General features: G+C 38.7%; 1 protein-coding gene across 1 annotated transcript; it reads left to right on the top strand.

Annotated features, from left to right (window-relative positions):
* Positions 1–33,263: 33,263 nt before the first annotated feature.
* Positions 33,264–44,683, top strand: LOC127653715 (gelsolin-like). The gene is made up of 17 exons (XM_052140508.1): positions 33,264–33,470; positions 34,828–35,013; positions 35,194–35,348; positions 36,943–37,104; positions 37,224–37,373; positions 39,170–39,259; positions 39,425–39,557; positions 39,842–39,930; positions 40,046–40,261; positions 41,464–41,597; positions 41,709–41,799; positions 41,970–42,140; positions 42,261–42,435; positions 42,707–42,822; positions 42,909–42,986; positions 43,773–43,833; positions 44,066–44,683. The coding sequence occupies exons 2-17, from the start codon at positions 34,833–34,835 to the stop codon at positions 44,224–44,226; spliced, it is 2,163 nt and encodes a 720-aa protein (XP_051996468.1). The 5' UTR covers positions 33,264–33,470; positions 34,828–34,832; the 3' UTR covers positions 44,227–44,683.
* Positions 44,684–70,007: the final 25,324 nt, after the last annotated feature.

The raw sequence follows: 70,007 nt of genomic DNA, 5'->3' as shown, positions 1-70,007 counted from the left end.
GGCGGTGGGTCTTCAATCTCCTTTAGTTCCATCACAGTTGGGGAAATATAGCGAGCTAGCTATTATAAACTTCACATGCATTTATCTGATCCGCCGTTTCTAGTGTACTGTGTGGAATTATGTTCTGTTAAGTTTTGGTTATGTGTGGTCCCGTGTTGCTCCTCGTGTTGCTTTTTCATTTTAGTTCTACATGTTTTGTGTTGTTCATTATATGTTGTTTTAATATTGGTTTCACACATACTATGATTGGTAATCATTTCTGTGAGTGTGTGTATCATGTATATGGTGTATATATATATATATATATATATATATATATATATATATATATATATATATATATATATATATACATACATATACATACATATACAGACACAGAGAGAGAGAGAGAGAGAGAGAGAGAGAGAGAGATACATTTTTGGGTTGAAATACCCTGTATGACCTGGGCATATTTTTGAAAGATTAACAAATGTAGTAATATGTAATGACCCACGCATTGTTTTATTACTGTATTGTACTGCACTTGATTGTATATTTACAATGTAATGAGAATTATCAATGATAATAATCAATATTATAAACAAACTCATAACATCTGGATGCATTACGGTCATGAGGTGTTTAAAAGAAAAATTTTATAATCATCATAGTCATGGGCCGGGGTAGCTCAGCGAGAAAAGACATTTACTACCACACCTGGAGTCAAGAGTTTAAATCCAGGGTGTGCTGAGTGACTCCAGCCAGGTTTACTAAGCAACCAAATTGGCCCGGTTGCTAGGGAGGGTAGAGTCACATGGGATAATTTCCTCATGGTCACTACAGTGACATTATCTAGCTCTCGGTGGGGCACGTGGTGAGTTTTGCATGGAAAAGTTTAGCGTGAAGGCTCCACACGCACTATGTCTCCATGGTAATGTGCTCAACAAGTCATGCGATAAGATGCGTGGTTGGATGCAACTGAGATTTGTCCTCTGCTACCTTGATTGAGGCGAGTCACTACATCACCACGAGGACCTAGAGCGCATTGAGGATTGGGCATTCCAAATTGCAGAGAAAAGGGGAGAAAATAAATAAATAAAATAATCATCATAGTCTTGCCTCCCTCACTTAAGTATTTCTTTGCTCCCCTTTTCCTTATTTTGTAAATAAATAAATAATTACTTTGATCACTGTTTTAGTCATTAATATGTTAAAGGTTTACCACTCTACAGATGGATCCCTGACAAATCCCCACTTTTGATGGTCTACCCCAGTCTAGGTTGGGGAAAATTGTACCCAAAAGTGAAGGAAAATAATGTCACAATGCAAATGTCATAATGGGCCTATATTATAGGCTTCATGTTTTAACATCAAACTGTTGTTGTATTTATTGGTTTTGATTTTGATGTTATAGTGCAAATTAATGTTTATGCAGTCTGATTGTTTCATCTTTTTTCTCTTGTCTCAGTGTCTGATCTGGAGGAGAAGGTCCAGCGCAGCAAGCGAGACCGTCGTAACTCCCTCCACCGCACACAGCTACTAGAGAGTCAGATGAAGACTGTTCGCGGTGAGCTCGTTGGCACGCTTGATCACCTGGAGGAACTGCGCAACATATTGCGCCGTTCGCAGCAGAATGCAGTGGAGCGGGAAGCAGCCATGAAAAAACTTAAAGCAGGGCTCTGGTGAGACTCTACCTATCCGCTTTCAGTTCATGGGTTACCACATCCATTCCTCTCATCATGAAGACTTTGCCTGACTGTTTATCTAAAATATATGCTTGACCACTGTATCCAGAATGGCATCATTTTTCACACTGGCCCCATTCATTCCATGTGCATCCAGATTTGGCCCAACGCCTGTTGTAATATCTCTGTTAAATGATTAAGACATGCCACAACTATTTCAAAGGCTGTGCGTTTACCCTCCAAATGATGGAAACCATTCAAGTTCAATGTCATTCTCCTATTTTGGTTGATAAGTGCTATGTGCATGGTAGCATCCTGTTTTTGTTTTTATATCCTGTTGTCAAAGAAATGCCGTCTCACTGTAATTTATCATTTATAAATTGTTTGGAGTATATAGACATCACTTGAATGCCCTGTTAGTTTATGATATCAATTTCAACCCCCTGTCACATATGGCACTTTTTATTATGCCAAATTATGTGTGGCAGCTTCGAGCAGGGATTTCTTGAGACTGTCCTTGCTGTGGACCATAGCGTGATGATGTAGTGGATTTAATCCACTACGTAGTCGTTTTCTGTGATGTAGGCCTACTGGATGTTTTTAATGTGCATGCCCACAGCTACATATTACATTAGATTGTGTTTACAATATTGTGTTATTTAGTGTAGTCAGTATGGCATATAGCTATACACAATTTAGATTTACAGGTTATATTAGCCTAGTGGCTAACTAAAATGTAGTAGTTTAACTTCTGCCGGTAGACATCTGTGTCTGTATAAGCTTTAATGTTCAAAATCATCCATATAATAAATTTTATTTTCTCTCTGGCAGCTTCAAAATGTTTTTTTTATAAAGACTGGATATATGCATTGTTTTGTATTTTATCTCCATGAAACTGCTCTACCTGTGCCGTATCGTAATCAACCATTGCAGGATCCATAAATATTCTTTATATTTTTGTCATCTCAAGTAAGTCATATTTTATAACAATATATGTTGTCTATAATCCACATAACTTTGTTTTGGAAATAAAAATCTACTAGACTACACATTTTTATTTGTCCATTATGTTTTGCTGTCCAAAATGTAAGGTTTAGAGCAGGGGCAGGGAACCATTTGAGTATTTACGAAATATTCACAGGCCATACAATTGCTTGTAATTTCTGATTGTGGGTTGATATTAATGTACGCATTCAGTTACATGCTCACACACCAAAAACACTAAAAGGTCTGTCTATCCTCTTAAGAACCTTGCCATTTTTGGGGATTTCCGCCTGGATTTGGCCTACCCAAATTAAAAAGCTTCCCATTCCCACATACTTTGGCCTAAATACACAGTTTTGGTGTCATTTTACAGGAAACCCTTTGAGGTTGCATAAAACACTGCTAAAAATAAAAAAAAAATTAAATATATGTTGTCTGAACAGTAATAACCCTCCTAAAAAAAGAGGCGCTTTTTGATTTTTTTTATATAAATTCATTTTTGAAAGTGTATAACGCAAGCCCTGTAAACCCTAGCAGCAAGCAGACAGTTTTGGCTGTTTCCACTAGATGTCAGCAAATACCTGATAAAGGAATTTTGTCTGTATCATGTTTTATTTAATATCTATTTCAATTTATTTGAAGGGAGGAATATTACCTTTTTTTGGTTAATATTACCTCTTATCTTTCCGCCTACCCAAATCTAAAGTCTCCCCATACCCATATACAGTGCTATAAATGCAAAATCCCAGTGTAATTTTACAGAAAACCCTTTGTCATTACATAAAACACTGTTGAAAGTGGTAAATATGCGCTCAGGTGTCTGGTGAGACGCGTCTGTGTGTTTTGCGCACGTAACCTACCTAGTGATCACTTCACAGTCAGGATGCAATATCACAGCCCCTGATTGGTCTATTTGATCTTGAGAGACATTGCCGGAAAGTGGAGGGTCTAAGCTTTACGGCAATATATGCTTTATCCGGATCGGATGTTTACATATTTTCCTGGATTGTTGAATATCATATAACATTACTTTGTGGTGTTTCTGCACTCGCGTGACATATCGAGGGATTACTTGGGCACACAACCACAGAAAACACTGAAAAACGGCTCATTTTGCAGAGAATAACCTAAGGTAAAGGATTATGTAGCATTTGTGGCTAACTGTGCTGTCTAGTGCGAGTAGCACGGCAAATATTCAATAATTTCACTTGTATGTTTACAAATGTTGATTGTATACTTCATGATTCATTCGAAGTGTATTAGATATGTGATTATACCTCAATAAAAAGACTTATTGGAACTTCTTACTGGCAATGAGAGCTTTCATTTGATACATGGTTTGTACATGTGCGTCATATTTGAGCGATATGAGAAATATGCGTATTCAAAAACGCACATAATTATGACACGACTTTTGATGGGTGGAACTATGTAATTTATTGTAAATAAGTTACTTAGTGTAAAACAAATGCCAAAGTGATGCATATCTCAAGAAAGTAGACATTCTAAGCTTTCAAATGGTACCAGATATGAGCTCATAACTCCTCCGCATACATTTAAAATTGGAAGTACATTATTACTGACGTAATTTTAAATCCCGGATCGGGGATCGTGGATTTTAAGATGCTATTATACAATATTTTGTGTTGTTCAGTGGCGGCCCGTACATTTAATGTCTAGGCCTTCAGTGTGATTCATGCCATTAAGAAAACACAGTTTTACAATGAATAAGACACCCTATTCCTTTGGGCATCATACATGTCGCAGCTAACTAGTAATACCAATTGACATTTTAAAAACACGTTCACACATGAAAGTCAGAACTTGAAAGGACACTTAATGCTTAAGCAAGCCTAATTTTAACTGCAGTATGACTGTTTTGTGAAATTAACTCCCGATCAGACATTCAAAAATCATAATTTTTCATATGAATCTACCAAGGAGGTCTATAATACCTGTAAAAATCTATCTAATAATATTTGCAATTTAAATTTTGCTTGCAATAAATTTACAGGTTACACAGTTGTGCTGCGTTCCATTCAAGTTGGATGTGGGATATTCCTACTTGATATCTCCGACCATAAATGCATTCCATTCCACGATATTCTTAAGATGACGTTTAAGGAAACAAAACTGTAACTGTCCCATTAGCTTAGCAGGGGTTTGACTCTCATTAGAGATGTCTCCAAGCAACCCAACTAATAAACAATGCTGCAGCGCTAACATTTGTGTTTCAGGTGTATGATTATCAAGAGAGATTATTATGTTTTATACACCTGTTTCTGCAGGCTTTTGTTAAACAAGCTTTAATAACATGTAATGTGGCAACAAGCTAATTTACATATATTACTTAATAAAGTGAATGTTTATCAATTACTTTGTATATCTCCCTGAATGTCGACATGTTTTTGTGAGATCATGCCCCTGCATCTCAGCGAAATCAGAGTTGAGAATTTCTGGACAAGTCAGGTGCTGGCTCTCGGACGGACGAGGCTTCAGGCGCTGGCTCTCGGACAGACGAGGATGATGATAATGTGAGAACCCAAGTGCAGTTTTATTTACAAGGTTAAATCCAAATGTGAAAAACATATTTAAACGTGACAATAATGTTTTATTTGCAAATATAATTTTATTTATTCATGAATTCGCTTTATTTTTTGTGAAACTCCTTATATTTATTTGTGGATCTCATTCAATTTATTTGTTAACCAAATTTCTATTTGTGAATCTCTTTCCAATTGTCTCTGAATTAGAAACAATTCCAACTCCACACTTTTGTCTTGTGTAAGGATTATAAATGTAAAGTTTTACAAGATCCTGCAACATTACATGCCCACTCAATTGATCTCATTCAATTTATTTGTTAACCAAATTTCTATTTGTGAATCTTTTTCCAATTGTCTCTGAATTAGAAACAATTCCAACTCCACACTTTTGTCTTGTGTAAGGATTATAAATGTAAAGTTTTACAAGATCCTGCAACATTACATGCCCACTCAATTGATCTCATTCAATTTATTTGTTAACCAAATTTCTATTTGTGAATCTTTTTCCAATTGTCTCTGAATTAGAAACAATTCCAACTCCACACTTTTGTCTTGTGTAAGGATTATAAATGTAAAGTTTTACAAGATCCTGCAACATTACATGCCCACTCAGTCCTTGCAACAAGCCAATTAGATTAGCTGTTTCAACATTAATAGTAGGCAGTGGCACCTATTCAGTAATGCAGGTGAACCTCAAAGATGGTGTGTACTGTACAGTTTATGATTTTGTTCAATAAAAATATAGATATGTCCTCCAGGTTATTCTTTATGAAAAGAAAACAGTGACATTATATACATTTCATATGTGGATTTTCCTCCCCATATCCTAAAGATCTTATTTGTCATGCTGCTTTTAGAAGCCTTAGCTGTAAGATTCAATCGCAAATCTACTTTTCAGATCCTCTGCTTTGACTAAAGCTCTCCCTTACTTGGTGTCCTCATTCCACCCATTTGGCCAAGATTTATCACCACTGTCCTTAACCTTCCTCAGGCCAAAGGTCAAGTCAAATGCTTTGTCACACATACTGTAGTTTAATGCATATTACAGGTAGCTTGCTAAAACCAGTAAAGTATGCTGCTAAACATGTGTTATATGTATGCCCAGAAGCATACTGAAAATAAATGCACTTGGTTGTAGAGGGTTGCTTTCTCTACTTTGTATTAACATACATTTTGTAACTGCTAGTCAATCCAGTCAATCTCTAAATTCCTGTACCATAAAGACAAAAAGTCCAATCGAATTTTAGTAGAAACAGGTATATTATTATAAAGGCCTTGCATGTTTTAGAACACAATGTTCCCAGTCATGAAAGACATTAAGGTTTGCAAAAATCAAGGTTGAAGATGACTTTCACTCTTATGTATGCACACAAATACTAATAAAATATTACTGTGAATATTATTTGTTCTGAAAAACGTCTAGGTTACGTATGTAACCTCCGTTCCCCGATGGACGGAACGAGACGTTGTGTCAGAGAAGCGACACTAGGGGTCTCTCTTGAGCGCCGATATTCACCTCTGAACTATGAAAAAGGCCAATGACACGTTGGCAACCAGTATTTGCATGTCCCGCCCCGGACATACGGGTATTTAAGCTGACGCAAATACGGGAGTTCATTCAGGATTTTTCTGAGGAGCCGAAATGGTCCGGCCACAACAGTGGCTCGGCTCAGCGACGTGGCAGGGGAGACACAACGTCTCGTTCCCTCCATTGGGGAACGGAGGTTACATACGTAACCTAGACGTTCCCCTTCTGTCGCTGTCTCCACGTTGTGTCAGAGAAGCGACACTAGGGGTCCACTTAAAAAGTGCCATGCGCTGAGCCGTGTACGTGAACTGCTGATACAGGAGCGAGCAGGTATTCCTACGTGCAGAACGACCAACTGTATCAGGCTACACGTACCCTTCCCCAATGCCCCATTTAAGCCATCAGACTCCTTATCGTTATCCTGGAGGGGGGAACAAGGTGATGGCCACCAACATGGGAACGGGCCAGCCTGGCTGGGCCTCTTTTCTCTCTATGTTTCCCGCATAGAGCAACTACGGCCGGGGCCCTTACACGCATTGAGGTCACACCTACCCGGGAGGGGAGGCAAATTTTGAGTGGCAAATACATCACATGGCCTATACTTAGGACCTATGTGGAAAAGTTGGTGCGGTGGTAGATCCAGCCTCCTAGAGGGGGGAAGCATACAGCATGGCAACCGAGGCAGCAGTAACTGCCTAAGGGAAACACGGAGTCAACTCGTGAGGGGACAGTACCGTGGTATTACACACAGGGGGAATCCGAACAGGAGGCATTACCTGTGGAGCACCTATACCAGTACAGGTTAGCTTGCGGTACCCGCAGTGGTTTGGGTCGGCGAGTTCCTCCGCAGAACTGCGACCCACGAGGGCTAGGGAGGAGTCAACCAGTGTCCCAAAGATGGGATCTCCTGGGAACGACGGCACACTGTTTTCCCTTGGTTAGGGGGAAAGGGCGCTAGGTGCAAGCGGTTCACCCGGTCAGATCGTCAGCATGCTACCGAGTTCTACGGGCTCGGACCTGAGAAAACACGGGACGATACTGACTCAACTCGGAGATTATAGAATCTCGCAAAAGTGTTAGGTGTTGCCCAGCCCGCTGCTCTACAGATGTCTGCTAGGGTGGTGCCCCTAGCCAGTGCCCACGAGGACGCAACACTCCTGGTGGAGTGAGCTCGGATCCGCCTGGGTGTGATAAGCCAGGGAAATGGCGTCGACAACCCAGTGGGCGAGTCTCTGCTTGGAGACAGCATTCCCTTTCTGCTGTCCCCCGAAGCAGACGAAGAGCTGCTCAGAGCGTCTAGTGCTCTGTGTGCAGTCCAGATAGATACATAAAGCACGTACTGGACACAGCAGTGAAAGGGCTGGGTCTGCCTCCTCCCGGGGCAGCGCTTGCAGGTTCACTACCTGATCCCTGAAGGGTGTGGTAGGAACCTTGGGCACACAGCCCGGTCGCGGTCTTAAGATTACAAAAGTGTCTGCCGGACCGAACTCCAGGCAAGAGTCGCTAACAGAGAACGCTTGCAGGCCCCCGACCCTCTTGATGGAGGCAAGCGCGATCAGCAGGGCGGTCTTGAGAGGGGGGCCCTGAGTCCAACTGAGTCTAGCGGCTAGAAGGGGGGTCTCTGGAGTCCCGTGAGGACAACCGAGAGAGGGGAACAGGTTAGGCCAGGAGGGAGTCAACCTCCGGGCACCTTTTAGGAACCTGACAATTAAGTCGTGCTTACCAAGAGACTTGCCGTCTAGCGTGTCGTGGTGGGCCGCGATAGCGGCGACATACACCTTGAGGGTGGAGGGGGACAGCCTCCTCTCCAGCCTCTCCTGTAGAAACACGAGCACTGACCTAACCGCGCACTTCTGTGGGTCTTCGGCTCGGGAAGAACACCAGTCTGCGAACAGACGCCACTTTAGGGCGTAAAGATGCCTGGACGAAGGGGCTCTGGCTTGGTTGGTAGTGTCTATGATGGCCGGTGGTAGGCCGGCTAGATCTTCTGTGTCCCGTCCAGGGGCCAGACGTGGAGGTTCCAGAGGTCTGGGTGCGGATGCCAGAGCGTGCCCCGTCCCTGAGAAAGAAGATCCTTCCTCAGGGGAATTCGCCAGGGAGGGGCTGTCGTGAGGAGCGTGAGATCCGAGAACCACGTCCGGTTGGGCTAGTAGAGGGCCACCAGAGTGACTTGCTGCTCGTCCTCCCTGACCTTGCATAGCACCTGTGCAAGAAGGCTCACTGGGGGAAAAGCGTACTTGTGTGGCCCCACGGGCCAGCTGTGCGCCAGGGCATCTGTCCCAAGGGGAGCCTCTGTGAGGGCATACCAGAGCGGGCAGTGGGAGGTTTCTTGGGAGGCAAACAGGTCTACCTGGGCCTTGCTGAACCAGTCCCAGATCAGCTGGACCGACTAGGGGTGGAGCCTCCACTCTCCGCCGGGCAAGCTTTGTCTTGACAGCGCGTCCGCTATCACATTGAGGTTGCCGGGGATGTGAGTGGTGCGCAGTGACTTGAGTCACTGCTCACTCCAAAGGAGGAGACGACGGGTGAGCTGTGACCTGTGGAGGGAGCGTACTGCGCCTTGGCGATTTATGTAGGCTACGACCGTGGTGCTGTCTGTCCTGACTAGGACGTGCTTGCCCCGAATTAACAGGAGAAACTTCCTCAGGGCAAGGAAAACAGCCAGCAGCTCTAGGCAGTTGATGTGCCAATGCAGCGGGCCTCGTTCCACCGGCCTGCCGCTGCGCGACCGTTGCACACGGCGCCCCAACCCAATTTGGAGGCGTCGGTTGTAACCAGAATGCATCGGGACACCTGCTGCAAAGGTACTCCTGCCCGTAGAAAGCAGAGGTCTGTCCAGGGTTTGAAGGTTTGGCGGCAGGCAGTGGTAACTTTCACATTGTGCGTGCCGCGGCACCATGCTTGTCTCGGGACTCGAGTCTGGAGCCAGTGCTGAAGTGGTCTCATATGTATCAACCCCAGCGGTGAGGCCGCCGCGGAGGATGCCATATGCCCCAGGAGCTGTTGGAATCGTTTTAGAGGGACCACGGCGCCTGGCTTGAAGGAAGTGATGCATTTCAGCACTGACTGAGCACGCTCGTTAGAGAGACGTGCTGTCATTGAGACTGAGTCTAACTCCAAACTGAGAAAAGAGATGCTCTGGACCGGGGTGAGCTTGCTCTTTTCCCAGTTGACCTGAAGCCCCAGACGGCTGAGGTGTGAATCTCGCAACCCAGGAATGCAAGGCAGTTTTTATGGCCGTCAGAGGTGGGGAGAATCAACGCATCCAGAAAATACACAGAGGCGGAAAATCGTCTTTAAAAAGACGCGTCCTGAGAAGGACGTTCAACGCCGCTGTGTTTTGCTCTTTAGAGCTGAAATTCACTCTTTTAGAATAACTCTTTCGAAGTTGTCTGCGCTGTCGAGCCTCAGGGCAAGAATGCACAGCCGTGCATGAATGAGAAAGCCGCTGTTATGTGCCGTCAGATCCAACAGCATGCAGAGCGTCAGAGGATTAAAACAGGAACTGGGTGTGTAACTCGCAGCAGACTGCATGCACGACCATCGGCTCCGAAGACATTTTCTGAATGAACTCCCGTATTTGCGCCGCTTAAATACCCGTATGTCCGGGGGCGGGACATGCAAATACTGGTTGCCAACTCTCATTGGCCTTTTTTCATAGTTCAGATGTGAATATCGAGAGAGACCCCTAGTGTCGCTTCTCTGACACAACGTGGAGAGAGCGACAGAAGGGGAACATTGTTCCCTATGAGAAAATGTATAATAGATTTTGTAGTATTCAGCTTAATTATTGGACATTTCAACAGGATAGTGTGCATCAAGCAAGAGAGTTTTAGAAAAAAAAAAGTGTTCAGACCTTTTTACTGCTTATTCACACAATTTTATTTAGTTTTTTTAGTTAAATAAGATTTATATAACTTAGAAGCACTACACTGGACCCAGTTGGGGGGACCAGAGTAAGGTCTGTCAACTATGGAACCCAATGAAATGACTCTGACTTTTCATATTTTTCACGGATCACTTGACATGTCACAATATTACACAAGGCTGAAAGATTGCTTCACAACTGCTGAGCAGCCATTTTTTAGTCAGAGGCTATGTTGCTTTTGTCTCTGCTGTGCGTTTGCATTTTTCAGTGAAATTGTATGACAAATTTCCATCCAACTGATTGTTGAATTATTTTATTAGCTAAATAATGTACATATTATGAATTCAAACTATATGTGAAGTATTTCATTGAAAATATGTTTTGAAAAAACAATAGGTTAGGCTTAGGGTTATGCTTTAAACAATACCGTTTACTAAATGGCAAACTCTCTAAATTTGCATTGCTAAACTATATTTAGCAAAGTTAAGTATTTAAACCATTTGCTTAAATCTTATCTTTGGTCAGAATAATTTTTTGAGTTCCTCTCAGAGAAATAGAGAAACTGAAGCTTGTCTAGTGTCATCTGCAGATCATTTAGAAGATTTTACTTTTTTTTTTACTTCATAAATTGCATAATGTCTATTTTAGAATTGTATTCCTAAATATTTTTTTAGAATTTTATGACCTTAGAGAATCTCGCTTAATAGATACTTTTATGAAAGCTTAGATGCTTTACTAAATCCACATATCCAAACCAAACTTGCTAATTACATTATAACAACTCTTGGGTCACTCCTCAGAATGGACTATAAGAAAAATGGGGTCTGTACCTGGGTCATTGTCAGAAAAAAATTTAAAAATAAATTATATTTTACCCAAAGTACCAGGTTCACAACCACCATAAACATTGTGGGACCACCATATACTGTTTTCAGATTAGTATTCCACAAATATGGGTTTTCAATGGGCCCAAACCTAAATATTGCAGCCTTGCGATAGACAGTTATTTATAATTACAACTCCTAATCCTGTGGTGCTACATGAATTCAACCCTGTCACAGTAAGTTTGCAATTAATGTACAAATAACTTGAATATATGATTGTATCATTCAGTTATTGTGAGCTTTATAATTAATAACAAAATAATAATTGAAAAATAATAATAACTTTCAAATGGTTATTTTAACCATTGTTATATTAACATGAACCAAGTTTTAAAACATGTGCCAAATATGTTTTGGGATGAAAGAATTATTTTTGAAGTTGGAAATAACAAAGCATAATGGGGCTGAACAAAAAGTATGAGGGAAAATCCAATTTATGCATTTTCTCAGAAAATTCTTAAAGTACATTTTTCCATTTCTTGAACAATAATAATAATTTAAAAAAAATTCTGTCAGGCTAATGCTAAACGTAGATTTTCTAAAACTGTTATTCATGTTGGCACTAATGATGTCTGGCTTCGCAAGTCGTAAATCACTAGATATAATGTTAAAGAGGTGTGTGAATTTGCAAAAACGATGTCAGACTGTAAAGGTATTCAATGGAAAGGAGGAGGCGAGAACCGGCTTGACGATATAAATCATATTTTAATAGTAAACTTAAAAGACAACATAAACACACACATGACGGACATGTCCATAAACGATCTCGCTCTCCGCACGATCCTCTGCAGTCGACCTTTAACCCTCACGGAGGCATAATTAGTCTAATATGGGACCGGGTGTGTAGGATCACGACCCGGCCCCGCCCTCCCCTGCCACACAGACACTGTAATATGCTCTGGCCACCTCCCTGCTCGTCCTGGTGACAAGATTTATAGTAGATTAGTGTCGCTGAATGGCTGGATGTCTGAGTAGTGTCTGGAGAATAGAATAGGATTTATAGACAATTGGAAGAGTTTTTGGGGTAGACCTGACCTGCAAAAGAGAGATGGACTCCATCCATCCAGGGAAAGTGCCGTAAGGTGCAGTAGTAATGAAGGTGTAGTAATTTAGCTCATAGTCTTAATAATTATAGTATTTGACTAACTGGGGCCCAGGTCAGAAAGCAGACAAACTGGTTAATCCGAACGACTGCTAGTTGCCTTGAGACATCACACAGGTCACATAAAGTACAGAACATAGAGACTTATGAATAAAAAAAACTCTGTCGTCTTTGAACCTTGCTACTGTCTCGATCACCTAGGCCTTATTCTGATTACCTAGGTGAATTTTCTATCAGATCTTGTAGTTACTGTAGATAGAGCTTTAATTGTTGGTGACTTCAACATTCACATAGATAATGAAAATAACACATTGGGATTAGCATTTATCGATATTCTCAACCCTCTTGGAGTCAGACAAAATGTAACAGGACCAACTCATTGCCATAATCATATGCTAGATTTAATTCTGTCATATGGAGTTGATGTTGATACTATAGAAATTCTGCTGCAGGGCAATGAAATCTCGGATCATTACCTCATCTCTTGTATGCTGTGATCAGCTAATGTTACTCAATCTACACCATTATTATTAACTCTTTACTATCCTTAGGACATGTTCCAAGAAAATGTAAAATGGCAGTTATCAAACAGCTTATTAAGAAGCCACAACTTGATCCTGGAGAACTGGCTAATTATAGACCGATTTCAAATCTCCTGTTTTTGTCGAAAATACTAGAAAAGGTAGTATCCTCCCAAATATGTTAATTTCTACAGAGAAATAGTATATATGCACAATTTCAATCAGGATTTAGGCCTCATCACAGTACAAAGACTGCACTTATCAGAGTTACAAATGACTTGCTCTTATCATCTGATCGTGGCTGCATTTCTCTTCTAGTGATTTCTGATCTTTGTGCTGCTTTCAACACGACAGATCACGGCATTTTCTTGAATTGGCTAGAGAATTATGTTGGCATTGGTGGAGTTGCATTAGCATGGTTTTGGTCCTATTTAGCAGATCGCTACCACTTTGTCTATATAAATGAGGGATTGTAAAACATACAAAAGTTAAGTATGGAGTGCCATCAGTTTTAGGGCCTCTACCTTTCTCCTTGTATATGCTTCCCATGAGAGATATTACCAGGAATTGGTAATAATTTGACTCTCGATGAATGTACTGTTACATTGTCTTCAACAGCGAAGAACTTAGGTGTTATATTTGATACCAATCTGTCCTTTGAATATCTAATTTCTAATGTTAGTAGAACAGCATTCTTCCACCAAAGAAATATTGCTAAATTACGACACATGCTCACTGTTGCTGATGCTGAAAATCTAATTCATGCGTTCATGACCTCAAGACTAGATTATTGTAATGCATTACTGGGAGATGTCCAGCAAGATCAATAAATAAACTTCAATTGGTTCAAAATGCAGCAGCCAGAGAGCTGACTAGAATATTAGCCAGAATTATTAAAAATATAAATGGTTTAGCTCTGCAGTACTTAAGTGACCTTCTACAACGCTATATTCCATCACGTTCATTACGATCGCAAAATTCTAGCCTGTTAATAGTTCCTAGAATATCAAAATCCACAAAAGGAGGTAGATCATTTTCATATTTGTCTGCTAAACTATGGAATAGTCTCCCTAACACTTTTCGAGATGCAGACACACTCAGTTTAAGTCTAGACTAAAGACTCATCTATTTAGCAAGGCATACACCTAATTTATCCTTCAACTCACAATTAGGCTGCTTTAGCCAGTACCAGAAACGTTGATCGTCATCTATAACTCTGCAATAAATTGAATGGCATCTATGCTAATATTATTGTGTTTCCCTGTCTCAACCTCGGGACTCCTATCCTGAGGTCACAAGATCCGGCTGAATCCAGCTCCATTCCTGCTTCGTGTTGACTCCACTGCTAAGTGTCACTGAGTGATGATGACTAATATCAGCGGGTGCCAGCCAAACATCACTTCAGTCTATTATGATGGACTTGGGACATGGATAAGACATGGGATACTTCATATATCATAGCCTGAACCTTGGATTTAGGATAGACCTCACCTAAATTACCAGCCATTTTGAACTGCAATGCACCTAACTGATCTCTGCCTACATCACCTCAGTCTAATGATGGACTACACTCTTGAAATGGAATAAATAGACTATCAATTAATTGGAAACAAAACCCTTCATCAGCCAACTAACAAGGACAATTGCATCAATGTGAACTTCTGCAGTTAATCCAGGATGGATTTCAAAGACATTAGTCATCAATCTTACAGTTCATACAAAATCTTTGTTTAAACACTGACCCTTAACACCTATTTAGTTTAATAATTTTAAACCATGAAACATGCATTGTCAAAACATAAGTAATATTTACATTATATTCTTGATGTTAGCCAGAGGGGAACTGGCCCCCAATGTGAGCCTGGTTTCTCCCAAAGTTTCTCCATTAACCAACATCTTTTTTTTCTCTTTTTTTATTAACATATTACACAATGATAGCAAACACAAATTGCCTGACACACAACAAAGGGGATACATAAAGAAAATTCTACATAAGAAGACAACAACAGAGCATTGTACTCAAATCGAAATGTGCAGTTTGACCAGCAAAAACAGAGGAGAATACATATGCAATCTAGACACTTCTGGAATGTTATATCATACCATACCACACCACAGAATATCACCAGTAGAGGCATTTATGCTGTCGAGATATGGTGTCCATATGCAGTGAATAGTGTCAGTTGTGGAATGAATAATGCATGTCAAGAGTTCCAGAGGAATAGTCTCACCAATAATTGAATGCCAGCCTTTAATGGAGGGAGACATATCACTGATCAATGACATCAGTAGATTCTTCCTGGCAGCAAAAGTTAACAAGTTAAAAAGCCGTCTTTCATACTTGTTAGAAATAAGCTTACATGGAAAACCTAGAAGGAGTGACAAAGGATCCAGCCCCAAAACCAAACCCAAGATGTTATTTAATTGAACCACAACCCTGGAACAATAAGCCTGGATTACATGACAGACTCATATACAATTAATATAATCTCCTATATCAGACTTGCATTTAGGTCAGAGCAGTGAAAGAGTTGAATTGTATTTGTGTCTTATATGAGGCATGATATGTATTCTGTGCAGGATCCCAAGCTGAATGGCTCTTGCCCTGTTACACACTGAGAGCCTATTGGCCTGGGACCAGACCGTCTCCCACTCCTCTTTCAAAATATCCCAGAGCTCTCTTTCCCAAATCAATCTGAGGTGTAATGTACTAACTCTACCATAGGGGCATAGAGCTTTATGGAAAAGGGAAATAAACTTGTTTGGAAGAGGGTTCAGAAGGATTTCCTCAATAATTGAAAATTAGTATTTCGAAGTGAGTGTAGTATTTTTAACATATAGTCTCTAATTTGCAAAAATCTGACTAGGAATAAATGATGACTAGGTAAATTATATCTTGAGACTATGTAATCAAAGGACAACAGAGATCCCTCCTCAAAAAAGTCACTCCATGACTTTTTTGAGGAGGAAGCAATAAATTAAAACTAGGGTCTGTGGTACTTGGCAAGAACTCTGGATTATTCAAAATCGGCAAAAGAGGAGAGGTTGTGTCGATCATGCCTTCCAGCCTTCAGCTAGCACACCAGGCCTTGAGAGTATTATGCACTAAGGGACTGTTACAGATAGCTCTGCTCAGCTTTGAATTATGAACAAATAAAAGGTTTTGTAAAGGGCAGTTGGGCTGTGATCATTCAAGATTGTGCCAGACTTATTTAGGGTCTTCATTGAGCCATTCATCAATAAATCGAAGTTGGCAGGCCCATTGATACATTCTAATATTCGGAAGGTCCAAACCTACCTTCGCACTAGTGAGTTGAAGATTTAATAATTTCAATCTAGGTTTTCTTTTGCTCCAGATAAATGAGATTAGCATTCAGCTCTTTTATAACCTTATTAGATACTAAAACAGGAATAATTTGCACTGGATACAATAAGCGGGGCAGGACATTCATTTTTATCAAAGCAACCCTCCCCAGCCAAGACAGAGGGAGAGCCATCCACTGGTTTAAATCATCATGGATTTTTTTCAAGAACTGGTGCAAAATTAGCTTTGCCTGAAAGTAGGGGTCACATTAATACCCAGATAGACAAAGCCATTCTCGGAGCATTTAAAAGGAAAGGAGGGAGGTTGACTTGTGGGCTTCTTATTCCCTTTAAATAGGGCAACTGATTTAGATAAATGTATCTTGTTCCCAGAAAATTGCCCAAATTCCTGAATGAGGTTTACAACCCTTGGCACAGACACCTCGGGATATGAGAGAAAGAGCAGTACATCATCCGCATATAAGGAGATTTTGTGCTGCCCACCTCCCAGAGACACCTTGACACCCGACACCAGCATTCTCTCTTATCATCTGAGCAAGTGGCTCTATTGCTATTGCAAAAAGCAATGGAGAGAGGGGGGCAGCCCTGTCTGGTACCTCGAAATAAAGGAAAATTGTCGGAACTGTGACCATTCGTAATGACCGCTGCAAGCGGATCCGTATAGAGTATTCACACCCACTTAAAGAAGTATTCCCCAAGGCCGAATTTTTCTAAGGTATAAAATAAATAAGGCCAAGGGACAGAATAAGAGAACTAGAATTTTTTAGATTATGGGAAAACTCAATAATATTTAAAAGCAGCCAAACATTGTAAGTGGACCTTCTGCCTTTAATAAACCCATCTGGTCTTCATTAATAATAAACAGTAGAACCTTTGCCAATCTTAGTGCAAAGATTTAAGATAGCAATTTTAAATCTGAGTTTAATAACGCAATGGGCCTATAGGACCCGCAATTTCTGGGTCCTTGCCTTTTTTAAGGATAAGAGAAAAATTTAGAAGTGATAAATTGTGAGTCCGATTTCTACTTCATCAAGTGGGCTAGATATTTACTAGGTTTATTACCCCATTTGTACATCTTCTGCAATGAAAATAGAATATTTGAATGAGACTCCTGAGTTAGCAGCAAGTTTAAAGAGGCCTGCGCAATACCTATTTTTTCAAAGGACGTTAGAGAAGGGACATTCAGATTCTGTTAGTGGCAATATTTAACTCTGACTCTAAGTGTCTCTGTTTTTCTAATTGTTTCCTTTTTTTGGCAGTTAGATTTGAAATAATGAGGCCTCTAATATATGCTTTACCGGTCTCCCATCATATTTTATCAAACTACACAATGATGACTTGAAGACATTATAGATATTACAGTTTTATTTTCTGTTAATGCATGATCTTCTGTAAAGCTGCATTGAAACGATGTGTGTTGTGAAAGGCGCTATACAAATAAAAATGTCTTCACTTGACTTGACTGTCTGTATTTGTCCTCCCCAGGCTCTCTAGACTTGCTTATCATCAACAGCTTTAATTTGATGCTTGGAATTTGGCCCTTTCCTGTCTCAACTGCAATTGTCTCTTTTTTTAAGCCAACCTCAAAGAAAAAACACTCCAAATAGATCTTAATCCTAAATATAAATCTGATCATAGAGCTTATTTAAATTTGATTCTTAGTCTATGGTCTCATTAAATGTTTTATTGTCATCATACTCATCATAATGTTATGTGTACTTGTTTGGGTTTGAGATATTTAACTGTATCTCTTGCCTTGTGGATTAGGATCAGCACTTGGATATATTGGTGATAACAGAAGGCTGATCATAGAGCCAAGAAAGTGAAACAATTGTAGAAGGACATGTAAACACTGAAATAGAAAGAAGCACAAAAAAGTCTACTACTGAGCCTTTACACTCATCCTGCACCTTCACAGAGTTATTCATGCTTATTTACATATGAAACCACAATAAATTTGCATTAATTTTCTTCTTGTGAAATTCCGTATAGGATGTTTTGCATTTGAAATAAAGAAGAACACTCCACTAACAATCTTACACGTGTCTGATATTCAGCTCTGCAGAGCAGATTTAAAACAGTGTGTGTGTATTTTTGTTGACTGTATTTTGTGCAAATGACGACTCATAGTGTGTGTGACCGGTGTAACAGATACTCAGACTCGAAGGTAGTGTTAAACCCGGAGGTGGATTTTATTGAGGGATTAAGGGGTGCTGGTGAACCTGAGTGCAGACCGCAGTGCAATGGAGAGATCACGGGAACTTGATGATGGAGCGATGGAGTGATGAGCTTGAACTAGCCGGAGCGTTGGAGCGGAGAACTACGTGGAACGTAGCTGGAACGAAGGAGCGAGGAGCTCGGAGAGGAGATCAAGAGAACTTGACGCTGGAGCGATGGAGTGAGGAGCTTGAACAAGCCGGAGCGTTGGAGAGGAGATCTACGTAGAACGTTGCTGGAACGAAGGAGCGAGGAGCTCTGGACGAAGACCATGAAACGTCTAGGAGTGGAAGCAGGTAAGTGAGTCTGTGATCAACGTGGGAGACCAGACAAAGAGTGACGGGAGAGTGGAGCTTATATGCTGTGAAGCTGATTGATGTGGGAACAGGTTTCAGGTGCGGGTGATTAGTATTCGGGAGAGAGAGAACGTGGAGTGTAAGTGCTGGGAGTGTCAGGAGGAACTGTGACATTACACCCCCCCCCTCTCCAGGGGCCGCTCCCGAGGGGCGTGCAGTCTGGCATCGAGGACGCCCACAACCACGAGGAGCAGGACGATCTGGGTGGGTATCGTGGAAGTGAGAAAGAAGGGTGGGATCCAGGATGTATTATGAGGGACCCAAGATCTTTCCTCTGGGCCATATCCTTCCCAATCAATTAGGTATTCTAGGTGACCTCCGCGGCAGCGGGAGTGCAGGATGTCTCGGACTGCGTAGGCCGGACCGTCTTCCAGGAGTAATGGTTGGGGTGGAGCAACAGTAGGGTTCGGTTCCGTGGAGCGAAGAGAGAGGGTCGGGTGGTGGGAGTTGGAGTTGGAAGGTGACAAGGTTAATTTGTTTAGAGATCGTGAAGGGACCAATGAAAAGGGGACTTCGCTTTTTGAAAGGGAGGCGCAATCTGATGTCTCTCATGGATAGACACACCTTTTGCCCAGGAAGGTAGGTCAGAGTGGGCACTCTGAGGGTGTCAGCAGAACCTTTCTGGTGGTGTTCTGCTCATAGTAGGTGGTGGTGAGCCAAGTTCCAGTGGCAATATTTGTGGTGGTGCTGGCAGCTCAGAAGGTTCACCGGACCATGGGAATAAGGGAGGTTGGCAGCCCAAAACACACTGGAAAGGGGTAAGCTTAGTGGAGGATTGACGTAGAGAATTTTGAGCGTACTCTGCCCAGGGTAGAAAATGACTCCAGCGATCTTGACGGTGATGACAGAAGGTTCTGAGGAAGCGACCGATCTCCTGTATCTTCCTTTCAGCCTGCCCATTACTCTGAGGATGGTAACCTGAGGTGAGACTGATAGTTACACCAAGACTCGGGAGATAAACTGAGGTCCGCGGTCGGAAACTATGTCTTTTGGGATCCCGTAGTTGCGGAACACATGATTGAAAAGGGCCTCAGCAGTTTCTAGGGCGGTGGGGAGTCCCTTGAGAGGAAGTAGTTTGCAGGCCTTGGAGAAACAATCCACTGCGACCAGGACGCAAGGATAACCCTCGGAAAAAGGTAGATCAGTGATGAAATCTACTCCTAGATGTGACCAGGGACGACGAGGAACAGGCAGAGGGAGGAGTTTGCCAGCAGGAAGTCGGCGCGGGAAGTCAGCTCCCACGCCAGTGGTGGAGGCGTCTACTTCAACTAGGAATGGTTTGTTAGGGTCCAGATGGTAGAGAAGGGGTGCCGTGGTAAAAGCTACCTTGAGTCGTTGGAAGGCTAAGGAGGCTGAGGGGGACCAGGCAAGGGACTTGGGCTTGGATTTCAGGAGTGATGTCAGCGGAGAAGAGAGGGAGCTGAAGTTCTCAATGAACCGGCGGTAGAAATTGGAGAAACCCAGAAAGCGTTGGAGCTCCTTATAGTTGTAGGAGTGGGCCAGGCTCGCACAGCTTCTACCTTACCCTCATCCATCTGGATACCTTCAGGACTAATGTTGTAACCGAGGAGGGTGCGCAGATGAAAGGAGCATTTTTCGGCCTTGAGGTATAGATGGTGGTCCCTAAGTTTTCCCAACACCAGCCTGACGTGCTGACGATGGTCCGTTTCATTTGCGTAGTAAACAAGAATATCGTCAATGTAAATGATGACAAACTGATTTAGGTTCTCCCGGAAAACCTCATTTATAAAACCCTGGAACACTGATGGGGCATTGACCAGGCCATATGGCATAACCCGGTATTCGTAGTGGCCAGTTGGGGTAACGAATGCCGTCTTCCATTCGTCTCCCCTCCGAATGCAAATGAGATTATAGGCGCTGCGTAGGTCAAGCTTGGTGAAGATTGCCGCTCCTTTCAGCAACTCCAGGGCAGCAGGAACTAGGGGAAGAGGGTACCGGAACTTTATAGTTATCTTGTTGAGGGAGCGATAATCAATACAGGGGCGGAGACCTCCATCCTTCTTGGCCACAAAGAAGAAGCTAGAGGCAGCTGGAGAAGTGGAAGGATGGATGTATCCCTGGGAGAGAGCCTCCTTGATATACTCCTCCATGGCGGTCTGTTCTGGAATGGAGAGAGGGTAGATCTTACCTCTGGGCACAGGTTCGCCCGGAAGGAGGTCGATAGCGCAGTCCCAGGGTCGGTGAGGTGGTAACTGTGAGGCCTGAAGGGGACAGAAAACGTCCTGAAAGTGGGAGTAGCAGGAGGGAAACTCTATGGACTGTGAGCTGGTCGGGCTTTCGATCGTAGTGGTGTTCAGATTGACAGTGGGTTCCTTGGAAATAGGAGGGAGGTTTGGAACTGGAAGGTTGGGAAAACAGGTGGCGAAGCATTTGGCTCCCCACTTCAGAACCTCACCAGACGACCAGCAGATGACAGGAGAATGTTGGATGAGCCAGGGGTGGCCTAGGATAATGTCGGTAGTGGAGTTATCGTGTACCAGTAAGGTGATATCCTCCGAGTGCAGGCATCCCACTTGCAGCTTGATGGGACCGACCGAGTGACGGATATACCCCCTACCTAAGGGGGTGCCAGTTATGGTTTGGATCTGGAGGTAGGGTTCGCAGGGCTTCTTTTGGAGAAGGAGTCGTTGGCAGAGTGCGTCAGAAATGAAGTTGCCGGCTGACACAGAGTCGAGGAGTGCAGTAAGTGAAACATTAGTTAAGAGTGGGGAAGAGCAGATTCTCGGAGCGTGTAAATATCTCACCAAAGGGCGAGGTGGTCGAATGGGACACGAAGAGATCACGTGCCCCTCTTTACCACAGTACAGGCATAACTTCTGGGTCAACCGGCGTTGGCGCTCTGCAGGAGACAGGCGGTAGGAGTCCAGCTGCATGGTGACACTTTCAGGTTCACATGAATAGGTAGAGGGTGGTTTGATGGCAGCTGGTGGACGTGGTAAAGCAGGCAGCTCAGTGAGACATGACCTCATTCAATTAGCCACCCGGAAAGAAAGTAGTATGAAACGCTCTAGACCCATTGCATCATCAAAGGAGGAGAGGTGTAAACGCAGCCGTGGTTCCAACCCCAAGCGGTAAACAGTGAGGTGTGATGACTCATTCCATCTGCTGGAGGCTGCTAATGTATGGAATTTCAGGGCATAATCGTTGATAGAACTTTTTCCCTGACGGAGATTAAACAGTTGTTCACCTTGCAAAGTATCCCCTGCAGGAAATCCAAAAACTTCCCGGAAGTGTCGGGTGAAGCTGTCAAAGGATTGGGTTAGGGGGCTATTGGAGTCCCAGAGAGGTTGGGCCCATTGCAGTGCTTGTCCTGTTAACAGTGAGACGACAAAGGCTACCTTAGAACGTTCGGTAGAGAAACGATGTGGTTGCATCTCAATCGCTAACGAACATTGGGTTATAAAACCACTGCAGTACTCCGCCACTCCAGAGTAGGGTGCTGGGTTGGCAATGGGTGTCGAGGAATGACCAGGAGAAGGAATAGTGGAAGCGCTGGTGGATAATGGAGGAGCAGAGGGATCCAAGTTGTGAGTTAGCGCTTGCCGGAAAGCATCTACGAGGGTTTGAATGGGATCGGGTCCTGCCGGGTTCATGATTGTTGTTGGTCTGGTCTTCTGAAACAGATACTCAGACTCGAAGGTAGTGTTAAACCCGGAGGTGTAGTTTATTGAGGGATGAAGGGGAGCTGGTGAACCTGAGTGCACACCGCAGTGCAATGGAGAGGAGATCACAGGAACTTGATGATGGAGCGATGGAGTGAGGAGCTTGAACTAGCCGGAGCGTTGGAGAGGAGAACTACGTGGAACGTAGCTGGAACGAAGGAGCGAGGAGCTCGCAGAGGAGATCAAGAGAACTTGATGATGGAGCGATGGAGTGAGGAGCTTGAACACGCCAGAGCGTTGGAGAGGAGAACTACGTAGAACATTGCTGGAACGAAGGAGCGAGGAGCTCTGGACGAAGACCATAAAGCGTCTAGGAGTGGAAGCAGGTAAGTGAGTCTGTGATCAACGTGGGAGACCAGACAAAGAGTGACGGGAGAGTGGAGCTTATATGCTGTGAAGCTGATTGATGTGGGAACAGGTTTCAGGTGTGGGTGATTAGTATTCGGGAGAGAGAGAACGTGGGGTGTAAGTGCTGGGAGTGTCAGGAGGAACTGTGACAACCGGTGCATCTGTTTTGTAACGCACAGTTCACTGTCTTGCAAAAAAGTAGGTAAAGTTCTGAGACAAGGTACTTTTCGTCAGGTGTGTAGATTGTGTTGTGTATGAAATGTGTAAATTAGCTGTAATCATTTATGTGCTCTTAAGGAGACTCTGAAATGCTGAATGGCTCAGGCAATGTCACTCTGTACTGGTCTCAGTATTGTTTGAGTTAGGAAGGCACCAGAACACTACTGCCTTGCTCACCAAACTTAATTCATGTGAGGAGCATATTAGCAAGACCCTCAATGTCAGAGCTCATAAAACTTTAAAAAGGCTACAGTGATATCTAAAAAATAATAATAATTATTATATCACGTCACTTGTCTATGCAAAAACACATGCACTGATCTATGGAAAGCCGAAAAATACAAAAATAATGTTTATTAGATCACGTTTTAAAGTATATATTAGTGTTAAAAGCACACAACTTCTGATCTTTGAGCCCATTTCAGGCTTTGACAAAAGTTAGTGAGGCCTTTATTTTTCTTTAAAGATTTACTTTATTTAAATGACACCTCACAGATATAACATTAAAAAGTTTAAATCAAGGTAACCTTGATTTAAATCAAGGTTAAAGTCTAGGGGTGATAGAGCATTCGCCAGAGCAGCTCCTAAACTTTGGAACAGCCAACCAAATCAAATTAGAACTGCTCCCACACTACCTATTTTTAAATATAAGCTAAAAACTTTTTTATTTGATTTGGCCTACAATGTGTGACGTGATGCTTTACAGTATTTGCTCTTTTTTTGTATTATGTGACTTTGTCTGATTGTATCTGATGGTAATTTATGTTTTATTGTACAGCACATTGGTCAACGGTAGTTGTCTTTAATAGTGCTCTATAAATAAGACATTTGATTGATTGATTGATTGATTGATTGATTGATTGATTGATTGATTGATATGTATCCACAGAGATCTGGACTGAGCCTTGAATATGCACTGTTGTCTGAAAGCTTTGCAGGATCACATTTTGTCCATTTGAACAACTCACAAACAAAAATAGTATTCAATACATTCTACTTGTAGTCAGTATACAGAATGACTGCTACGTAGTCATTTTCTTTTCTTTCTTTTTTTCTGTACCCACAAATGCCCAAGACAGCTCTAAATTTCAGACACATGGCATTATAATGTGACTTCACATTATCATGATCAGCCTGTTGTTATATGTTGTCTTCAAAATAGTTGTACAATTGTTCTGTAGTAGGCCAAGGAAAGAGAAATATTGCTCTCCTTGGAATATCAGTGCCTTTGCAAACTAAACCACACCATCTGTCTAATGAGCCAGACTTTTCCCAGCCCTGTTGATAACTGTTTACAGTTAGCCATAATCATTTGCTTTGCTGTAAATATACTGAAAAACATTACAATTGCTCAAACAGATTCTTGATAGGTGTTTCATGAAACATCTTGGTCACAGCGCAAGTACATTGCTGTATAATTAACGAAGTGTCAGTATGGCTGTGATTCAGCCGCAGAGTGCCACAGGTAATATTCAGACCAGCAATAAATAACTTACGATTCACCCAAAAATTGGTCTTATTGTTACGATCCCATGTTGTCTGCCCCGTGTTTTCTGTCTCACTCTCCACTGATCACATTCCATGTCACGTTTTCCTTGTTGTCCGCCCTGTGTTTCACTGTCCTTGTATAAACTACACTTCCCGTCTTTCCCGGCCCTCATCACCGCTGTCACAGCGTTATTGTCCGCACCTGTTCGTAATTTTGTTATTACCATGTCTGTCTATTTAAACCCTGTTGTTTTCCCTTTGCTTGGTCGTTCGTTGTTTCGTTGCATGTTCGCGTTCCATGTTCTTCGGGTTCTCTGTTTTTGTTCGAGGTTTCCCTGCCCTTTATGGATGTTTCCCCAACCTGTTTAGCCCCTTTATGTTTTTCCCATATTTAGTTTATTTTCCCATCGTGGACTTTTCATTTGTTCCTGAGTTTGTTTATTGCCAAATAAAAGCCGCGTTTTGATCCGCACCTCCCAATTCTTCTCCACCAGCAAAAATATTTCCAAAATAAACTAAAGCATTAAACACAACTCTACTGTATACACTGCTCTCACACTGGTGTTTCATTTTTAAACTAATCTATGTTTAAATAAATGTAGTAGTTCTCATTATAGTTCTTGTTCACTTTAATTGGTTTGGAACAACTCAGTGCTTTTTAATGAATCAATGAAGTCAGTGACTCAATAAGTCACGCATAACATAAAAAGATTTCTCACCACCAACAGCCGTAAAGATGTATGTGGAGCGGAGGGGGGCGGGGCTGGGCTAGAATGTCGCACGCCCGGTCCCCAATCGGCCTGATGGGGTGCACGAGGGATAAAGGCGGCCGGTGATGACGATTCGAGAGAGAGAGAATTACGGGCATGTCCATCGTGTGTGTTTATGTTTGTGCTTTTGGTTTAAGTTTTCATTAAATTATAATTTATATTGACAAGCCGGTTCTCGCCTCCTCCTTGCCCATCGTAACCCCCTTACAATGTAATCCACAGAAATGGTCACTGAACAAGTTAGAAAATGAAATCTAAATGAAATATCAGTCAATATACCTACCAATATTTTTAAAGACACAAACAAATCCAAGCAAAGTGATACAAATATTGAAGCCTCCCAGTGATGTTATACTATATATCAGCACTCTTGGAACGCCATTTTGCCGATCCGGAGCTAATGGTTGTATAACATCAGATAGAACAGTGTTTCTCAACCTTTGTCATACTCTAGGTACCCCAGCTCCATGAGAAGGCTCAAGTACCCATTCATTGACACCAAACCTAAAATGATTTATTTTTAGCTAGAATCACACTGGATTTCCTTTCAATGTGTTAAGGTGTTTACAACAGAAAATCAGGAGGTTGATTGTGATTTAGTATAAACATTTTAACAGCCCTAATATTTACATTTTATGTTGCAGTTTCTATTTTATACGTTTAACAAAGCAAAATGTTTCCAAGTAGCCTACCCCCTTGAACCTGCTTAAGTACACCCTAGGACATGCATACCCCTGATCACTGTGATAGAATATCTCAGAAATACAGTACCAATTACCTTTCCCAATTAAATATATCAAGTTTTCAAAGCATTCTTTGTTAATCTCTGTTTTAAAAAAGGAGTGTCTCTTCTTATTCTAGTTTTCCTTTTCTAGTAATGGTTTCAAGGCAGAGCTGATTCTAAGACATCATCCATTTGCACATCTTCGTGTGGCAGTTGTGGGTGTGAGACGTGGCACATTTGCTGCTCTCCTGCCAAAAAGTCTTATAGCATTATTATTGCTGTGCCATAAGACCAAAAAATGCAGCTACAGGAAATGAAATTGCTGCAGCATCTGTGGGCTATTCCACACACATGCTGCTCTCAAATCTCTCCAATACTATAAAGTTCAAGGACACAGTGCACATGAAACCTCTGCAGGTTCACCATTGAATTTGTATCATAAATGTCTTACCTTTGAATTAATTCTTTCTTTCAAATGAAATTGGGAATATTACTGTAGAATGCATATAAGTTTCTGGGCTGTGGTAGTTTGCAATATGTGTGCATTTAGGAGTTTGTGGACCGTGCAAGGTTTGGGAAAGGGAACCAGGGTAAATTTCCACTGGAAAAAAGTCTAGAGATGCATAGAGAATGAACTTGTCTTCTGGGATTTATATGTAATCCTTCCAAAGCTTCAATGAAATTGGACATATGTTCACTTTACTAGCCGATTTATGATATAATGTTATGAAACTGGTTGATCTACTAAGACTCTGTACTATATTGAAACAGCATCCATCAGATTTTGTTGGATAAAAATGGTTGGATAATCATATAAAGTCTATAGTGCTGGATTTCCGCACATTCCTGATGGCATGCTCTGTTCACACTCCTCAGGTCTGAAGACAATAGCATTTTATCTGTGCCTTTTGTGGTATGTGGGCACCAGTACACACTTTTGTATTTGTGCATATACAGTATGCATGAAAGGGTTTGTGTAAGTTTAAACCATCAAAGTATGTTTCTGATCCTTCAGGAGTTTCCTGGAGTGTATATGTCTGTGTCTGCATGCGCATACATACACGTGTGTAAGCATTTGTATTTCTGTGTGTGGTTATGTATGAAGGGTGTGGGGGTGTGTGTGTGTTTGTTTAAAAGGCAGACAATGACAGAAAGTGCTGAGGTTGCGGTGAAGGGTTTAGGGACTCTGCAGTCCTCCCCCCAGTGTTTAGTCATCAGAGAAGGGCGACACAGGTGCCTCACTCCTCTGCCAAGCAGCCACATGAAAACCACGAAGTACCAGAAAAACAGGACAGAGGCCCCCGGTCACAGTACAGATACAATCAAATCAGACTTACCAAACAAAAGTCCGAGAACACTTTGAAACCTGGAAATAAACTGAAAGTTTTAAGATTTTGAAAAATGTTAAACAAAGAAAAGTTATGAAAAAGTCATATTTAAGATTCTGTTCTATTTTTAGGTCACAAATCAAATTAGGAAATTGAGTGACCTTGTTAACTCATTTACACATAAGGTCAGATTTCCTTGTTTAGGGCATGATCTTGCAGTGAATTTGAAAACAGTAGGTTGACTTTTCTTGAGCTAAACTGGGTCTGTGCTTACCGAAATACGAAGCACTGTCCCCGGTGGCAGAAGCAGGAAGTGTTTTTAGACACACAGTAAGGCAGTATTTCCCAACCTTTTTTCTGCCACAGCACACTTTTTACAATTAAACAAATCCCATGGCACACCTCTATCCCACTGTCCCACATAACCATCGTTGATCGTTTTCTTTTTCAAGAACTTCCATGTTTTCTGCCCATTTTAGTTGCGTTTACTTGTACTGTTTTGAAAGTCAGATAGGTATGGTGTATAATGAGAACACAGGTGGCAAGAGTGCTAATTCGGTAATGAATAAAACAACACATTTTTATCTTTTCTTATTTTTAGATTTGTACTTGCAAATTAATTATTGCAATGCCACAGCAAATAATGTTTTATTTATCTATTTATTTACATGGCTCCAGACTAATATTTAAGAGTGGTAGCATTATTTTTATCAGGAACTTGATGACTAAAATACAGTCATCTGAAGACAAACAAAGCCTTTTTTTACAATCAGAGAGCATAAGAAAATATTTTACACAGAAGGAAAGTTCCATTTTATCCATAATTTTAACTGTGACTTTTGCAATAAGATCATAGTAACCAAAAGTAAAAGTACAACAATGATTACCAGTAACATAAAACAAATTATGGCATTTTTCATAAGAAAAATGTATCCAGAAATTAAATTGCATTCTCTCACTACTATATTGATATAAATTTGTGGTAAATATATATTTTTTAAAATATCTGTGATGTGTGGATTGAAACCTTTCAATTTCTGTCTTTTTATTGTGCAGATTTCTCCTTTATTACTTTTCAATGCTGTTTAGAATGTTGGGGCTGTTTAATACAATTTTAAACTGGTTTAATCATCGACACATTATGGGCTTTCTTAGAGGTTTTAAACAAATAATCAATGCCGAATTTGTGACCCAGGCCGTGCTTCTCACAGCCCTGTTTATGATGACCTGCACGGCTGAGCGCTCGAGACCGGTCCACTTGTAAATGCACATCTCTGCACTGATCTGTCCATTGAGCAGCGCTGACTGATCTGGGTAAAGCTGTTTCCTTGGGAGCTCCAGTTTCCAGGTAAAATGCTCAGAGGGACGCCAAAAGCTAGTTGTAGAGTGAGTTGTTTTTAGCTGTAAATAATTACAATGAGTTAATACACAGAAGAGGAATGCATATTTTATTAAAGGAATAGTTCACCCAAAAATTTTTATTCTCTCATCATTTAGTCACCCTTATTTCATCACAGATGTGTATGACTTTCTTCAGCAGAACAAAAATAAAGATTTTTGGATGAATATTTCAGCTCTGTAGGTCCATAAAATGCAAGTGAATGGGTGCCAAATTTTTTAAGCTCCAAAAAGCACATTTAGCATCATAAAAGTAATCCATATGACTCCAGTGGATTAATTAATGTCTTCTGAAGTGAAACACTAGGTGTGTGTAAGAAATAGATCAATATTTAAAACTTTTTTATTAAAAGCTTCGCTTCCTGCCAGTTGTGGTTTGCATGTTGATGAGGGTGGAGTTCAAACTGCCTCTCGCATGACGTAAGCACATACGCCTCCTCTGCATGAATAATCATATGTAGATACTTTATTAGCAACTGTTTCTATGGACCACAATACTGTTTCAAAACAAAAGCAGTTTATGCTGTGGTTTGAGCAAGGAGCTTGGTCTGAGCCAGCCCCTCCATTCATTTGCATTCAAACCAATTCAAACAGCTCTTCTTGCTGACCATTCCAAGATGGCACCGCATTTGATGTATCCAAACCAGCTGAGTGAGCCATCTATGTATGATTATCAATGCTCCTCGGTTGTAAACAACACTTGCATCATGCAAGAGACTGCATGAACTCAAACCTCATGAACTTTTAATTAAAAACTTTTTATTTATTAATATACTGTATTTCTTACGCCTAGCCTATGGAGTGGTGGTGGTGTAGTGGCTAATGCACAGGGCTGTTAATCAGAAGGTCACAGGTTCTAACCCCATGGCCACCACCATTGTGTCCCTGAGCAAGGCACTTAACTCCAGGTTGCTCCAGGGGGATTGTCCCTGTAATAATTGCACTGTAAGTCGCTTTGGATAAAAGCGTCTGCCAAATGCATAAATGTAAATGTAAATGTAGCGTTTCACTTCACAAAACATTAATTAATCCACTGAAGTTGTATGGATAACTTTTATGATGGCTATATGTGCTTTTTGGAGCTTCAAAAAGTTGACACTGAAATATTCTTGCAAAAATCTTTATTTGTCTTCAGCAGAAGAAAGAAAGTCATACACATCTGGGATGGCCTGAGGGTGGGTAAATGATGAGAGAATTTTCATTTTTGGGTGAACTAATCCTTTAACTCTACCCCCAAGCCCCAAACCTCAACCTAACCGGCAGTAAAGTAAAAATTTAATCTTAGAAAATACAATATCAGAATAGCACTCCTTACTGATAATGTGAACATGATCTCTCCCTGGATTCAACACAGGATGAAAACCTAGGTCTCCCTCATGGCTAACACAATTCACATCACAGGATAGGGTAAACACACTTGATCAGATGCAAAAATGTCTGATGGGAGCTGGTGCTTGTCAGTAACTTGGCATAATGGCTGATGAACATCCGGAAACAACATGCCGACTTATCCTGTCATCATGTTGTCCATTGAAACACACAAGATACTCTTTGGAACATTCTCAGATCATGCTGTAAAACATTTTGTAAAACGTTTTTACACAAACTTGTGTTGTCCATACCGGCTTAAGTGCATGTTGTCAAAGCAATAAGGGGAAATACCAAATACTAAAAAAGCCTGAAATAAGCCTTTTCAATTCAACTTTCCACTCATATTTTTATGCTGATAATATAATTTATAATGAAAGCATTTGTATTGAATTTGATAATACATTATTAATAATAATAATAAGAAGAAGAACAAACAAACATTTAAACATTACTGCAGTCAGATGTATGACCATTAATGAATTAGACACTGGACTAAAAATTGCAGTTATGCCTGTAGGTGTACTTTTGTTTATATAGCAACTGCTCTGTGTTTACACCCTTTATTTTAGTCATTAGAAATGTTTGCTTGGGCCTGTGGTTAGATAAAAGCTAAGCGTTTGAATGTATCATTGCAGTAACAGCTTCATTTTCAGCTTTAGATACATGTACTGCTTCCTTAAACAGGAAGTTGATGAGTTATGCAGAGGCTGAAAACATCTTGATACATTTTCCTTCCTTCATATTTGAGGTTTTATTTTGTGGTTCCTCATCCTCTGGCTTTTGTATTTCAGCCTTTAAATATTGAGAAGTTTCTGTATTTAAGGGCTAATTGCACTCTTAATTACCTATAAATCTGTTAAATATATGAAAATGAGGACTATTTTTATGTAATGGAAAAAGGCTAATAGACAGTCCAGAAAACACAACTACAAGACAAATATTAGCATGGAGTACCTTTTGTGACTCACTCTTTCACTCTGACTCACTCACTCCAATTTCATGTCATTCCTCACATTATTCTCGATTCCACAGCAATCATGTCAGACCTTCATGTTCTGAATCCACAGACCTCGTTCTGAGCAAATTTTATGAAAGATTTTGCCTTAAGCTTTTAGATACTCAAAAGATGGATCCGTTCTTTACACTTGATTTCATGGAATGCCTGAGAAATCCTGCTTTGTCGCTTCCTAACCCAAAGGCATATTCAGGTCTGCAGGTGTAGAGCTCAGTGAAAGTGCTGTGATTGTAATGACATTGGAGAGCCATGAGTGCAGGGTGGGTGAGTGGAGGAAAATGCACAAGCAGGTTAAGACAGCGTATACAGTCAGAGAGCATTATGGAGGGAGTGATTGAAATGGGGAAGCGTAAATTGTAAGTTGTTCTGAATCTAATGTGCATGTAGCACAAAGAAATAGACTTGTCTAGAGCTATAATTATTGGTAAATGAAAGGTGTGGTTTTACCTTCACTTAGGAGAGAATGTCACCTCACTGGAATTGTGTGTTGTGAGTTTAGCCTGATTTCTGAATATCCCAAATGTAAAAAATATTGCTGAATGATACAATGTATGCATTTTTTTCAGTATGTCAGTAAACCTGGGGGACTGAAATGGTGAACACATAACTTTGTCCTCAGTATCTATTAAAATGTATACTGAATGATTCACTTTTAGTCATATTTGAGACATTTAGCCCTCCCTAAATTGGACAACATGAATTGCAAATTCACATTATGTGGTCACTTCCTTTGCATTATAATCACTAGGAATAATGCATTTGATATTTAGGTAACACTTTAAAATAAGGTTGTATTAACATTAGTTAATGCATTAGGTTTCATGAACTAACAATGAATAATTTAAACAGCATTTATTAAAGTTATTTCATAATATTTGATACTGTATGTACTGTTGTTCAATGTTAGTTCATAAAGCATTAGCTAATGTTAACATTACTTAAATAATTAAGTTAAATTACAATTAAACAATTGTAAGTATATTAAGAAATTAACGCTTTTCCAGATTAATAAATGTTGTTCAAGAATTATTCATTGATAGTTCATGGTAACTAATTCATTAAGTAATTTTAGGTAATACAACCTTATTGCAAAGTGTTACCAACATTTACATGCAACGCACAATGTTATACTTGCTAAACGTGGAATATTTGCCTTAATTTGTGCATTGTAGGCTACAGTACACAGGTGTTTATTCTCTATTCTGTGTGTGTGTGTGTGTGTGTGTGTGTGTGTGTGTGTGTGTGTGTGTGTGTGTGTGTGTGTGTACTATATAACATAATGCACAATTTATACTATATAGACAGTATGCAATGTGTGTGTGTGTGTGTGTGTGTGTGTGTGTGTGTGTGTGTGTGTGTGTGTGTGTGTGTGTGTGTGTGTGTGTGAGTGTGTATTTATCACTTTGTGGGGACCAAATGTCCCCATAAGGATAGTAAAACCCGAAATTTTTGACCTTGTGGGGACATTTTGTCGGTCCCCATGAGGAAAACAGCTTATAAATCATACTAAATTATGTTTTTGAAAATGTAAAAATGCAGAAAGTTTTCTGTGAGGGTTAGGTTTAGGGGTAGGGTTAGGTTTAGGGGATAGAATATAAAGTTTGTACAGTATAAAAACCATTATGTCTATGGAAAGTCCCCATAAAACATGGAAACACAACATGTGTGTGTGTGTGTGTGTGTGTGTGTGTGTGTGTGTGTGTGTGTGTGTGTGTGTGTGTGTGTGTGTGTGTGTGTGTCAAAACAATTGCACAGCCCCACCCTGCTGCACTCAACATGTTGTTTTTAAATGCATTTAATAGTATTCATTGAATGTTCATATATAGTATGACCATTCTTTGTCTATATAAGAAAGACTCATAAAATGTGCTTTGGTGTGGGGTTTGCAATAACGTTGTGCCATAATTTTACACACTGTGGGTTAAGAGACGAGCCTGAGGGGGAAGAGAAACAGAGAACGTAATTGGCTGAGATCTCATATCTGCCTCTCCCATGAAAAACGGCAGATCATTTAAAGTCCGCTTGCATCCATTGGAACATCTGAAACTGCACAATCAGGAAAAAACAAGGAGCAGCTTCTCAAAGCACATTGTCTTCATCATCTACTGCGCATTTCCTTAACGAGGAAGGTAAGACATAAGAAAGCTAAACTCCTATCACTTATATTCTCGTCACTGATTGACTTTGCTTTAGGCAGTCAGATATGGTGCAGGATAAAAGTTATACTTTCGTGTTTCAATTTGTTTCGGGTGTTATATTCATTGAATATTTGACAGTAGTAGATTAGATTATTTTAAAAAAAAAATGTGTCTGCGTATAATGCATCGCAGCTTTAATAGAGCATTGACGGAAAGTAGTCTAAAGAACTGGACACTATTGAGTTTCATTTAGACGTGGAGTTTAGATACAAATTGCTTTTATTATTATTATTTTATCAATAGACGTTTTACGACATAGTCATTATTATTTTATGCTTTGCAGAAAAACTGAGTTTACGTGGGCGTGTCCAACCAGACCCGGACATGCGTCTTTTACAAAAATAAAAAAGATAAAATCCATGGTAACCATAGTTTCCACCAAAACACCACAGTTACTACAGTTGTTTGTTATTACAATAAAACGTGTTAACTTGGTGTTTATGAGCTACCAATGTAATAAACTATAAAAACATTCTTGAAAAAAATAAAAAAATCCTGAAAGCTTTCTTACACATTTTGAAAGAGATCCCATATTAAACCATCATGGTTTTACATTAGAAACAATAACTGAAATTGTTCTAACCTATTAGTAAACAGTGTTGTCAGAAAAGAAGGAAACTGCTATGACTTGTGGACACTTAAGGATTGTCAGTTAGGCCTATCTGTTCTAATATAGTGCTAAGATTAAGATTGTGCACTCACTCTCATGCACATCTCTTATTTTATAAACTCATGAGACTTAAAGTCAACAAGAAATAGGGCATGCATGTGTGCCCACAGCTGTATGTATGCATGTATGACTCATTTATTTTCAGCCCCACCCTGCTGGGCTGCACCCACTGAATACTTCAACTGAGTTAACTCGTGCCTAGGGCTGATCATGTCTTTATGACTTTTTTTATATAAACTACAAATGCATGCAAAATATTTGCTTTTGAACTACGCATCAGTTGCGTAGTTCATTAAGTAGCCCTCTACTTAATGTCTCATACAGGGATGCATACTAGACAAATGTAGTCTCAATATGTCCTCTGAAAATAAACACTACTCATTGCATTGCATTGTCAATGTAAATTGTTCTGCATGTGCACGCATCTGTTTGTCTTATATTTGAATATGAATGGGTGATATGAATTAAATGGATGTTTAGAAACCTACCTCATATGTTTTTTTGTGCATTATGCTAACTTTAAGGAACTTTAAATGGTAACACATGATATTCCCTTCTGAAAATCAGCCACTGTATTTTTAGACTAGATATCCAACTGTTAATATCTGTATGTTCCAGAAATCATGGTTTACCATAAAGAGTTCCAGAATGCAGGTAAGGAGCCTGGTCTGCAGATTTGGAGGATAGAGAAGATGGACCTGAAACCTGTCCCCAAACAGCTCCATGGGAACTTCTTCACAGGAGATGCATACGTTGTCCTCTTCACCACTTCTGCTCCCTCCTACAGTGTCCATATGTGGTTAGGTGAGTTGGAATACTTTTATGTATAACTTCAAACCTATTCTCATTGCCAAAAATCTGCCAATAAGAATTTAGTGCCCTTTTGATGACATTGCACTGTTTTTAAAGATGTGTAAACTGATATAGAGAGGCAACGTCACACTTTTGGATATTTGCATTTCTCTGTGTCTGTTTGAACTGCAGGTAGTGAGTGCTCTCAGGATGAAAGTGGAGCTGCTGCCATCTTTGTTATGCAGCTAGATGATCATCTGGGTGGAGCACCAGTTCAGTATCGTGAGGTTCAGAACAACGAGTCCCTCACATACCTCGGCTACTTTAAATCTGGAATTAAGTACAAGGTGATAACCCTATACAGGGTACCAGATGCTTAAGAAATCGAGTTCCAAAAAAGGGCCCAATTTGTCCTATTTAGTTACAGAAACGGCACAGTTTTGACAGATTTTTTTTGTAATATGCTGAAATGAACATTTATCTTTGCCACAACAAGATTTATATGTTACATTCCAGAATTTATCTATACAGTTTCAAGTTGAACGTTAAGTACAGCCAATGGGTAGTGTTACGGATAAGATGAAGGCAGACGTGGAGTGAGGATCTATTTGCAGGGTTTATTGAACAAATGTGAAAACAGACAAAACAGGAACAAAGGAAATACCCGCAATGGGGAAATGAAACAAAAACACGGAAAACATAGAAAGGTTGCACTGGCAGGATAAACATAGAACGAGCACGGAGACAGGCGTCCACAAACATCAACAATCGACAGGGGAATGGAGAATCAGCAGGGTTTAAATACACAGGAGACATGATGATGACAAACGACGATCAGGTGAGCACAATGACACAGGGCTGGCAGTGATGAGGGCCGGGAATCATGGGAAGTGTAGTTTTTACAAAGGGAATAGGAGTTTGAGACAAAGACTGGTGAAACACAGGGCAGACAACAAGGGCATCGTGACAGGTAGCAGTGGATTGGTGTTGTTTTAGCAGTCCAGGATCATTATAATTAGGGAATGAAAGCTAACCTTAAACTTAAAATGCTGCAGGTGGTTTTAGAATGGTCACATAAACTGCATTCAAATAAGTGGTGCAAGTTTCTTGACTACTTTCCATCAAATACTGCAGTGCAGTGGTATTTTATTTTTAGTAGACTTTTGTGTGAGGAAAACTAAAAAAAATTAAATTAAAACTAGCAAATATAACAGTATATTGCTGCTGTGATATATTTTGATGTAATATTTCCCAGCTTCCTCCTCTCTAAATATGTGAAGATTTCTACCATTAGATTAAGTGCATTTTTACTTTTGTTATAACCAGGCCCAAATGGGTAGACCAACTACCAATAATAGTGTAATACTCTCAGCTTCATATAAAACATATTTTATGTTTAAATACCTTCCACAGAATACCACATATTTTCTCTCAAAATCAGCATAGAAAATGTGACAAATAAATAAATAAATACATTTGTATTTCATCTGGGCCTGGATTTAACTCTATATCTGCAATTATTTTTCTTTCTTGACAATTTACATATACTTTGCAATAGACCATATTCACAGCAGCTCCATCTTTGATGGGAATGACAACAAGGCTGTGAGGGAAAGACAGATAGCAATGGGGTGTACAGCAGGGTGTTTTTGGCTCCTACCGTGGACAAAAAAAAAGAACAATATTTTTCTGTAGACAAAAAACTCCAGACAACGTAAATTGTGGATAATCCAATGGGATCTACTATATGAGCTTTATACAGCTTTATACTGTGTGTTCCATTGAAGAGATAGTAAGTCTATCCCTTGCAGTCTCGTTTTCATTCATATTAAAAACCAAAAATGGCACTTCTGTGAATAAGATCTATTCCCCTGTATGAGCAACAATACCATTTTGATATATTTTGTTGTGCTCAATGCTAGATTTTTGTTTACAACATAGCAAGGTGGTGTGGCTTCTGGGTTCCAACATGTGGTGACCAATGACATGAATGTGAAGCGTCTGCTTCACATTAAGGGACGACGGGTCATTCGTGCCACTGAGGTGAATATGTCTTGGGCCAGCTTTAATTGTGGAGACTGCTTCATCATTGATCTAGGAAAGGTCAGAACCACATTTGGTGAAATTAGATGATTAGATTAAATGGATTTGATATTTTCAGTGACTCCTGTTTGTGAAATTAAAGATTCACATACTTACAAATCATATTTTGATTTTCCTAGGACATCTACCAATGGTGTGGGAGTGAGTGTAACCGTTTTGAGCGATTGAAAGCCTCCCAGGTGGCTATTGACATCCGTGATAATGAGCGAAATGGGCGTGCTGCTCTGCACATGGTTGAGGATGGTTCTGAGCCAGAGGCTGTTCTTACCGTAAGTCTTATCTTCTTCTACAAGACAAAAAACTAAATGCCATTTCACAATTTCACATGCCCATCTAATTCATGGAAATGGTAAAGGCAAACAGATTTGTAAGGGTAAACATGTAGTCTTGCAAGCTCTAAATTACCACCCAGGGCTAATTAATTAAGTAAGCAAAAGATGTTAAAATAAATGCGGAGTTGGGGTGGTGGAGGGATGCTGGAAGAATTGTCACAGGAGTGAGGCAAGAAGCTACTTATATGCCCTAGTGTTGTGATTGAAAAGAAAAGATGAACAAGCTCCTCTCAGACCTTTGTTTTGACTTTAGTACTCTATTATGCTGCAAGTTTGAACATGCAGTGTGCAATTACAGCATAGCTTTGCTTCTGCTGTTATGGCAGGAATTGAAGACACACATAATAGGGACAGTTGAGGCATGCCACAGAGAATTAAATAAGATCTTTAATTAAAGGGATAGTTCACCCAAAAATTAAAATCCTCTCATGATTTACGAACCTTTAAAACATCCAAGATGTGTATGAATTTCCTTCTTCAGCAGTTACCAAAGTGAAGATTTTTATGAGCAGGTTTCAGCTCAGTTTGTCCATACTATGCATGTAAATGGGTGCCATCAGGCTGCTGGCTGTTTGACTGTCCAAAAGGCATATTTAGGCAATTAATGTTGGCTAAAGCAAATTGATAAGTTTGTGTAAAATATAAATAATAAAAAATGTATTCATTTAAAAAAAAATATTCTTCCTGCCAGCAGTCAACGCATCAGTGATGTAAGCGCACTGGCACTTTTATGCAAGAAGTCAGAAGAACACAACAAACGAACATCACACATTATGTAATTTCAAACAGTAATGCAGTGTTGGGCAGAAGCAACGATTTAAGGTTCAAAATGTTTAAATATCCATTTGTTTCTTACACCAACCTATCGGTTTGCTACAAAATACATTAATTGATTGACTGGAGTTGTGTTGATTACTGTAATGCTGCCTAAATATGCCTTTTGAACCATCAAACTACCAGTAGCATGATGGCACCCATTTACATGCATTGCACGGACAAACCGAGCTGAAATCTGCATATAAAAATCTTTGGTTCTGCTGAAGAAGGAAAATCATACACATCTGGGATGGCTTAAAGGTGAGTAAATCATGAGAGAATTTAAAATATTTGGGTGAACTAAACCTTTAAGTAAATTAACCACAAATAAAACAAAAGTATCTGTGCTGGCCTGGCTGCATTTGCTTCAAGACAGAGCACAGAATTGTTTCTTATGGATTCATATTGTTCCATCCACCTCTTCTCTGCCATTGTATTGAGTCTTACAGTCTTGAGTGAATTGCCTGAGCTGGCGTCAATCACCTGAGCTCCCTCAACAAAACACAGTAAACTGTAAAATATGTTTTGTAAGGTAAACAAAAAAAATGCAATTGATGTGGAAACTTATAATTACTTAAATACAATAATTTTACATCTACACAAGAAGATACACTATACATCAACACAACTATTTTATCTTAATAAAATAGCTAATAAAACACTTGGTAAATTAAAACAAACAGAATCTGTAAAAGTGAAGTAACAAATAGAAAATACTTTAAATATTATATGTTTTTAGTATAGCAGTCAACAAAATCAAAGGATTCTTGGTGTGGATTTTTACTTCTTGCTTGAGGTTCTATAAAATAGTCTTTCTATGTGACTTTTAATTAGTTGAATGGTGCTTGCACACACTGGTGACATTTCATCCTCCCATTGATAATATTGGTGTAAACCCTTACCCCGTTTATTTTTAGGTTCTTGGTCCCAAGCCCAAAATCCCATCTGGAAGTCCTGATGATGAGACGACAGAGAAAGCCAATCAGAAAAAGGGCACTCTCTACATGGTATGTTTGATTATGTAATATATTGTACACATATCCAAAAGTTAGCACTGGTTTCTGCTGGACTCTATGAACTGTTTTTAATTTTTTCAATTAATTGTTAAGTATTTATGGAGTTTTATAAATATGTACAATAAAAATATATTGTATGTGACTTGCTTGTATTAGGTATCTGACGCTGCAGGCTCCATGAAGACATCTCTGGTAGCCCAGAGCAGCCCTTTCAAGCAGGCGATGCTCACTCCCGACGAGTGCTACATCCTGGACAATGGAGCGGACAGCAAGATCTTTCTTTGGAAAGGTATGGCCAATATTTAACTGTGATTATTATTTTGGTGTCCTTTATTATATCCAGGTCATAACCACCATAGACATTGAGGGGTATTCACATTAGGGGTCAATCAGTATGGGTTTTTTCAATGGGAGATTCTTAAACTTGCATAATTTCGTCTGCACAATTTAATTGTAAATATTTGGTTACATCCTTGTATTATATGTATATTAATTAAAGCTACAAGGTGAAATACTGGGTGAAGATAGCTGTGTTTTACTTTATGGACCCTCTCATATATTTAAACACCTCAGGACAGAACGCTAACACAGATGAACGTAAGGCAGCCATGAAAACAGCCGAGCAGTTTATCAAAGACAAGAACTACCCCCAAAACACGCAGGTATTGACCTCATCAGACATCTAACTCAAAACTAGCCTTAGTTACCTTGTTAATGAAGTAAATCAAGTGGAAGCCAAGTTCTAACTAGTCTATCTACCATCCTTTCTGTGATCAGATCCAGGTTATGCCAGCTGGAGGTGAGACCACACTGTTTAAACAGTTCTTCAGTAACTGGAAGGATAAGGAGCAGACCACAGGTCCAGGAAAGGCCTACAGCATTGGTCGCATTGCCCATGTTGAGCAGATTCCTTTTGACGCCTCCAGTCTGCACTCCAACAACGCAATGGCTGCCCAGCACGGTATGGTGGACGATGGCTCTGGCAAGGTCCAGGTAAAAATATAAATCCTAATAAGACCAATGACCAATTGTCTTTAGAATTCCTTCTAATTCGACCTATAATTTAAATATTTTGTAATTTGCAATGAAAGTTTATATTAGGGATGATCACGGTTACCATTTTTAACATTCAGTTAACCAGGAGGTTTCACAAATGATTAATCGTTTTTTTTTTGTTTGGATTCGGACGCGGTAATAAAGAATGTTTATTCCAATGGAATTTCCTCAGACACTAATCAAAACAGCAGCAATTAAAGTGCACAGTGAGCCATGAGCCTAACTCGCACAATACATACATCTCAGATTATAAAATCTCACATTAAGCTCAAACAAAAATAATAAAAAAAAATACAAATAATGTCACTGCCGGTATATGCACTCTGCCCAGGTGGGCTGACATTTCCAATTATTATCATGTGCATTGGATTACACTGCTGTGGTTACATATCCTCTTCGGGATGCTTTGATATTTCAAAGATTAAAAATCAAATGGAATTGAACTTGTTTAATTATTGTACGTTAATATGCACTCCAAAGCAAAAATTAAAAACGATGATTTACATTTTATAAAGCGCTGACACTTTCCTTTGAAAAATAACCTGGAATTAATTTAATGGTGTAAGCCACATGAAGTCCACTTTGCGACCTGAACTACTTCAGAAGGCAGCACAATACAACACAACAAATGAATCAATACAGGTGTTTCGTGATACATTTATAAAAATAAAAATAATTTTTTTAACTTTACATGGTGTCTACAAATGCGGCGATCCGGCACGAGACGCTGAAAGAAAAAACAGTCAAAGACACCAGTCCAGCGTGTACTTACAGTATATAGAAAAACAGCACAGACGCACAGAAAAGCATGTTGAATAGCCCCTAACTTCCCCTGTTCTTAAAAAACTGACCCAAAACCTGAAGTTTTGTCAGAATTCACCGATTTGGGGTCTGGTTGAAGACCTCTATTGCACTTGTAGAATAACCGAATAGTGATTATGGTATTCGAATAGCAGTGTGTCGAGCGGTTAACTGAATGTCGACTATGCATGCACATCCCTAGTTTATATATTGCAGTATGCCATTGCTATGTTGTCATTGTGTTGCCATTGAACCAGACATAGGATAGAAATTTCACAATGCTGTCATGTCATGTCTTGCTGAGCTTGGATAAAGTCTCTTGCACTAAACCTCTGCAGGTGTGGCGTGTGGAGGGTGGGGATAAAGTTCCTGTGGACCCTTCAATCTACGGGCAGTTCTATGGAGGAGACTGTTACCTGATCCTCTACACCTACCACCAAGGAAGCAGAGAGCAACACATTATCTACACCTGGTGAGCTAAGAGAGCCACAGATTGATGTACTGGTACAGTTACTCATTAACCAACAGATAAACCAAAGTCAATATTTAATTGCCTTACTAGATGTTTTCATTTTTGTTTCAGGCAAGGCTTGAAGTGCACACAAGATGAACTGGCTGCTTCAGCTTTTCTTACAGTCAAGCTGGATGAGTCAATGGGTGGTGCACCTGTCCAGGTATTACAAAACACACCCCTCATCTCTAGTGTCTGGTCAAATGATCTTGTATGTTTCAATGGACTCTTGTCATCTCTAATATGCTACTGAGAAAAGTTCATTTTATATAAAATAATTATGGTCTAACAAGGTCTACTTGATTTGGAACTCACTGTAATGTCCCGCTGCAGGTCCGTGTCACTCAAGGCCAGGAACCGGCCCATTTGATGAGTCTGTTTAAGGGGAAACCCATGATCATCAACATGGGCGGGACTTCACGTAAAAGTGGTCAGAGTCAGACTGGTAGCACACGCCTCTTCCACATCCGTCAGAGCTCCACGCGTGCAACACGTGCTGTGGAGGTCAGTGAAAACTTCAGTCACTCCAAAGCAGCGCATACTGTGCAAAGACTTAGGAATGACCAACAGGCAATAATCTCTGTCTCTGACTTGTCCTCTATATTTGTCTCTCTCCTTACCCAGGTGGAACCCTCTGCAGCTAAACTGAACACTAATGATGTGTTTGTGCTGAAGTGTCCTGACGGCATTTTTCTGTGGAGAGGAATAGGCGCATCGGAGGAAGAAAAGACTGCTGCAAAATATGTCTGCAGCTTCCTTGGAGGTAGCATCACTGAAATTGCAGAGGGCAAAGAGCCAGGTGGGTGTCTGCTTTATTATAAATGTTCAGGCATTGTTTAAAGACATCCCTTATATGCCCAAACTGCCTGTTGTTTTGCAGTTTTGTTGATACAAAAATGTTAATTATACATTCACATTATTTAAAGCCAATGTTTTTTCATGATAAAGGAAAATATATTGTTCAAGTTTTGTTTTTGATAATACATATTGCCCCAGTAATTCTTACTTCCTTTCATCTCCCATGCTTTCTCTTTCTATCTCTATCTTTCATCTCATTTTGCTCTTCTTAGCTGGGTTTTGGTCTGCTCTGGGTGGAAAGAAGGATTATCAGACTTCCAAAAGTCTGCAAAAGACAGTTAAACCTCCTCGTCTGTTTGGCTGCTCCAACAAGACTGGACGTCTGGTTGTGAGTTCTCCCAGATGGAATTTATTCAAAATAATTGAGTTAAATAAATGCATATACCTTACTATACTTCTCCATTTTCATCTCAGGCTGAAGAAGTGCCTGGAGAGTTCAACCAGTCTGATTTGGCCACTGATGATGTCATGCTTTTGGATACTTGGGATCAGGTTAGAAACATTTATGTTGAAGTCACATGATATGCCATTTGCAATTCATATTATTTCTGTCATTTTACATATTTCCAATTGAAAACTATTATGAGAAAAAAATATATAATATATAAATATATACTTTTATTATTTTATATTTGAATGGTGAAAAAAGTGCTCACCGAAAACCAGTTTGAATTCAGTGTACGGACAGCCTTATTTTGTTTTGGACAAGTCCTTTTTGCTTCACACACCTGAAGTAACACAAGTCTGGCTTGCAAAATTAAGTGTTTTTTGAGCGTAACAAAATTTAAAACATTTAAAATTATGAGATGTTTTTTTTAAGACGAGGCTTGATTTTATCCATTGAGATTTAAATCAATCTGGATGTGTGGGTGTTACATACCTGAATTGAGTGAAGTAGTTGGAGGGGAGGGGTTAAAGAAGTTACGTCAGCTGAAAAGTCGTTTGAATGGCAGAGCAAGCTGTATGTACAGTGTACTGGTATACAGTTAAATATCAAGTTATATTTATTTCAATAAAATATTTTATTTGAAATTATGTGCAAAGATGAGCTGTGCACAATAAGACCAGGAACATGCTAAAATAATAAATAAAGTGAGTTTTATAAAAGTAATTTTAATTTCATTCACTTTAAAATGGCATTCTATTTTACACACTGTTTCAGCATGTGCATAATATTGATTGGACATTATACAAGTACCTACATCAACTTCAACCAAATTCAGGTATTGCAGCTGGTGAAAGTCTTAAGTTTTAATTCCCTGAATCTTATCCCCTTAGATCTGTCTTTGGATTGGTAATGATGCCAACGAATTAGAGCGGACTGGATCAGATAAAATAGGTAAGAAATTATGACTCTGAAGCACTAAACAACACTAAAATTCCCTCATACCATTATACTGTAAAAGTAATTTATACTGTTAGGATACTTTAGTTATCTAAAGTACAAAAAGTAAAATATCTCTCAACTAGAGCAATCCCTGAGTACTCATAATGCATGATAAATAAATGTGGTTGAACATTATCATTGAATGTCCTTGCTATTAATGATATCAAATTATTCTTTCCATCAGCCAAAGATTATGTGGAGTCAGACCCCTCTGGCCGTTGTGGCACTCCTGTCATCACTATAAAGCAGGGCTTTGAGCCCCCAACCTTCACTGGCTGGTTCCAGGCCTGGGATCACAAGATGTGGGACACAGACCCAATGGATCGCATCCGTGCTCGTTTCTAAATGCACATTCAAAACGCATACTTTTATACACTTTTGTTCTTTTGCATATTTTCCAAAATACTCATCTTTGCTCTTGTGTTTCATGGGTGAAGATTGGTGCTGTCTGATAGGTATGCAGATGGGAACCCAGTATGCTGCGTGTTAAGCATCTATGTACTGTATTTTACTACTATTAATGACTTTCAAATCGATTGCTTTGCCTTGTTATACATTAAAACAAATGAATGAATATTAAAAAGAAAACAGTAGAACAAAGACAAATATAGATCTTAATAAAATAAAATATAAAATTGTCTGTCTTCTTCAACTGAGAAAATCTATACATGTATGGATGATACCTTACAAATTGAAATGTTATTAAGGCATATTTTGTAGTGACTAGAAATGGTTTAAAATGTATTTCTATAATTATGCTTATTTCCATTACACAATAAATGGCAACAAATTTAAAACACTACTATATTCGTTTGTGTTTGTTGATGTGGGCATGAAGTAAGACAGGGGGTTATTAAGAATGTAAAATATATGCATAGCTGAGTTTCTTGGAGCAACAAAAACAGTTTCAAGCAAAATACCTAATTAAATGAAAATAATTAACTTTAAGTAATTAAAGTATCATCAGATGTGAGTTTTACACCACAGTGGTGTTCAAGACATATGTACCAGCAATCATTATTTTAGTTAATATAAGCAATCTGTACCACATTTGTATGGGGCTGTAGATTAAAGTGACACATGGACCATTCTGCTGAGTCTGTATATGGTGGATTAACAAATTTAGCCTATCTCTCAAACTCCCACTAACTCTTTTTCTTCTCTCAATTTCTTCACATTGCCATCTGTCTTGCTATATCCTCAGAGAAACAACATTTCCATTGCAGCCATAAATCAGAATGTTGTACTGATCACTGGTTGTTCTTCTGGCCTTGGAATGGCACTTGCTGTTCATATGGCTAAATATGAGAAGAAGAGGTTTATGGGTAAGGATAGCAAATGGAGGTAAACCACATAGTTTATTTTGTGTATTAGTGTAGTTGTTAGTGTGGCTCACTGCATTTTAAGATACAACGCTGGATATAAAATAATGTTTTGTTGTTGATGCTCCTTAATAAATTAGCTTTGCATTTACACTGAAAAAATGTTGACTTAAAATGTGCTTTATGTGTTAACATCTAAAGTTGTGGGTTCCATATTGTTTAGCATTTACATGCTGGCCCTTGGTCAGATCATCAGCAAATTTGGCTTGAGGTATCACTGCTTCTGATTACTCTCAGATCTACATCAGCACCAAACCCTGCTGACTGTTTGCATACAATAGAAACATGGAAGCAACTTCACTTTCTTAAATTAAATTGTTCTAAGTCCAAGTTTCTAATCAGTGGTACACCAGCAGCTACTCAGAAGTGTAATAATTTTAAATTGACAGTTGATAATAGCCTGGTACTTCAAACCAATCAAGTACACAATCTTTGATGCACAGTTTGCATTATCAAGGTTGTTTCTAAAACCACATTTTATCACCTTAGAAATATTGCTAGGATCAGGCCTTTTCTCTCGTTGCCTGATGCAGAAAGACTTATTCATGCCTTTATTAGATCCAGAATAATATTGCAATACACCTTTTTCAGGTTTGCCTGCAAAATCCATTAAAAGATTACAATACATTCAGAATTCAGCTGCTCGTGTTCTCACTAATACATCATGTGAACACATTAATACAATGCTCTCTCAATTTCATTGGGTTCCTGTCCATGCACATATTGATTTTTTTAATTTAACATATATTGGACTCTTATTTTAACACACACAAAGCAGTGCATGGGACAGCTCCTTTTTACCTATGTGATCTTGTTACTCTTTTTTACACACCTTCTTGCTCTCTCCGTTCTGCTTGCTCTCTTTAGTCTCCAGCGGCCTTCCTGCAGATTATAATCTATGGGGAGACAGCTTTCTCATGCACTGCCCCTAAACTATGGAATGTGCTGCCTACTGGTATTAGGAATGCTCCCATGTTGAACTGCTTTAAGAAATTATTACCAACTCATCTTTTTAAAATAGATTATATTGATTGAATCCAGTTCAGTTTATCTACTGGGTCTCGATTTGGTTGCATAAATTGCTTTGTTTTATTTTATCTGCTGTTGTAATTTATTTCATTTTATTCTTCTTCCTTTTTTATTTTGCTTTTTTATATTCTTTGTATTTGTGCTGTAGCGCTTTGAGTGTGAGAAAGGTGCTTTATAAATAAAATGTATTATTATTATTATTATTATTATAATTAAAGTAACTGGTTTATTCAAGTAAAAATATTACTGAACATGACTAAATCAGTCAGAATTCATTTGGTTACTTCAACAAACAAATTTTAAACAAAGGCTTAGAGCAGGTTCAAATAGCTCCTTAAAGTAACAATTGCAGGTTGCCACTTTTTGCATGGTAGAATTACTCACTGTAAAGTACCTGGTAAAGTAGCTTTAATCCATTAGCCATTAAATAATCAGTACCTGCTGCTACTTAAAATAACTTTTTAACAAACATTAGATTAGTTAAAATGAAAGTTACTGTAAAAATGAAAAGATACTTGAGGCACCATTTGGGGTTCCTCAGATTGCCACATTGATGGAACCAAATGGAGAACCTACAGACACCATTTCAAAACAAGGCAGCTACTTACGAGATTAAATTCCTACAAGTAATCTAAAGGACTGTCTTTTGTCCTGGAAAGGAAAAGTTTTGAGACACTTACATATTGAAGTTTGGTGACTACACAATACGATATTTGAGGAACCTTTAAAGGAATGGATCTCCCAAAAATTGAAATATTGTCATAGTTTACTCACTTTAATGACATTCCAAACCCTTATGATTTTTTTAAAGCTTTAAAGTAACTCACTTTAAAAAGTGAGTCACTTTAAAGTATCATACAATTAGGACCCAAAATTATTATACAAGTAGTCCATGTTACTCATACGTCATATTCTAAGACTTCTGAAGTCATGTGATTTTTTCAGTGCAAATTTTGATATCCTTTGCACATTTATTAGTGCATGAGAGAAGCTTGTTCACAGTGTCACGTTTTCATATGAACATCCTCATGAACTATTCCTTTGAAAGGATGAATAGATGTTCTCCAGAGGATTCCGCCAGTGTGGCAATATGAAGGAGCCCAAACATCTTTTAATTTTTACTGTGTTAATGGGTCTCTACAGACCCACCTGAACGGCCATTTATATTAAATGCATGTTAAAAACTGCAGTTATAAAATAATTCTGCAAACACATCTCCAATCATGTAAGATCCAGTATACGTGTCATTTGATATGGCTTCATTAAATAATCTCCATTAAAAAATGTTGTCCAAAAGTGCAGATTTTTATAAATTATATAATATAATCTTACATAGTGTGTGTTCTATTGAATCAGGAAGACGGAAGGAGCTGCAGGCAAGATATGATCCATAAATGGAGTGTAGAGGAAGATAATTTATGACTTGTATTACTAACCACATAAAGCTCTAAATTATTTGCAAAGTGGCAAGGGCCCTTTGAGGTTACACGGCGAGGATAAACAAACAGAGAGAGGTGGAGCACGGTAAATTTACCACCTCAACCTCTTAAAACCGTGGAGGAATGTAGTCCCCTGTGACATTGGCGACAGTGGTACTGGAGAGGGTGGAGCTCGGGCCTGAGGTGAACTTAAAAGCCAATTGCAGCATCTTCTTGACTTAAAACATCAAATCAAAATAACCCCATGGGTAGTGGTACGCAGTCGTCAATACCAATTATCCGAGCACAAAAAAAGTGGTTTGAGAGGAATTAAAGGCCATACTCGATAGGGAATAATAGAAGAATCCCACGGTGAATGGGCCAGTCTGGTGGTGCTGGTGGTGCTTAATGAAGGGTTATTGTCAGATCCCCTTAACACCAATGTCCCGTGAGAAAACGGCCTTCTCCACACCATTTGGCTTATACCAATTCGTGACCCTTCGGTTCGGTTTGTTTGTGGTGGTCTCTAACAGCTGTTTATCACTGCAGTGAGAATGGAGACAAATTTTAAGAGCAAGCAGGCTGCCAGTGAGGGGAGAGATCTCCCCCCCACACACACGGAAAGAGCGTGTGCTGTTTATGCTGAAAAACAAGTTGTTTGAGTTGGTGTAAAATAATTTACCTGTTTGAGTTGAAGTTTGCAATCTCCCGCTTCCTCCTTGCACCCCATCATGAAATGTGTTACTTCGAGTAAGCCAAAAAGTCTAGAAGACCTTGATGTAATAACCTAAAATATAAATACAGTCCTATCTAGCACTCTTGATAGTGTCGTCCCCCTTCGATTAAAGAAAATTAAAGAAAAAACCCTGCACCATGGTACAATGATCTCACTCATGCTCTGAAGAGAGCAGCTCGGAAAATGGAGCGCAAGTGGAAGAAAACTAAATTAGAGGTATTTCGTGGTGGATGGAAGGATAGTGTCTGTAGCTACAGACAGGCACTAAAAGCTGCCAGGTCAGTATATTTTACCAAATAGAAAATAACCACAACAATCCTAGGTTTTTTCAGTACTGTGGCTAAATTGGTTGAAATAAAGCCTCGACTGAACCAGATATTCCATCACAGCACAATAGTGATGACTTCATGAATTTCTTTACTGATTTAATTGAAATCATCAGAAATAAATGTGAAATTATGCAATCATGTGTCACAGTACCTCAGAAAACAGTGTCTCATAATTTGCCTCACAAGCAACTTCAATCCTTTGCTGTCATAAGTCATGAAGAGCTATCAAAACTTATGGAAACATCAAAAGCCACAACATGTATGTTAGATCCAATACCAACTAAGCTCTTAAAAGAGGTATTTCTTGTAATCTCAGGACCTCTTCTTAATATGATTAACTCCTCGCTATCCTTAGGACATGTCCTAAGAAACTTTAATATGGCAGTTATCAAACTGTGTATTTAAAACCTACAGCTTGTTTCTGGAAAATTGGCTAATTATAAACCGATTTCAAATCTTCCATTTATGTCAAAAATACAAGAAATGGTAGTGTCCTCACAACTATGTTGATTTCTACAGAGAAATAGTATATTTTCAGTCAGGATTTAGGCCCAATCATAGTTCAGAGACTGCACTTATCAGAGTTACAAATGACTTGCTCTTATCATTTGATCACGGCTGCATTTCTCTTCTAGTGCTTTCAGATCTTAGTGCTGCCTTCGACACCATAGATCACATTGCCACATGGATCAGTTTTAGGGCCTCTGCTTTTGTCCTTATATATGCTTCCCCTGGAATATATTATCAGGAATTGTGGAATAAGTTTCCACTGTTATGCCGATGATAACCAACTTTATATGTCCTCGAAACCCAACAGAATTTCACAATTCTCCAAATTAGCAGAGTGTATCAATCAAATCAAAGATGGGATGGCCAGACATTTCCTTCTACTCAATTCTGACAAAACAGAGGTACTAATTATTGGACCAAAAACCTCTAAAAGCCACTAAAATATAATTTGACTCTCGATGGATGTACTGTTACATCTTCTTCTACAGTGAAGAACATAGGTGTTATATTTGATACCAATCTGTCCTGTGAAAATCAAATTTCTAATGTTTGTAAAACAGCATTTTTCCACTTCAGAAATATTGCTAAGTCATGACACATGCCCTGTTTTTGATGCCAAAAAACTAATTCATGCATTCATGACATTAAGACTAGTTTATTGGAATGCATTACTGGGAGGATCTCCTGCAAGTTCAATAAATAACTTCAATTGGTTCAAAATGCAGCAGCCAGAGTGCTGACTAGAACCAAGAAAAATTATCATATTAGCCCAATTTTATCATTGTTACATTTGCTACCTGTTAAATGTTGTATTATTTAAAAGATCTGTTAACTATGTACAAAGCTTTGAATGGTCTAGCTCTGCAGTACTTAAGTGACCTTCTACCATGCTATATTCCATCTCGTTCATTACGATAGTCTTTAATTTTTTGGAATAGTCTCCCTAACAATGTCCGGGATGCAGACATACTCACTTAGTTTAAGTCTAGACTAAAGACTCATCTATTCAGCCACACATACACCTAATTTATTCATCAATTCACAATTAGGCTGCTTTAGATAGGTCTGCCGGAACCAGAAACATTTATCATAATCTATAACCCTGCAATACATTTAATGGCATCTATAATAATATTGTTCTATTTGTTTCCCTGTCTCAACTCATTCATATCCCAGGTTACCAGAGCCGGCCAAATCCACCTCTGGTCCTGCTTAGTGTCAGACTCAAATGCTACGTGTCGCTGAGTGATGATGACTAAATGCAGCCTGTGAAGCCAGACATCCCTTCAGTCTATTATGATGGACTTCAAATGATGAACTGATGCATCCCAACCAAAAGACTCTGCCTGAACACAGACCTAACCAAAATTACCTGCGGTTGAACTGCAATGCACGTCACTGATCTCTGCCTGCATCCCCTTGGTCTAATGATGGACTTCACTCTTAAAATGGAATACGTAGACTATCAATTCGTTGCCAACAAAAGCCTTCATCAGCCAACTAACAAATGACAATGCATGTATGTGAACTTCTGAAGTTAATCCAGTATGGACTACAAAGACATTAGTCATTTATTTGTACAGTTTATACAAAATCTTTGTTTAAAAGCTGGCCCTTATCACTTACTTAGTTTACTAATTTTAAACCATGACTTGCATGGCACAGAAATAACTAATATTGGCATTATAGTCATGCTGTTTAGCCAGAGGGGATCTGGCCCCCACAGTGAGCCTGGTTTCTCCCAAAGTTATTTTTCTCCATTAACCAACATCTTATGGAGTTTTGTGTTCCTTGCCACAGTCGCCTTCGGCTTGCTCACTGGGGTTCTAAATACAATTATTATTTAATTATTTATTTTATACACAATTTAAAATCATATTTAATCAAACTACACAACAAAGACTTTACAGTTTAATTTTATGTTAATGCATGGTTTTCTGTAAAGCCGCTTTGAAGGATGAGTAGCACGATGTAGTTCCTTAGAAATCTGATAGCGTCGCTTAACCTGCAAAGATACAGGAATCTTGTGCTTTTAGACCTGAATGGAAAGAGAAATTTCAATGGCTAAAGGATTGTCCAATATGAAAATTTTGACCCTTACAGAGCACAACTAATGCTAAAACCACATCGTTGCTTTGAACTTGGCCCAGCATCGAACCGCTATGTCAAGCCATGTTGACAAGTTTAAGTACAAGGCCAATGAAAAGTATTGTTCACAGTTAAAAGTGGTGTTTCACATGGAAAAAGTACATTAATTCACCAAAGTGGCATTGAAGTTATCACAAAGTATTGTCAGGACATTACTGATGTAAAAAAAACAGCACCATCGCTAATTAAAAAAAATACTTTTTGATCAGATCTAGACATGTCCCATTTCCAGCAGCCATCCCTCCAACACCTTATCCTTGAGTAATAATCCTACATTGCTAATTTGGTACTAGAAAATCACTTTCCATTATATCACACACAGTTATTTGTTTCGTTAAATTATGCTTAATGTTGTCTTTGTGTTTGTTGCCACAGTGTGTAATGGAGTGGCATGTCTTAAGGTCAATATTAGGAAAAAAATTGCAAAAAAGAAACAACTTTCTTGATAAACTCGTGAAGCAAAAAACTGAAGATTTCATACAAAGGTGTACACTACAGTATTCAAAGACAAAGGACAACTGGCTCTAACAAGGACAGAAAGAGATGTGGAAGGCCAGATATACAACTAAACAAGATGATAAGTACATCAGAGTCTCTAGTTTTAGAACTGATACCTCACATATCCTCACCTGACCGCTTTACTGAATTCTACCTGCTCAACACCAGTTTCATGTACAACAGTAAAGAGAAGACTCAGGGGTGCAGGGAAGAATAGCAAAGAAAAAAACATGTTTGAAATAGAAAAAGAAAAAGAAAAGGTTAGAGTTTGCAAAGAAACACAGACATTGGACAACAGCTAATTGGAAAAGAGTGTTATGGATCTTAAACCCGTTGAGCATTTGTGGGATCTGCCAGACTGTTAGGTGCGTGACAAGTGTCTGACAAGGTGAAATGTCACAAGTATATGGACAAATTAACAGCTAGAATGCCAAGGATCTGCAAAGCTGTCATTGATGCACATGGAGGATTTTTTTTTTTTTTAAGTAAGAATACTTTAAAGAAGTTTAAGAAGTTCTGAAAAAAAAATCTAATTGTAAAAGTCATTTTTCACGTTATTTATGTTCTGACTATACATTGTATATGCAATTAGTTACAGAATCGCCAAATCTTTGAAACTGCATACATAATGGGGTTCAGCTGGTCTAGACACACCTGATTACTGCCAGACATGTTCAATCAAATCAACACCTAAATAGAACTTTTTCAGCAGCATGAAGTTGGCTAAAAGGTCTCACCTGTCACGATCCCCTGTTGTCTGCCCCGTGTTTCACTTGTCAATTGTCATGCACTACACTTCCCACAATTCCCGGCCCTCATCACTGCCAGCCCTGTGTCATTGTTCTCACCTGATTGTCGTTTGTTATCATCATGTCTCCTGTGTATTTAAACCCTGCTGTTTCTCCATTCCTGGTCGATCGATGAATGTTGATGTATGTAGATGCTTGTATGTTTTCCTTGCCCTTCGTGGATGTTTCTCCAACCTGTGTTCGTCTTGGATGTCTCCGTGTTTTTGTTTCATTGTTTCCCCTCAGAATTCCACAAAAAGAACATCATGCCTACAGTCAGGGCTGTAGCTAATGGAGTGAAAGATGGTGACGATTCTAGGGGCCCATAGTTCCAGGGGGCCAGAATACCTTACTACGGCCCTGCCTACAGTCAAGCATGGTGGTGGTAGAGTGATGTGTGTGGATGCTTTGCTGCTTCAGGGCCAGGGTTACTTGCAATAATTGAGGGAAACATTAATTCTGCTCTCTACCAGAAAATCCTAAAGGAGAATGTCCAGTCATCAGTCTGAGAGTTGAAGCTTAAATGCAACTGGATTATGCAGCAAAATAGTTATCCAAAAGAAGCTAAATGTATGTTTTGGAGTGGCCTAGTCAAATTTCTGACTTAAACCGGATTTAGAAGCTGTGGCAGGACCTTAAACAGGCAGGTTATTCTCGAAAACCCTCCAATGTGGCTGATCTAAAGCAGTTCTGCAAAGAAGAGTGGGCCAAAATTCCACAACAGATTTATGTGTTTTGCTTCAATAAAAAAAAAAAGGTTGCCTTTTTTATGTTATATCTCGTTTGAAGTTATAAAACAATTTAGTATTAAACATACATACAAATAGAAGAAATCAGGATGGGGTAAAAACTTTTCCACAGCACTATATAGATAAAGGCTGTCAAGATCTGTAATGAGGCCCCATGAGTGAAAATGAAATAAATTATATTTACTGAGACAGGGGCAACTTAAATTAAGTAAATGATTCAAAAACAGAGGACATAGCGGTGGCCAGCTGCAATCGATGAGAGCAAGGGTATAGATCTCCAGTGAAAAACAGAAAAGCAGTAATATAGACAGGAACATATGAGGGAGCCAATAACGAGGGGCTGCAGCAAAAATAGCAGAGAAACTGGCAGAGTGTCTGACTAAAAGAAAAGACAAAACGTAAATAAAAAAACAAGAAACACACAAGTTGATCTGGTGACAAAACAGCAAACACGGGGTAGAAATAGAGCAGGGGATACAAGGACCTGTGACACAAGAGGAAAACAAATAGAGAACACACGGACACAGAACAAACCTGATGGTAGGTCTCGACCATGACAGTACACCCCCCCCCCCCAGGTGGGTCGACCAGACAATGGTTGAACTCATCATTTGAGGTAGAGATCCAGCACATCCTGAGCCGGGACCCATTATATCTCCTCCAGCCTGTAGCCCTACCAGTACATCAGGTATTTATATAACATGCAAAGACCCCTCAATGTGATATGGTTGGGGATCTGGAGCAGGAGGATTAAGAGCGGACCAGATGATGGCTTTGATTCTTGAAACATGGAAGACTGGGTGGACACTTTATGCTGGAGGGAGCTTGAGTCAGACCACCACCGGATTAATGATTTTGGTGACAGTGAAAGGACGATAAATTTGGGGCTAAATGATGGGAAACGGGTCGTAGCAGAATATATTTGGCCATAATTTTTACAACAAGAGTAAACAGGAGGCTCAGACTGGTGGCGGTCAGACTGAGACTTGGTGGGAGCCCCAGCCTGATGGAGGGCAACCCTGGCTCTCTCCCAATTATGACGGCACCTCTGGATGAATGCGTGGGCGGAGGGGACCACACTGTCAGGTTTCTGAGAAGAAAACAATTATGGCTGTAAACTAAGCTACACTGAAAGAGCAAAAGGTCGTGGATGAAACCAACAACGATTTATGTGCGTACAAACACACTGACCGGAGGCAGAGAAAGCTCTGGCCAAGGGAGACGCGGGTCAGCTGACAGAGAGACCATACCACGGAATATACATCACAGGGGTTACCGGAGTAATCGGCACCTGTGGAGCACCTATCCCAGTACAGGGCATATTAGACCCCATAGTGGGGCTGGCTGCGAACTCTTCTGCCGAGTTTGTGAACCATAGGGCTAGGGAGAAAGGATATCCAGGGTCATGGTGTTCAGCTCTGCTCATTGGAAATTCCAATGTAAAAACAAGCTTATTTTTAAAACTGCAACACATTTGAAGCATAATTACCCTGACTATCTGTCATATACCACATTAAAGCTGAGATTATCCCATTTTCAATTATATATATTACACATTTATTGGAAAATTCATAAAGTTTTGAAAAACAGGCCTATTTTTATGATGCACATATCCAAAAATGTCCAATGCTTCACAGATAAAATATTAAACTTTGGCTTACCTGAGGGAGAAATGGCTATTTCCGCATATAACATTATTAAGTTTTTACTCAGTAAGGAACTGAATATCCAGATGCTTAAGGGCATTTAGACGGAATATGGTAAGTGACAAGCTTTTGCAATCTGCATGTAGCACCTACACTGTAACAGTTACAAACCTGCTTACCTGTTTTTTTGCTATCGTCAGGAACCCTGGGAGTCGAATCTTCGGCCCCCGAAGTAAAGGTCTCGTCTGCACAAGCAACTATTTAAACCTAACACTGGTGTGAAGTATGGGGGTAGGAATGGAAGGAGAAATGGTGGATCTTATAGGGAAATTTGGAAAGAGGTAAGAACTAGTAGTAGGTATTATGTACGTTGTGACAAAAAATGATTTATGGCCCTGATTTATGGCTTAATTGCTGTACATTTGACCTTTCCCTCCGCCCTCTCCCCTCCCTCGGGCAGTTGTACATGCTGTGATATGATGTGTCTGTTCTGATACCCCCATATGTGTATTTAAAAGAGTAGAAAGATTATTAATCTTTAATGGAAAACTGAGATGACAAAAAAAGTAGTATTACGTTTAAAATGTGTTTAAATGATGTCTTTAATGGGGTTTAATGCTTGGTGAAAAAACTGTTTTGTTTTTTAAACTTTTGACAAAGAGAAGAAAATGTGTTTTTAAACATTAGGTTGTCTAATACATCACTAGCATTGTCACTTTAAAGATGCTGAACAAAAACATAAAATGTATTTAAAAATTGTATTTCAACAAAGAGCATTTTAAATAGCATAAATTGTAAAATGCAGCACAAAATCTACCGTTTAAAATCCTTTCATGAACTCATTCAGCGATAAGGGATGTAAGTAAGACGATGTTTAACATTAACCTAGCAAACAGGATATATTTTCTAAAAACATAATATATAATTTTAACTATATAAGACAGAAATCTTACACGACTCCGTTTAAAGTCCTTTCACGATCTCATCCAAAATGACAATGGCGTAAGATCAGTTGACAAGCCCCTCCGCGGGGGTGGGGCTTAACCCCCTCCCAGTGTTTGTGTGTTTTAAAGCATTATTTAAACGTTTAAATGTATTTAACGAAAACTTTGAAATTTTGTTTTAAAAAATGAATCAAGTTGGCAAATACAGCAAAGGCACTCTAAAATTATAAAAACTTTAACAACATTCACTAGAAAATACAGTATTTTGGCAAACAGGTTTATTTTATATAGAATTCTGACGAAATATCTTTAATACAAAAGTTTGTTACATTTTTTTTTATTTTTAACCATGAGATTCTAAAACAGTGGATATTGAATGATATTAGTTTATTTTACGCAAACAGATGATACTGGCTGAGCAATCTCATTCAGACGGTCACTTTAAAATAACGAATAAATGATTAACAAGTGTTATTTACTTTTACCAGAGACTAAAACGTGTTTTAAACATTAGGTTCAGATTGGCAAACACAATATTGTCATTGAAATAGTATGCATTATAAATTGTAACTTTAACACGTGTTGTATTGCATTTTTCCAATCAAAATTATTTCACGAGATTATCCAAATTGATAAGGCGTTTTTGATCTAGGTTTTTAGGCGCTGTGCAGCGGGGGCTCGCAGTTTTCTTGTGGCGTGATAATTCATTTTATTACTCAGACATAGGCTAAAGGCGACGATCGACAGATGTTTTGTGGCGGGCATGTGTAGTGATAATACACGCCAAGATTTCAAAGTGTCAATTTAAATCTTTGATCTCTTAATATTTCACAACGGGGGTTTTGGTATAGCCTATCGACAGTCCTTTTAAATGATTCAGGCACAGATTAAACCATCAAACGTCCCAATGTTGCATTATTCAGTTCTAAAAGAGATTTTAACTAAACATATTAATATTGTAAATTAATGGGTCCTTTCTTCACGTGCAACCGCCTACTAAAAACAAGCTAATAGGCCTACATTCAATAATATTATAATAAAAACAGCTGCTGAGTTAAATCACTAGACAGAAAGATGTGCGGTCGTTTAAATGTATGGAAAACAAAATGAGATCAATTGTTGTCTAAGGGAAGTGTATTTTTCTGTTGAGAATTATATAAAAGAGACATGAATAAAATGTGTTTTAAACTTTTATAGGTCCTACGTCATTTTGAAAGTTTTTAGAAATCACTTGCTAAATCAATAGTTCAAATTCAGAGGTTTTTATAGTATGCTGTACACAGTTATCATAGAACCCATGTAAATTCAAGTGTGAACATTTCAAAGAAATGGGGTGCTAGTATACATTTTTTGTATCTCTTCATTCTCTCCTAAAACAATCCCTTTGACCTCCTTTTCAGCCCTTATTGCCAACCCCAAAGACTCTGCCACTAAACTGTATAACTGTGCCGATAACGGACATCCTTGTCTAATTGATCTGGAGTTATTAAAAACCCCTGTTAAAAACCCCCTTGCACTTTACTTGACTTTTAGCCCCTTTATATAAAATTTGTATCCACTTTATAAAATTCTTCCCAAACCCAAATTTTCCTAAAATCTGAAATAAAACCTCATGCTCCACTATGTCAAAGGCTTTTTCTAGATCCAGACTTATCCCCTTTTACCCTCAGCCATCATGTAGCTCACCACGTCCCTTATGCTACAAACTGTGTCTGTTATATCTCTTCCTTCAGTCGCATATGCCTGATTTGTTTCAATAATATTAGGTAAAAATTTTCTTTAATCTATTTGCTAAAATCTTTGCTAAAAGTTTAAAATCTGTGTACAGAGTACAGTGTTTGTGCATGTGTGTAGTTAGTAAGTGTTTGTATGGTGTGATAATCTGATACAACCATTACACACAACAGGACGCTTTTAACAAATAGCCTGTAAAAACAACTCTTCTTACGGGTCTTCAGGGAAAACAACTTTAGTTGATTACGTCAAACATGAGATGTTTAAACGGCACTCTGGCAAATTATTTTATTCCAGGTTTGGAGAAACATTTATTGTGGTTCAGTCAACGTACTACAAAGTTAATGTACTTATGTACATTAGTGTAATGTATAGAAGGACTGATCGTTGTGAATTTGATATTATAATGATACTTAACTTTAAAGTGTGTGTGTGTGTGTGTGTGTGTGTGTGTGTGTGTGTGTGTGTGTGTGTGTGTGTGTGTGTGTGTGTGTGTGTGTGTGTGTGTGTGTGTTAAAACTGACATCTTTGTAAACTAGAAAATATCGCAACATTTAAACAAATAACTATTTACAAATGAGGATAACTCTACAACAAACAAAAATCCAATTGTGGCAATAGAGGAACTTTTGTGAGTAAATGCAGTCCTGTAAACACGTTACTTCATCATTTATTGGTAGACTTTGTGGTTTTCTTGAAATAAAAATCAGTAAAGCGATGATCAGTTGGCATCACAACAGTACACATTTCTGAGTGTGGGGTTTGATCCAGGATTGAGTAAATTAATACCAAAAATATGAGTGTCAAAGCAAACTCAGCCTTTGCATTTGTGTTTGACACCCCACTGACGTAACAGTACCATGAATGTAGTTTCAGGGTGTGAATTAAGTGTTAAAATATCTTGTGTGTGTGTGTATATCACAAGTCATTTGATTGTTGTCCAGTATGCTAGCACCCCATTTCTTTGAAATGTTCACACTTGAATTTACATGGGTTCTATGATAACTGTGTACAGCATACTATAAAAACCTCTGAATTTGAACTATTGATTTAGCAAGTGATTTCTAAAAACTTTCTATTCTTTTAAGTAATTATATTTAATTGTTGCCTGTATTACAAAGAGCAATACTTCTTTAACCACATCTCTACCATGTTTCACAACGTTACATGGAGCACTTGATGGGTAAAAAGAAAAACTTTTATAACAAAATAAACCCTTTTATCTCCCTTCTTTCACACTTTTGGTTGTCACCATGCTTTTCAATGAAAGCAAACCATAAAACACCAGGAAACTCATGGCACCATATTGTTTTGCTGAACAGAATTACACAAGACACCATTAGGTCTGATCAGGGGGGTGTGTGCGTATTCTGAAAAACCTCCCACCCCAGACCTCTGACTTCCTGTAAGAGCTCAGTATGGATTGAAAGACTTTGGGTGGAAAAATGAGGCTTTGAGTGGAAAAATGTAAGAATCTTTGTTACATTTTACAATGAATGTATGGTTTTTCATTTAAAATGATCATTGTTGAAATAAAAATGTTAAATACATTTTATGGTAAAGTTTTTGTTCAGCATCTTTAAAGCGTCATTGCTAGAGATGTGTTAGACAACCTAATGTTTAAAAACACATTTTCTTCTCTTTGTCAAAAAGTAAAAATGCAAGACAACATGTGTTAAAGATACATCTAAAATTACGTGAAATGCTTTATCGTGTTTTAGTAATATAAATCAAAACACAAAACTTTATTTTTGTTAAAATATTTGTTCATATTTAAACATTAATGTGTGTTTTGCTGCATAACCGTAGTCTTTGTTTTAGAATCTCATGTTTAAATTAAAGATGTAACAAACCTTTGTATTAAAGACATCGTCAGAATTCTTTAAAAACAATTATTGCGTTTTAGTCAAATAAACCTGTTTGCTAAAATACTGTATTGCCTAGTGAATGTGGATTTAATTTGCGGCACACCCTTTACACATCGTTTTAGAAAGATACTTTTCATGTCTTTAATAAATTTAAGAATCTTTGTGCTAAAGATACATCTAAATTAGCATTTAAATGTGTTACTGCATTTTAGTAACATAACCGTGTTTGTTAAACTAATGTTAAACGTAATCTTTCAGTAACACCATTTATTCCTTATCTTTAAAAGTGAAAATCTGAATGAGTTTGCTTCACAACCAATATCCACTGATTTGGAAACATTGTTAAAGGTAAAAATGTAAGATATTTGTTGTTAGAGCTATAGCTAAAAAAATATATATTATTGTGTTTTAGTGAAATAAAAGTGTTTGCTAAACTAATGCCAAACATTAGCTTGGAAAAAATATCATTTTAAAAGAGTAATGCACTTGTTAAACACCCGCTGCCGTCTCGCACACAAACGTGTCTCATCTGTGACATTTGCACACAAAATACACTAGACATTCTGTTTTAAATGGGTTGTGTTTTCAAATCTGAAGACCACATGTAATGTAATGAGTTTTTTACTATGGCTTAAAATAAAATATTTTTAGATTGACTACCGAATAATACACGTGTATAAACCTCGTATTACCTAATGAAATGGTTTAACCCCTTACAGAAGTAAACAAACATATGGTTTGAAAGTGTAAACAACACACCGTTCAGCCTGCTTTTTACAACGAAAAGAAGAAATAGTTATATCATTTGTAGCTGTTTGATATTGGCATACTTCTGTCGCTCTGTTCTTTTATGTTGATGCGATGTTGCTTGTTTTTTGCATAGTTCTGAGCATTGTACTTTTTTTAAGTTTAATTCTGTCATTTTCATCAGTCACATATCGAGAACTTGCACTTCGTTTGGCATTCTCTCTCTATAACGCTTCAGATTCAATTCAATGGTCTCATGTCTCCATTGCTTTAATAACCCGCTTTTGTCTCTCATGTTTAAGACGTGTGGTTACACACATTGCATTTGTCAAATCTTTTGCAAGTGTAACAGTTATGTTATTTCATTAGGCCTACAATGCCAGAAGATAAATCACACAACCACTCAGACTATTTCACAAAGACAGTTTACTTTATTAAACATCAGATTAATAAGTCCAGGCTGCAATACAAATACTGCGATGCAGCACACGTTATAAAAACAGAACAGCCAACTCAAGATCCACTCAATTCATTCACAGTTTTACCCCAATTCACCGCACCCCCATAGGACGCAACACCCTCCCCCTCCCCTGATCCCTTTCCCAATACAGTTCCTGCACTGGGGACAGAGACAGACAATACATGCATACAATGTTACATATAATAATTTAAAACACTTCCCTTGTCCTGGGTCGGCAAGACCCCTCCCTATGTATGAAGTGCAGGAGAGGGTGATTCCAGCGGCCGCAAAGTCACACCAGGATAATAATCAGTCCATGTCCTTTGGCGGATTCTGATACCAATAAAGTCCACTGTCATGCACAATAGCCCTATTACAGCAGGAAACATTATAACATTAGTCGTGATGTGTTCTTTTCAGAGATTCCGGTGATGCTAAAATAACGGCGACCCTAAATCAGCTTCCTCACGCATCTCCCACGCTGGGGTCCCCCTCACCCTGACCATCAAATTACATGTCGAGTCATAAGTTCACAATCACACCACAGCTATCTGACGCCATCTTCTGTTTAAATCTGGGGTTCATGATGCTCTGTGACAAACTCAATATGACGTATAAAAGTTTAAAACACATTTTATTCATGTCTCTTTTATATAATTCTCAACAGAAAAATACACTTCCCTTAGACTAGACAACAATTGATCTCATTTTGCTTTCCATATAACGAATGCAAGGCTTTCTGGCTTGGATTTAACTCACTAGTTGTTTTTAATTAGACTATTATTGATTATTTTTATTTATTTTAGTAGACGAACGGATGTTTATTACCCCGATATGCTGAACAAAACACTGAGTTAACGATTTCTTGTGTTGAGGGTAAGGGGGGGCAGGAATTAAAAGTTCACATGCACACCAATTAAGTCATAAAGCATAGGCCATAAATATTTTTTGTCACAAGGTTCACAATCACACCACAGCTATCTGGCGCCATCTTCTGTTTAAATCTGGGTTCATGAAGCATCGCGACAAACTCAAAATGACGTATAAAAGTTTAAAACACATTTTATTCATGTCTCTTTTATATAATTCTCAACAGAAAAATACACTTCCCTTAGACAACAATTGATCTCATTTTGTTTTCCATACATTTAAACGACCGCACATCTTTCTGTCTAGTGATTTAACTCAGCGGCTGTTTTTATTATAATATTATTGAATGTAGGCCTATTAGCTTGTTTTTAGTAGGTGGTTGCACATGAAGAAAGGACCCATTAATTTACAATATTAATATGTTTAGTTAAAATCTCTTTTAGAACTGAATAATGCAACATTGGGACGTTTGATGGTTTAATCTGTGCCTGAATCATTTAAAAGGACTGTCGATAGGCTATACCAAAACCCCGTTGTGAAATATTAAGAGATCAAAGATTTAAATTGACACTTTGAAATCTTGGCGTGTATTATCACTACACATGCCCGCCACAAAACATCTGTCGATCGTCGCCTTTATGTCTGAGTAATAAAATGAATTATCACGCCACAAGAAAACTGCGAGCCCCCGCTGCACAGCGCCTAAAAACCTAGATCAAAAACGCCTTATCAATTTGGATAATCTCATGAAATAATTTTGATTGGAAAAATGCAATACAACACGTGTTAAAGTTACAATTTATAATGCATACTATTTCAATGACAATATTGTGTTTGCCAATCTAAACCTAATGTTTAAAACACGTTTTAGTCTCTGGTAAAAGTAAATAACACTTGTTAATCATTTATTCGTTATTTTAAAGTGACCGTCTGAATGAGATTGCTCAGCCAGTATCATCTGTTTGCGTAAAATAAACTAATATCATTCAATATCCACTGTTTTAGAATCTCATGGTTAAAAATAAAAAAAATGTAACAAACTTTTGTATTAAAGATATTTCGTCAGAATTCTATATAAAATAAACCTGTTTGCCAAAATACTGTATTTTCTAGTGAATGTTGTTAAAGTTTTTATAATTTTAGAGTGCCTTTGCTGTATTTGCCAACTTGATACATTTTTTAAAACAAAATTTCAAAGTTTTCGTTAAATACATTTAAACGTTTAAATAATGCTTTAAAACACACAAACACTGGGAGGGGTTAAGCCCCACCCCGCGGAGGGGCTTGTCAACTGATCTTACGCCATTGTCATTTTGGATGAGATCGTGAAAGGACTTTAAACGGAGTCGTGTAAGATTTCTGTCTTATATAGTTAAAATTATATATTATGTTTTTAGAAAATATATCCTGTTTGCTAGGTTAATGTTAAACATCGTCTTACTTACATCCCTTATCGCTGAATGAGTTCATGAAAGGATTTTAAACGGTAGATTTTGTGCTGCATTTTACAATTTATGCTATTTAAAATGCTCTTTGTTGAAATACAATTTTTAAATACATTTTATGTTTTTGTTCAGCATCTTTAAAGTGACAATGCTAGTGATGTGTTAGACAACCTAATGTTTAAAAACACATTTTCTTCTCTTTGTCAAAAGTTTAAAAAACAAAACAGGTTTTTCACCAAGCATTAAACCCCATTAAAGACATCATTTAAACACATTTTAAACGTAATACTACTTTTTTTGTCATCTCAGTTTTCCATTAAAGATTAATAATCTTTCTACTCTTTTAAATACACATATGGGGGTATCAGAACAGACACATCATATTACAGCATGTACAACTGCCCGAGGGAGGGGAGAGGGCGGAGGGAAAGGTCAAATGTACAGCAATTAAGCCATAAATCAGGGCCATAAATCAATTTTGTCACAACGTACATAATACCTACTACTAGAACTAAACAAGGGGAAAAAAGGAAGGATAGAAGTGTTTTAGAAGAACCAGATGAACAGTGAGAAAAATATTAAAGTTTAGCGATCAATTTGGGGTAAGTATAATTAATCCATTAAAATTGACAAAGATGATAAATAAATCTATTGGAAATATAGATTTAGCAAAAGTACTATCTGATGGAAATTTGTTAGTGGGATGTAACAAAGAAGAACAGGCAAATAAAGCTCTTAAACTTAAGGAAACAACCAGAATTAAAGTGGTTAGTACAAACCAAAGTAGGAGAAAAAGGTAGAAACGGGGAACAAAGAGGTGTTATTTCTGGGGTACCACTTACATGGATGAAATTTAAAGTAACGTAAAGGAATAATATTGAATGTGCAAAGAATTATATCAAACGTGGAAGGAAATACGAGAGAAACTGAAAGAGTAGGATCTGATGGTTGACTGTGTAAAAGGCAGCAGAATCAGAACAGATGATCTGGATTCAGCTTTCACCTGTCTCAACGACTCAGTGACAGCCAGCAGGGCAGTCTCAGTGGAGTGTCCACTTTTGAAGCCTGACTGATTGTCATCCAGCAGCTTGTTCTGTGAGAGATAGGCGGAGATCTGATTGAAAACTGCCCTTTCAAGTGTTTTTGCCATGAATGGGATGAGAGAGACTGGTCTGTAGTGTTCTATCTGTGTGGGGTTAAGTGCAGGTTTTTTCAGCAGTGGGGTTACTCGAGCCTGCTTAAATGTAGTGTGAAAAGTGCCTGCAAGAAGGGATGTGTTAATTATGTGTGTAAGTGCCGGTAGTATGGACGGAGAGATGGCCTGGAGAAGGTGTGATGGAATGGGGTCAAGGGAACAGGTTGTGGGGTGGTTGGAGAGGAGGAGTTTAGAGACCTCAGTGTCAGTTAAAGGAGAGAACATAGGGAAAGAAGAGTCGCATACAGGAGCCAAGTGTTTGACAGGGTGTGGTGCAGTGAATGTATTGCTGATGGCTGTAACCTTATTAGTAAAAAATGTGGCGAATATATCTGCTGTCAGTGATGTGTCAGGTGGTGGAGGGGAGGGCAGAGAAGTGTGTTGAATGTTCTAAACAAGCTACGAGTGTCTGTGGTGCTGTTGATCTTGGTCTGGTAATATGAAGTTTTTGCAGTTTTAACGTTATTTGAAAAAGTTGCAAGAAGAAGCTGATATTTCCCTAGATTAGCTGGATCTTTAGAGTAACAAGGGAAGATATATTAATTGAAAAGAGAAAGTTGGTCAAATTCCACGAGTTATAAACAGTACAGCTGGGAATCTAAAATTCAAATTTTTTTATTGATAGTCATAGCAGCAATACATCACCTAGGAATGGAAGGGTTAACATGGGAAGAAGTAAGAGATGAACTCCAGATAAGATCCAGTCAAGAATCATGTGGATATTAATTATTTATGATAGTAATACTTCAATGCAAGATCTCTAATAGCAAATGGTCAAGAGTTTAAGCATTTTATCGAAGGATTACTAATAAAGCCAGATGTCATTTGTGTCCAAGAGACATGGTTGAAACATTATATGAATTTTGTTTTACAAGGGTATATAGTAATTAGAAGTGATAGGGAAGAAGGGAATAGTGGGGGATGTGCAACATTTATTAAACAAGAAACACCCTATAGAGTACTGGGAAAGGGAAAAGATCAAAAATATGTTGTGGTGGAAATGTGGTGCAGGGAACAGGAGATGGTGATTATAAATTATTATAATCTGTGTAAAATATTAGAGTTAGACAGATTGTTGGAAGTACAAAGACAAGAAAGTCAAAGAGTAATATGGTGTGGGGACTTAAATGCATATACTACACTTTGGGGAGGTAGGAACATAGATGCAAATGGAAAGAAAATTTAATAGAGAAAAAGGAACTGGTATGTCTTAACGATGGGAGGGGGACTAGGTTAGATGTTTATACTGGATTGGAATCAGTGCTGGATTTAACATTAGTGTCTAATAATTTGGTTAGAACATTTAATTAGAAAATAGCATAGGGAGTGATCATTACCCAATAGTCACAACAATGGATATTGACACAGATAAGATTGCTACACAAGGAGGGGAAGGTGGATTTATGAAAAAGCAGATTGGATTGAATTTGAGAGAATATGTGAAGAAAGAGTGACAGTAATTGGTGAAAAGCAAGATATTGAGAAATTAAATGAGAAACTTTGTAAAAGAATCCTAGAGGCAGCATCAGAAACAATACCAAAAAGTAAAGGGAAAATGAAAAGGAAAGCTGTTCCATGGTGGACTGACAAGTGTAGCAAGGTGATAAGAGACAGAAATAGAGCTTTTAGAAATCTTAAGAGAACAGATAATTATACACAATTAATTGAATACCAGAGAGCCCAAGCAGTAGTGAGGAAAACAATAAGACAAGCTAAGAGAAGAAGCTGGCAAAGTTTTTGCAATGAGATAGGAACATCAACTCCAGTAGAAGAAGTGTGAAATATGATCAAGAGAATGTGGGGTAATAGAAAGGAATGGGAGTATCCAGTATTAGAAGTACAAGGTGAAGTAGCAGTTACAGACAAAGCAGAAATGTTGGTAAAAGCATTGGTCCAGATACTTCTCCTGGAAGAAGGAAGGAGCAGGAGAGAAATAACAAAGAGAAAATATTTAAAAATACTGGAAAGGAGTGGGGAAATGGAAGATCAGCCAATCAACTTTCTATTTACTCTTTATGAAAAGAGCTTTAAGTACTGTAAATCAATAATACTCATATATCACCAAGGAAGGATCAAATAGGGTATTAATGCTGAGACATCTTAAGGATGGGGCAATGAGAAAACTGTTGACACTATATAATAGAGTATGGGAGGAAGGTAGGCTTCCAAAGGCATGGAAAGATTCCTATTAGGAAGCCTGGGAAGGATCCATCTAAGCACACTAATTATAGGTCTCGATTACATCGAATATATATAAAAAATTATGGAAAGGATGGTCACAGAAAGGTTACCATATTCTTTAGAAAAGAGAGGACTAATAACAAAATACCAGAGTGGATTTAGAAAAGGAAGAGGAACAATGGAAGATGATATTAGAAAAGCACAGATAAATATAGTGGTACTTTTTTATGTTGAAAAAGCATATGACATGATGTGGAAAAAGGGTCTTCTGATAAAACTAAAAATGATGAATATAGGAGGAATAATTTTCAAGTGTATAAAGGTTTTTATGGGAAATAGGAATATTCAGGTAAGGGTAGGAAATGAAATATCAAATAGAAATAGAAAATTGGATTCCACAGTCCACAAGGAAGTGTAATAAGTCCGTTAATGTTTTCTATAATGATTAATTGTGTTTTTTCCCAAGTTCAACCAGATATAGGATGATCTCTTTTTGCAGATGATGGGGCAGTTTGGAAAAGTGGAAGGAACATTCTACATATAAATAGAAAGATACAAGAAGCAATAATAAAGGTAGAAAGGTATGGCATATGAATGGGCATTTAAATTCTCAGTAGGAAAGACAAATCCAGTAGTTGTCTCAAGGAAAATTATTCTCCCAGGAATTAACCTAAAAATGTATGAAAGAACATTAAACTGGGTGAAAGTTTTTAGATTCTTAGGAATCTTATTTGACACAAAATTAACATGGTCAGATTATATAAATAAAATTGTTGGAAAATGTCAGAAAGTAATAGACATCACAAGGAGTGGAATGGGGGCTGTCATGTTCTCTGTTGTCTTTTGTTTTTGTGCTGTTATTTTGAATTTTAGTTTAGTTCCTGTTTCCTGTTTGGTTTTTGTAGTCCTTTGTAGTTTCATTTTATGATTGGTTTTCCCCTGATTAGTTCTCTTTCCCTGATTATTTCCCTAGGTGTTCCTTATTCCCTTGTCTGTTCCATTTGTGTATTTAAGCCCTTTAGTTTCCTTGTTTCCCTTGTTAGTTCTTGCATGTTTTTGATGCTCTGTGCCAGGTCTCCCTTGTTTTGCTTGTTTCTGGTAGAGATGGGCAGATCGAGGCTTCGTGAAGCAATGAAACAGTCGAAGCAAATGTGCCATTTTGTTTCGAGGCTTCGAATCAATCCGAAACCCGTCTCCACGGTGACACCTAGTGGTCACTTGCAGGTGTTGATCTGAAACAACCTTTACAAAGAGCTAATAAAAAAATGTGTTGTTTTTTTTTTTTATTGTATTTTTGTAATATATGAAGCTTGTAACCTGTAGTCTCTTCACATTGCATAATGTGATTTTGGTCATGAAAAATGAATATTAATAAAAATAAATCAAGCCACAATGTCTCCCTTTCTTATAGATTTTTATTCAAAAATATTAATTTCTCTGCTGTTGAAGGACTCAGCCTACTTCTTTTTTACAGATAATTTCTCCAGCCTTTGAAAAAATTCTCTCACAAGGGACACTTGTTGCTGACATACAAAGATATTTTTTAGCTAGGACATACAAATGAGGAAAGATTACTGCTCTCTCTTCCAGTAAGTTAGAGGATCATGAGTTCTGGGCAAAAACGCATCGCTGAGGTATTTTTTCACTTCCACTGTGGCATCAGCTGTAGGATTGTGTATCATCTGGGTCTCACGGATACGATTGTCAAAATGTTCCCATAAACTGTCTTGTGTTTCAACTGGTGTTGATGATGGGCCTGATGTTGACATTTGTGGTTCTGAATTAAAAGAAAACGGCAATTAGTAACAAATCATAAACTGACAACACATATGAAGTATAAATTTCATGAATCACATTACATAAGATAACATAGACTGAAACTCACCAGGAGTTGTGTTTGAACGCATCAGTGAAGCACACTCCAGTGTGATGTGCTTTTCAGCATCCAGGGCTTTGGCAGGATTTCCAAAAGCCACATTTTTAAACCTTGGGTCCAGCAGTGTAGCCAGTGCCAAGGCTCTAAAGTCTCTGTACCCTCCACATCTGGAGTGCAGACCTTCTTGTAGATGTGAGCCTATGAGCCAACACAAGAGAAAACCATATTAATTAAAATAATGACAACAATATGAGAGTTATGGCCAATTACACGTATGGTCATAGTGTCCTACCTAATTGTACAGTTGATTCCTGCGTTGCATTTCCTTTTTCTGTGCAAGCTTGTGCTGCAACATCCTGTACAATGGTATGAGCTTTGAAGCAGACACTCTCTGTTCCTCTGACATCTCTGTTGTTGCTAGTTTGAATGGTTGAAGAAGTGTCAATGACTGTTGAATAATGTCATACTCAAGACTTGTCAGGGAGCAGTATCACTGTTTAAATTGGCAAGTGCAGCAGCCACTGGCTCACGTTGCTCATACAAGCGTTGTAGCATGTCGAATGTGCTGTTCCATCTCGTTTCAACCTCCTGTATCATTTTCAGACTTGGTCTGCCCATCAAGCTCTGCATCTCCACAAGCTTGTCCTTTGCTTTGCAGCTGGATCTGAACAACCCCACTATCTTTCTGGCTTTCTGGCGAATTTCATTGATGACTGGGGTTTGATCCAGGGCCTTTTTCACTATCAAATTCAAATTATGAGCAAAACATGGGACATGGCTAAGGTTGAGTAGCTGGGCACTTAGGATCATGTTGGATGCATTGTCAGTCACCATGCAGTGAACTTTGGAGGTTATTCCCCACTCAGCCATTAGCAAGGCTTTAGCCTCCATGAGATGCTGGGCTGTGTGGGTTTGGTAAAACCTCCTTACACCCAGTAAAACAGTTGCCATTGTTGCCTCTGGTGTTATGTAATGGCATGTTACACCAAGATATCCATCCATATTAATGGAAGACCACATGTCAGCCGTGAAGGCTAACAAATTCCACTTTTGTAGGTCCTCCATTGTCTTCTCCTTGGTTGTGTTGTACCTTTCGCTGACCATTGTTTTAAGCACCTTCCGGATGGGAGGACATAGCTTGGATCAAGCTTGTTCACAAAGGCCCTGAAACCCTCATCCTCCACGATGGTGAAGGGCTGCAGATCCTTCACCACCATGTTCAGAAGAGCCTCATCCAATTCCCTCTGTCTGCCTTTTAAAAGAGAAGATAAAACATACTTTCAGACAAATATATTGGAAAAATAGTAGCCTACCGTGAAAGTAGTCTACTGGTTCATTTGGAAACCTTCCTAAACAAAGTTATGTTATGAATATTTATGCTCAGTGTGCAGAGAAAGATAAAGTGCATTATAGAAATACAACAATTACAAAAAACAAAATGATGTCTTGGCTGTAGATTGGGTACTCATATGTAGACATATAAAATGTATATTCACAAAGTATAATATTATATTGACAACATTTGTTTTTAAAGTGATTGGCAGTTGTGATTGGGATGTTAGGCATGTCTTAG

This window comes from Xyrauchen texanus, chromosome 13 (genome assembly GCF_025860055.1).
Source record: "Xyrauchen texanus isolate HMW12.3.18 chromosome 13, RBS_HiC_50CHRs, whole genome shotgun sequence".
Lineage (NCBI taxonomy): Eukaryota > Metazoa > Chordata > Actinopteri > Cypriniformes > Catostomidae > Xyrauchen > Xyrauchen texanus.
Note: the sequence above shows the minus strand (reverse complement) of the source record. Positions and strands in the feature narration are given on the sequence as shown.

Coding starts and splice junctions, on each gene's coding strand:
- LOC127653715 (XM_052140508.1), top strand. CDS start 34,833: ATGGTTTACCATAAAGAGTTCCAGAATGCAGGTAAGGAGCCTGGTCTG. Junction 37,374..39,169: donor AGCCAGAGGCTGTTCTTACC/GTAAGTCTTATC, acceptor GTTTATTTTTAG/GTTCTTGGTCCCAAGCCCAA. Junction 42,823..42,908: donor ACAAGACTGGACGTCTGGTT/GTGAGTTCTCCC, acceptor TTTTCATCTCAG/GCTGAAGAAGTGCCTGGAGA.